The sequence below is a fragment of the Bombina bombina genome, chromosome 8 (genome assembly GCF_027579735.1).
Source record: "Bombina bombina isolate aBomBom1 chromosome 8, aBomBom1.pri, whole genome shotgun sequence".
In the NCBI taxonomy this organism is placed as follows: Eukaryota; Metazoa; Chordata; class Amphibia; order Anura; family Bombinatoridae; genus Bombina; species Bombina bombina.
This window is the reverse complement of record NC_069506.1, coordinates 138,040,349-138,112,437: the sequence shown is the minus strand read 5'-3', so window position 1 is coordinate 138,112,437 and position 72,089 is coordinate 138,040,349. Positions and strand designations below refer to the sequence as shown.

The 72,089-nt window shown below is 39.3% G+C and overlaps 1 protein-coding gene across 1 annotated transcript; it reads right to left on the bottom strand.

The window, feature by feature from the left end:
* Nucleotides 1–16,048: 16,048 nt before the first annotated feature.
* On the bottom strand, nt 16,049–59,376 carry LOC128638889 (uncharacterized). Its single transcript, XM_053691016.1, has 3 exons — nt 59,273–59,376; nt 22,871–23,333; nt 16,049–16,195 (listed from the first exon to the last, which is right to left on the bottom strand). The coding sequence occupies exons 1-3, from the start codon at nt 59,374–59,376 to the stop codon at nt 16,049–16,051; spliced, it is 714 nt and encodes a 237-aa protein (XP_053546991.1).
* Between the last annotated feature and the right edge of the window lie 12,713 nt (nt 59,377–72,089).

Sequence of the window (72,089 nt, the reverse complement as noted above, 5' to 3'; positions counted from 1 at the left end):
CTAAACCTAACAACCCGCTAACTTTACATTAAAATTACAACATCCCTATCTTATAATAAATTAAAACTTACCTTTAGAATTAAAATAAACTATATTAAACTATTAATTAACCTACCCTAACTATAGCAATTAAATTAACTATATTATATTAACATATATTAACATATTAAAAAATCCTAACCCTACTCAAATTATTTAAATATTTTATTTAACCTTATTAAAAATTACTAAATTACAAAAAAAACCCCGCTAAATTACAAAAAACAAACAAACACTAAGTTACAAAAAACAAACAAACAAACCACAGTATCAAAAATAAAAATTAATTACACCTAATCTAATAGCCCTATCAAAATAAAAAAGCCCCCCCAAAATAAAAAACCCTAGCCTACAGTAAACTACCAATGGCCTATGAAAGGGCCTTTTGCAGGGAATTGCCCCAAAGAAATCTGCTCTTTTACCTGTAAAAAAAAGATACAAACACCCCCCAACAGTAAAACCCACCACCCACCCAACCAACCCCCCCAAATAAAAGGCCTATCTAAAAAACCTAAGCTCCACATTGCCCTGAAAAGGCGGTGACCGTATTGAAGAGGAGCGCTGCGCATGATGTCTTCAGGATGGACCCGCTCCGAGCCGGATGGATGAAGATAGAAGAGGACGCATGGATGAAGACTTTTTGCCGCCCGGATGAAGGCTTCTTGCTGGCTGGATGGATCCTTCAAGCAGAACTTAAAAAACTGTAAGTGTATCGTCGGGGGTTAGTGTTAGGTTTATTTAAGGTTTTTTTGGGTGAGTTTTATTTTTAGAGTAGGGTCTGGGCAGGTAAAAGAGCCAAATGCCCTTTTAAGGGCAATGCCCATACAAATGCCCTTTTCAGGGCAATGGGGAGCTTAGGTTTTTTAGATAGGCTTTTTATTTGGGGGGGTTGGTTGGGAGGGTGGTGGGTTTTACTGTTGGGTGTGTTTGTATTTTTTTTTACAGGTAAAAGAGCTGATTTCTTTGGGGCAATGCCCCGCAAAAGGCCTTTTTAAGGGCCATTGGTAGTTTATTTTAGGCTAGGGGTTTTTTTATTTTGAGGGGGCTTTTTTATTTTGATTGGGCTATTACATTAGGTGTAATTCGTCTTTATTTTTGATACTGTTTTTTTTTTTAACTTAGTGTTTGTTTTTTTTGTAACTTAGTGTGTGTTTGTTTTTGTAATTTAGCTTTCTCTTGTTAAGTGTATCCAGTCCACGGATCATCCATTACTTATGGAATATATTCTCCTTCCCAACAGGAAGCTGCAAGAGTCCACCCACAGCAAAGCTGCTATATAGCTCCTCCCCTAACTGCCATATTCAGTCATTCTCTTGCAAGCCTCAACATAGATAGGAGGTTGTGAGAGTCTGTGGTGCTTTCTACTTAGTTTATTCTTCAATCAAAAGTTTGTTATTTTTAAATGGCACCGGAGTGTGCTGTTTATCTCAGGCAGTATTTGGAAGAAGAATCTGCCTGCGTTTTTCTATGATCTTAGCAGACGTAACTAAGATCCATTTGCTGTTCTCACACATTCTGAGGAGTGAGGTACTTCAGAGGGGGAATGGCGTGCAGGTTTTCCTGCAGATAAGGTATGTGCAGTAAAATATTTTTCTAGGAATGGAATTGACTAAGAAAATACTGCTGATACCGAAGTAATGTAAGTAAAGCCTTAAATGCAGCGATAGCGACTGGTATCAGGCTTATTAATAGAGATACATACTCTTGTAAAATGTGTTTTAAAACGTTTGCTGGCATGTTTAATCGTTTTTTAACATATGTTTGGTGATAAAACTTATTGGGGCCTAAGTTTTTTCCACATGGCTGGCTTAAATTTTGCATAGAAACAGTTTCCTGAGGCTTTCCACTGTTATAGTATAAAAGTTACAGTTGGTGCAGTTAAAATTACAAACAGTGACATTCAGCTTCCCTCAGCAGTCCCCTGCATGCTATAGGACATCTCTGAAGGGCTCAAAAGGGCTTCAAAAGTAGGAGCTGTTATGACTGTTTAAAACATATTTTTCGTTTTGTTAATCTGTTTTTTGTATTAAGGGGTTAATCATCCATTTGCAAGTGGGTGCAATGCTCTGCTAACTTGTTACATACACTGTAAAAATTTTGTTAGTTTAACTGCCTTTTTTCACTGTTATTTCAAATTTTGGCAAAATTTGTTTCTCTTAAAGGCACAGTAACGTTTTATATATTTGCTTGTTAACTTGATTTAAAGTGTTTTCCAAGCTTACTAGTCTCATTATTAGTCTGTTCTAACATGTCTGACATAGAGGAAGCTCTGTGTTCATTATGTTTTAAAGCCATGGTGGAACCCCATCTTAGAATGTGTACCAGATGTACTGATTTCATGTTAAACAATAAAGATAATTTTTTGTCTTTAAAAACATTATCACCAGAGGATTCTGTCGTGGGGGTAGTTATGCCGACTAACTCTCCCCACGTGTCAGACCTTTTGACTCCCGCTTTAGGGACTCACGCTCAAATGGCGCCAAGTACATCAAGGGCACCCATAGCGTTTCTTTACCAGGGGATTCTGTCGAGGGGAAAGTTATGCCGACTAACTCTCCCCACGTGTCAGACCCTTCGACTCCCGCTTCAGGGACTCACGCTCAAATGGCGCCAAGTACATCAAGGGCGCCCATAGCGTTTATTTTACAAGACATGGCAAAGGTGGTGAATAATATTCTGGCAGCAGTATTAGTCAGACTACCTGAAATTAAAGGAAAGCAGTTAGCTCTGGGGGTAGATACAGAGCATACAGACGCTTTAAGAACCATGTATGATACTACCTCACAATATGCTTAGTCTGTGGGTGATTTTTTTTTTTTTTTTTTTTTGACTCAGGGAAGATGATTTAACCTGATTCTGATATTTCTACATTTAAAATTTATGCTTGAGAACCTCCACTTGTTGCTCAGGGAGGCTTTGGCTGCTCTGAATGAATGTGTACAATCGCAGGGCCAGAGAAATTGTGTAGACTGGATAAATAATATGCAGTGCCGGTGTGTACTGATGTTTTTCCAATACCTAAAGAGGTTTACTAAAAATTTTTTTTAATAAGGAATGGGATAGACCAGGTGTGCCGTTCTCTTCCCTCCTATTTTTTAGAAGAATGTTTTCTAATAGTTACCACCACACGGGACTTCTGGCAGACAGTTCCTAAGGTGGAGAGAAGAGTTTCTACTCTAGCTAAGCGTACCACTACCTCTGACGAGGACAGTTGTGCTTTTTAGATCCAATGGATAAAAAATGTTTATTCAACAGGGTTTTATCCTGCAGCCCCTTGCATACATTGCTTCTGTCACTGCTGCTGCGGCGTTCTGGGTTGAGTCTCTTGATGAGGCTTTACAGTTAAGCGACTCCATTGGATGAATATATTTGACAAGCTTATGCTAGCCAATTCCTTTGTTTTCTGATGCCTTGTTCATTTGACTAGACTAACGGCTAAGAATTCTGTTTTTTACTATACTGGCGCGCAGAGCGCTATGGCTTATATCATGGTCAGCTGTCGTGACTTTAATAAATAAGCTACTTAACTTCCCTTCAAGGGGCAGACCCTATTCGGGCCTGGTTTGAAGGAGATTATTGCTTATATCACTGGAGGAAAAGGTCATGCCCTTCCTCAGGATAGGTCTAAATCAAGGGAAAAAAAAAAAAAAAAAAAATTTTCGTACCTTTTAAAAACTTCAGGGCAGGTGTGGCATCCTCTTCCTCTAAGGCAAAACAAGAGGGAATTTTTGCTCAGTCCAAGGCGGTCTGGAGACAATCGGACCTGGAACAAAGATAAGGCAGCATGAAGGAACGGACCCCTATCCGGTAACGGATCCTATAGGGGGCAGACTTTCATTCTTTGCCCAGGCGTGGGCAAGAGATGCCCAGGATCCTTAGGCATTGGAATTTATATCCCAGAGATATCTTCTGGATTTCAAAGATTCCCCCCCAAAAAAAGGGGAGATTTCGCCTTTCACAATTATCTGCAAACCAGATAAAGAAGGAGGCATTCTTACATTGTGTACGAGATCCATCCAGTTCCAAGAGAGGAACAGGGACAGAGTTTTTACTCAAATCTGTTTGTGGTTCCCAAGGAGAGGGAACCTTCAGACCTATTTTGGATCTAAAGATCTTAAACAAATTCCTCAGAATTCCGTCATTTAAGATGGAAACTATTCGTACCATCTTAACTATGATCCAGGAGAGTCAATAGAGGACTACAATGGATTTGAAGGATGCTTATCCTCACATTGTGATGCATAAAGATCACCATCGTTTTTCAGATTTGCCTTTCTAGACAGGCATTACCAGTTTGTAGCTCTTTCCTTTGGGATATCTACAGCCCCAAGAATCTTTATGGAGGTTCTGGGGTCGCTTTGGCGGTCCTTAGACCGCGGGGCATAGAAGTGGCCCCTTATTTAGACGACATCCTGATACAGGCGTCAAACATCCAAATTGCCCAGTCTCATACGGACGTAGTACTGGCATTTCTGAGATCACATGGGTGGAAAGTGAACAAGGAAAGAGTTCTCTATCCCCAATCTCAAGGGTTTCCCTCCTAGGGACTCTGATAGATTCTGTAGAAATGAAAATTTACCTGACGGAGTCCAGGTTGTCAAAGTTTCTAAATTTCTGCCGTGTTTTTTTCATCCCATCCGCGCCCTTCGGTGGCTCAGTACATGAATGAAATCGGCTTAATGGTAGCGGCAAGGGACATAGTACCGTTTGCACGTCTACATTTCAGACCGCTGCAACTATGCATGCTCAGTCAGAGGAACGGGGATTACACAGATTTGTCCCCCTGTTAAACCTGGACCAAGAGACCAGAGATTCTCTTCTCTGGTGACTATGTCGGGTCCATCTGTCCAAGGGTATGACCTTCCGCAGGTCAGATGGGACAATTGTTACAATAGATGCCAGCCTTTTAGGTTGGGATGTAGTCTGGAACTCCCTGAAGGCTCAGGGATAGTGGACTTAGGAGGAGACCCTCCTTCTAATAAATATTCTGGAACTGGGAGTGATATTCCATGCTCTTCAGACTTGGCCTCAGTTAGCAACTCTGAGGTACATCATACTCAGTCGGACAATATACACGACTGTGGCTTACATCAGCCATCAAGGGGGAACAGAAGTTCCCTAGCGATGTTAGAAGTCTTACAATAATTTACTGGACAGAGACTCACTCTTGTCTATCAGCTATCCATATCCCAGGTGTTGAGAACTGGGAGGTGGATTTTCTAAGTCGTCTTCCGGGGGAGTGGGATTTCCTCCGGAGGTCAAGACCAAGCAGGAGAGGGCTTTGGTGTTTTTGACAGCGCCTGCGTAGCCACGCAGGACCTGGTATGCAGATCTGGTGGACATGTCATCCTTTCCATCACGGTCTCTGCTTCAGAGACAGGTCCCTCTACCTCAGGGTCCTTTCAACCATCTAAATAGAATCAATCTGAGATGGACTGCCTGGAGACTGAACGCTTGATGTTATCAAAGCATGGCTTCTCCGAGTCAGTCATTGATACCTTAATACAGACATGAAAGCCTGTCTCTAGGAAAATTGAACATAGATATGGTGTAAATATCTGATTGTTATGAATCCAAGGGTTACTCATGGAGTAAAGTCTGGATTCCCAGGATATTATCTTTTCTCCAAGATGTTTTTGAGAAAAGGGTTGTCAGCTAATTCCTTAAAAGGGGACAGATTTTTACTCTGTCTATTTTTTTTGCACAAGCGTCTGGCAGGTATTCTAGACGTTCAGGCATTTGGTCAGGCTTTGGTTAGATCCAAGCCTGTGTTTAAAACTGTTGCTCCGCCATGGAGCTTAAACCTGATTCTTAAGGTTCTTCAAGAAGTTCCGTTTGAACCTTTTTTGTTCCATAGATATCAATCTTTATCTTGGAAAGTTCCTTTTGGGTAGCTAATTCCTCGACTCGTAGAGTCTCCAAGTTATCTGTGTTACAATGTGATTCTCCTTATCTGGTCCTTCGTACGGATAAGGTAGTCCTGCGTACCAACCTGGGTTTTTTCCTAAGGTGGTATCTAACAAGTACATCACTCAAGAGATAGTTGTTCCATGCTTGTATCCTAATCCTTCCTCAAAGAAGGAACGTCTATTACACAATATTGGACGTGGTTTGTGCTTTAAAGTTTTACTTACAAGCTACTACAGTTTTCATCAAACGTTCACCTTGTTTGTTGTCTATTCTGGACAGAGGAGAGGTCAAAAGACTTCAGCAGCCTCTCTGTCTTTTTGGTTAAAAAGCATAATTCATTTAGCTTATGAGACTGCTGGACAGCAGCCTCCTGAAGGGATTACAGCTCATTCTACTAGAGCTGTGGTTTTCACTTGGGCCTTTTTTAAATGTGGCTTCTGTTGAACAGATTTACAAGACGGAGTCTTGGTCTGCGCTTCATACTTTTCAAATTTAACAAATTTGATACCTTGCTTCTTCAGAGGCTATTTTTGGGAGAAAGGGTGTTACGGTTACCCTTAGTCTCGCTGAGAGATGGACCGCTTAGTAGCCTGGATTCCTATTGCTGAAGAGGGGAGAAACTGCTTTCCATAGTATTCTATATGAGTCTCGCAAATGTAGAATAATCCCCCTTAGCTGTAGTACAGCTAGGATACCCTTCTGCCCACAAAAACGAGTCAACGCTGCGATTGAGGGACAACCAAGAACTGAGGACTGGGATGCCCAGCCTGCTTTTTATTTAGGTTACATGCACACAGGGCACTCCCAGGGGGGGAAGCATAAAATCCCCCATCACACATTTAGACAAAGCCCTTGGACAGGCCACCGCAGATAACAAGTACATACAAGAAAACAATTGAGTCCTTCTTATCACCTAGCAGTGAATGCTTATCACAAACTTAATTACAGTACACAATATGCTAGGAAACCTGCCTCAGAAAATAGTTTTCTCAAAACTGAACAGAGTTAACCCTTTATGAAATGATACTTGTTACAGTTTTCTTGGAGCCCTTCTTAGGCGCTGGCTTGGCTGGTTCAGGCATTGCTGCTGGGAAATAAGTTTCTTCACAACAAAATAACTAATGCTTCTGTAACAGTGCTCCCTTTCTGTGGAACACTCTGGCAGACACGGTCTGACCCCTTTTCGGGGCAGACTAAGGCTGTCCAGACCGCTGGTTATGCGGGGCTGAGGTCGGTTTGTCTGGACAACCCGTCGGCGTTGCCATTCTGTTTCCCAGGTCTGTAAGTAATGGTGAAATTGAAGGGTTGCAACGATAAACTCCAACGTAATAGCCTGCCATTATCTCCAGAGACCCGGTTCAGCCACACCAACGGGTTATGGTCGGTGACCAGAGTGAACTCCTGCCCATATAAATAGGGAGTCAATTTCTTTAATGCCCACACCAAAGCCAAACACTCCTTTTCGACCGCTGCATAGCTGACTTCGCGGGGCAGGAGCTTCCGGCTGATGTAGGCAACTGGATGCTCCCCTCCATCTTCGCCTACTTGGCTGAGGACGGCTCCCAGCCCGAACATGGAAGCATCTGTGTGGACGATAAAACGTTTGTTAAGGGCTGGAGCCGCCAAGACAGGAGCGTTAATTAGAGCATTTTTGAGAGCCTGGAAAGCCGTTTCACAGTGGGGAGACCACAGGACCTGTCGAGGTAAGTTCTTCTTGGTCAAGTCAGTCAGGGGTTTGGCAAGTGTGCTGTAGTCTGGTACGAACCGTCTATAGTACCCTGCCGTGCCCAGGAAGGCTAGGACCTGAGTCTTAGTGATGGGGGTGGGCCAATTGGCGACAGCTTCTATCTTGGCCGGCTCTGGTCGCTGCTTTCCACACCCCACCCGGTGACCCAGGTACTGTACCTCGGCCATCCCAAAGTGGCATTTTTCTGGCTTCAGAGTCAGGCCAGCAGCCCGGATCTGATCCAGAACCATTCCTATGTGAGCTAAGTGGTCCTCCCATGACTCACTGTGGATCGCTATGTCGTCCAGGTAGGCGCAAGCAAAACTCTGGAAGCCATCCAGGAGCCTATCCACCAAGCGCTGGAATGTAGCTGGGGCATTCTTCATCCCAAACGGCATTACCCTAAACTGATATAAGCCGAATGGGGTGACGAATGCTGACTTGGGGATAGCCTCCGGGGCCAGGGGAATCTGCCAGTAACCTTTGCAGAGGTCAATAGTGGTCAGGTAATTTCCCCTGGCTATACGATCGAGTAGCTCGTCTACCCTGGGCATAGGGTAAGCGTCCGTCACGGTCTTTTCATTGAGCCTCCGATAGTCTACGCAGAACCGGGTGGTCCCATCTTTCTTGGGCACCAAGACAACTGGGGAGGCCCAGGGACTATCGGAGGGCTCAATTACCCCGAGTTGGAGCATCTCATCGATCTCCTTCTTCATTCCTATCCTAACTGCTTCGGGGATTCGGTACGGAGCCTGGCGCAAGGGAGCTTGTCCCGGAGTATCTACCTGGTGGGTGGTTAAAGTAGTGTACCCTGGCTTCGGGGAGAAGGTGAGGTGTTTGGACTGTAGGAGTTGGTTGAGCTGCTCCCTTTCAGTGGGGCTAAGTCGGTCTCCTATCTGAACCTGAGCCACTATACCTGTGGGGAGACTCTTTTCTAATAGGTCTGGAATGGGTAGACTGTCGGGGCCTTCCTGAGGGGAACAACATACGGCCGTCACGTTCTCTGGTCGCTCAAAATATTCCTTGAGCATGTTTACATGGAATGTCTTTCTAAGATTGTTGTCGTGGCAGCTAGCTATCACATAAGTGGTGTCTCCCCTTTTCTCTACGATCTGGTAGGGGCCCTGCCAGGACGCCTGCAATTTGTCTGTCTTCACCGGCTTAAGTACTAACACCTTTTGTCCTATGGTAAAGATTCTCTTTCGGGCCCCCCGATCGTACCATACTTACTGTCTTCTCTGGGCCGACTGGAGATTAGCCCGCACGGATTTGGCTAATTGCTCCATTCGGTCCCTGAGTTCCAGCACGTATGGCACAATGGGGACACCGTCAGTCTCCATCTCTCCCTCCCAGTGCTCCCGGATCAGGTTTAGGGGTCCCCGTACCTTTCTTCCGTAGAGCAACTCGAAGGGAGAGAACCCTGTCGTTTCCTGGGGCACCTCCCGATAAGCAAAAAGGAGGTGCGGCAGGAAGCGTTCCCAGTCTCGGTATTCCTGAGTGAACGTCTTGAGCATTTGCTTGAGGGTCCCATTGAACCTCTCACACAGCCCGTTCGTCTGGGGGTGGTATGGGGAGCTCAGGAGGGACTTAATTTTGCAAACCTGCCAGAGTTGTTGGGTCAATTCAGCCGTAAATTGGGTGCCTCGGTCGGATAGGATTTCTTTTGGAAATCCTACCCGGGAGAACACCTGTACTAGTGCATTCGCTACCGTATCCGCTTGTATGTTGGATAGGGCGACAGCCTCTGGGTACCTGGTAGCGTAGTCCACTACGGTAAGAATGTAGCGCTTACCGGAGGGACTAGGGGTAGCCAGTGGTCCCACTAGGTCAATAGCAACCCGGCTGAAGGGTTCCTCTACAATGGGCATATTTACTAGATGGGCTTTAGGGTGATCGCCTCGCCTTCCTACTCGTTGACACACATCGCAGGTGTTACAGTAAGTTCTAACGTCGGCGTGTACCCCTGGCCAAAAGAACGTGTGAGTAATGCGGTGTAGGGTACGGGTTACAGCTAGGTGGCCTGCTAAGGGGATGTCATGGCCTATCTTGAGGATTTCTTGACGGTATTTGTGGGGCACTACCAGCTGTCGCCTACGCTGTCCCCTTTTCTCTGTCCAGCGGTATAGTTTCCCTTTTTCCCATAAGAATGTTTCATTATCTGCCCCGCCCCCTCCGGTCTCTGCTCGTTCCCGGTACTTTTGTAAGGTCGGGTCAGTCTTAGACTCTGTCTCAAAAGCATCTGGGGTGTCCCAGGGTATGGGGCCTAACATGTCAGGCAATGTCGGGGTAGGTCTTACCTGTGTCTCCCGCACTGGTGAGAGTTCTCGCTCCGTCCGGGCTTGGGCCCGTGTAGTCACTGGGTCCGCCTCGTTGTTGCATACTGGAGCATAGGCAGAAGTCATGGGGCCCAAATCATTGCCCAGTAGTACTTCGGCAGGTAAATTATCCATTATGCCCACGTTCACAGCCCCCTTTCCCGCTCCCCAATCAAGATGCACTTTAGCTGTTGGAATTTTGTACACATCCCCCCCCGCCACTCTAACGGCCACAGTCTGTCCAGATCGCTTGTGCTCCGGCACCAAATGACTCTGTACCAGCGTGATAGTAGCCCCTGTGTCTCTCAATCCCTCGGTAGATCGCCCCTCGAGCCATACCTTCTGCCGATGGTGCTGGCGGTTATCTGAGGCAGCATATACAGGGTCCGCCTCGTGAAGCGGCCCCAAATATTCCTCCATAGGGGCCTCTTGGTTAACACAGAGGGTCCGGGCCGGACGATATGCCCCAGAGGGGTAATTGTAATTCCTGGGTGTCTGGTGCGTATTAAGGGGGCAGCTAGCCATGAAATGCCCTGGTTGCTTGCATCGGTGGCAAGTCGGTCTGGGACGCTCAGAGCTGTTATTGGGTGGTCCTGAGTGTCGGGCGGGCCCTGCGGGCACCGGGGCTCGGAATTCAGCACGAGGGGGTGCACGGTAAACCTCTCTGGGTTCGTGAAGACGGGAGTCATAATGTTCATCGGCCAATTTGGCTGCTTCTTCTAAGGTAGAAGGTCGCCTGTCTCGCAGCCATTCCTTCCCTTGCTGTTCCATGCCATTATAAAAATGTTCTAAGAGAAACAATTGTAAAATTTCCTCACCAGTCACCGCTTTACTTCCGCTCATCCAGTGATTTGCCGCTCTCCGCATTCGGTGCGCCCATTCCATATGGGTATCGTTAGGCTTCTTTTTCGTGCCCCGAAACTGTCGGCGATACGCGTCCGGAGTTACTGCGTACCGTCGCAACAGTGTCTCCTTAACTAGCTCATACTGTGTCACTTCCTCAGCACCCAGAGTACGAAAGGCTTCCAGGGCTCGCCCGGATAGTTTCCCAGACAATATCGTGGGCCACTCCCTGTTGGGAATCTGGTGCAGGGCACATTGCCTTTCGAAGTCCGCCAAATATTCATCAATCCCTGTCTCGCTCTCTAGGAAGGGTCGAAATGCCGCATAGGGTATCTTGGGCCTCCCAGCATTTTCGACAGGGATGATTACCTGCGGGGCTTCAGCATTGCGGTGTGCGTTCGCTAGGTTGAGTTCGTGGGCTCGAGTCTCTCGTATATCCTTGTCCGCTTCCGCCATCAACTGCTGTACCAATTCCATGGAGGGGTTCGGCCCGTACAGTGAGAGCCTCTCCCAAACAATCCTGTTTTTTTCGTCACTAATCGTGGTCGGTGTTTCCGCCATTGTGAAGCTCTGATCCAGTTCGGTCAATTCTGCGATCAGCTCTCTCCTCGGCCGGTTGCTGGCGTACCCCCCTCTGCTTTCAAGTAAATCCTTTAGGGTTGTACGCTTCAATTTTTCGTAAGCGCTCTCCATCCGTTCTGTACCTCTCCTAGGAAATCCAGGAAAAATCCCACCGCTGCCGCCAAATGTTACGGTTACCCTTAGTCTCGCTGAGAGATGGACCGCTTAGTAGCCTGGATTCCTATTGCTGAAGAGGGGAGAAACTGCTTTCCATAGTATTCTATATGAGTCTCGCAAATGTAGAATAATCCCCCTTAGCTGTAGTACAGCTAGGATACCCTTCTGCCCACAAAAACGAGTCAATGCTGCGATTGAGGGACAACCAAGAACTGAGGACTGGGATGCCCAGCCTGCTTTTTATTTAGGTTACATGCACACAGGGCACTCCCAGGGGGGGAAGCATAAAATCCCCCATCACACATTTAGACAAAGCCCTTGGACAGGCCACCGCAGATAACAAGTACATACAAGAAAACAATTGAGTCCTTCTTATCACCTAGCAGTGAATGCTTATCACAAACTTAATTACAGTACACAATATGCTAGGAAACCTGCCTCAGAAAATAGTTTTCTCAAAACTGAACAGAGTTAACCCTTTATGAAATGATACTTGTTACAGTTTTCTTGGAGCCCTTCTTAGGCGCTGGCTTGGCTGGTTCAGGCATTGCTGCTGGGAAATAAGTTTCTTCACAACAAAATAACTAATGCTTCTGTAACAAAGGGTTTTTTACAGGCAGTGGTAACTTCCGTTTAAGTACCTGCCTTGTCCCTCCCATCATCCGTGTACTTTAGCTTTGGTATTGGTATTCCATAAGTAATGGATGATCCGTGGACTGGATACACTTAACAAGAGAAAACATAATTTATGCTTACCTGATAAATTTATTTCTCTTGTAGTGTATCCAGTCCACGGCCCGCCCTGTCACTTTAAGGCAGGTAATTTTTTCATTTGAACTACAGTCACCACTGCACCCTATGGTTTTTCCTTTCTCTGCATGTTTTCGGTCGAATGACTGAATATGGCAGTTAGGGGAGGAGCTATATAGCAGCTTTGCTGTGGGTGGACTCTTGCAGCTTCCTGTTGGGAAGGAGAATATATTCCATAAGTAATGGATGATCCGTGGACTGGATACACTACAAGAGAAATAAATTTATCAGGTAAGCATAAATTATGTTTTTTTTGTAATTTAGTAATTTTTAATAAGGTTAAATAGTATATTTAAGTAAGTTGAGTAGGGTTAGGGCTTTTTAATATGTAATATTATATATAGTTAATTTAATTGCTAGTTTAATGTAATTGTATTATAATAGTTAGGGTAGGTTAATTAATAGTTTAATATAGTGTATTTTAATTGTAAAGGTAAGTTTTAATTTATTTTAAGATAGGGGAGTTGTAATTTTAATGTAAAGTTAGTGGGTTGTTAGGTTTAGGGGTTAATAGCTTAATTTAGTTTATGGCGATGTGGGGGCTGGCAGTTTAGGTGTTAATAGGTTTAGTTAATGGTAGTGATGTGGGAGGCCAGAGGTTTAGGGGTTAATATATTTATTTAGGTGGCAGCGGGGTCCTGGAGCGGCGGGATAGGGGTTAATATTTTTATTTAGGTGGCGGCAGGGTCCAGCAGCGACGGGATAGGGGTTAAAAATTTTAGTATAGTGGCGGCGTTTAGTGACAAGATATAAATAAAGTTGGGGAAAAAGCCGAATAGCAGCGAGATCGATGACTGCTAGTTAACAACAGTCCGATGCTCATCGCCCTGTACTTGGTGCGCGGCTTTTTGCTGGCTTTTTTTATAAATATGGTGATCGTATTCAGGTCCACAGCCGCGATGTTAGGCTATGTTAGGCGAGCGTGTTGGTGCCGGCAAATGCAGCATAGTTGAGGCTTTGATAAATATCCCCCTTAGTTCTATCCCCTTTGCAAGCTGCCCCATTTTACAGATGCCTATATACAAATATTCAAATCCAAACCTTTTCAGGTCTCAAGCAATATGGATAAAGGGTTTCGTATCTGTAATATTTTTCTCTGTATTCACCATGACTTACAGTATATTGGTATTTGTTTACATGAGGAACAGATATATGTTTTCTCTTTGAAATATGAATGCTAAATTGTTAACTGATTTTGTCAAAGTGTACTCAATGACCATGAAATTGTGTTACTTTATGTTATGACTAGTCCTAAAACCCGTTCACATGGGCCATTTTTTGCAGTACAGCGGTCCCACCTCTTGCACTCTCTCCCTCTCCCTCTCTTTTGCTCTCTCTCTCTCCCCCCTCTCTTTTGCTCTCTCTCTCCCCCTCTCTTTTGCGGTCTCTCCCCTCTCTTTTGAGCTCTCTCTCTCCCCCTCTCTTTTGCGCTCTCTCTCTCCCCCTCACTTTGGCGCTCTCTCTCTCCCCCTCTCTTTTGCGCTCTCTCTCCCCCCTCTCTTTTGCGCTCTCTCTCCCCCTCTTTTGCGCTCCCTCTCCCCCTCTCTTTTGCGCTCTCTCTCTCTCCCCTCTCTTTTGCGCTCTCTCTCTCCCCTCTCTTTTGCGCTCTCCCCGCCCCTCTTTTTTGCGCTCTCTCCCCTCTCTCTTTTGGGCTCTCTTCCCCCTCTCTTTTGCGCTCTTCCCCCTCTCTTTTGCGCTCTTCCCCCCTCTCTTTTGCGCTTTCTCTCTCCCCCCTCTCTTTTGCGCTCTCTTTCTCCCCCCTCTCTTTTGCGCTCTCTCTCCCCCTCTCTTTTGCGCTCTTCGCCCCTCTCTTTTGCGCTCTCTTTCTCCCCCTCTCTTTTGCGCTCTCTCTCCCCCCTCTCTTTTGCGCCCTCCCCTTCTCTTTTGTGCACTCTCCCCCCTCTCTTTTGCTGTTTCTCTCCCTCTCTTTATCCCCCCTCTTCTGCTCTCTCTCTCCTCCTCTCTTTTGCGCTCCCTCCCCCTCAGTTTTGCGCTCTCTCTCCCCCTCTCTTTTGCGCTCTCTCTCCCCTCTCTCTTTTGCGCTCTCTCTCTCCCCCTCTCTTTTGCGCTCTCTCCCTCCCCTCTCTTTTGCTCTCTCTCCCCTCTCTCTTTTGCGCTCTCTCTCCCCTCTTTTGTGCTCTCTCTCCCCCCTCTCTTTTGCGCTCTCTCTCTCCCATCTTTCGTTTGCGCTCTCTCTCCCCCTCTCTTTTGCGCTCTCTCCGCCCTTTCTTTTGTGCTCTCTCTCCCCCTCTCTTTTATGCTCTCTCTCTCCCCCCTCTCTTTTGTGCTCTCTCTCTCTCCCCTCTCTTTTGCGCTCTCTCCCCCTCTCTTTTGTGCGCTCTCTCCCCCCTCTCTCTCTCCCCCCTCTCTCTCCCCCTCTCTCCCCCCTTTCTCTCTCTCTCCTCTCTCTCTCCTCCCTCTCTCTCTCTCTCGCTCTCTCCTTCCTCTCTCTCTCCCCTCTCTTTTTATCTCCCCCTCTCTCTATCTCTCTCTTCTCTATCTTGCGTGAGAGACCGTGCCCGGCCATGCCCCCATCACACCCGGTCACGCCCCCTTCAGGCCCTTCCCGGTCAGCCACGCCCACTTCATGGCTGGCCATGTCCACTTCTGTCGCAGCTCAGGTAGGGACTCAAAGGCCAGGTGTGTTTGTCCTCGTGCTGTCTCTACGCTGCATGACAGCTTCGGACAAACACACTTGGCCTTTTATTATATAGGATATATCACCTAAAAACATGTATGCAGATTAGTTGAGTCAAATAGTATCAAATAAACTGTCATATGTTGTTTTATATTCATTCATAAAACATTACATATAAACTGTTCACATAACATGGTATTGGTAAAAATCACCAAATCTGGAATTCCAAAAAACAGAATTATTCTGAAAGCTAGACTTTTTCATTAATATTTTTTTTAAATAAAATTAGTAAAATGACTATTTTTCCTCAACAGCAAGCCACAAACTTCTTTGTCTGCATATGCAAATCATTATGATTGGCTGAAAAGTTTTTCTTTTTTAGTGGAGAAAGATAATCTTAATATAGTAATAGCTTTGTGTTTGTACGCTAATCTGAGAAGCGGGTTTTCAATTGGCAAGTGAAGACGCCAACCTACCTACGCCAAGTGACCGCACTAAGAAGGAAGCACTGGAAGTTCCATCTTAGTTGGCGGATGACGTGCTGTGAAGGTCAGGTACGGCTAGAATTAGTCTTGCACCCCTGTCTGGATGTTTTACAACATTGACAATTGTCTCTACTAACCATCTGATGATATGGGAAGTTTGGTGGTACCTTTGAGATCTGTACAAGTGATTTTACTTTGTCACGTTAACATCTTGCTTTATTTGGAATGTAGAGAGAACTGTGACTGTACACCGGTGCGTGTCGAATGACACTTGAGTGCCTGGTTCTTGATTGATTATGGACTCTCTGTATTCATTGTTACTTTTGGGGCCCCTCCTTGACCTATACATGCACTTTGGATTGCAATAGGACCGATTTTTTTTCTGGTCGGCTGTATTATATTGAACTCATATATTGTATTTCCTAGGTGATGGTCTCATTTAGTATTGAGACTTTAGAGTTTCCACACAGTTTGATGTTGGTATTTTATATGTTTTATTATCATTAGTATGTACGTTTTGTGACCTTGGTGGGGGTTGAATTTCCTACTTGCTCCCAATAAGCTCACACTTTTTGTAATAAAGCGCAAGTTTATCATCAGTGCATCCTTGGTCCTTCTTTGACAAATACTTTTCATGGTACTTGTTCTTTCCTAATATATTTTTTGTTATTGTTTTTTGGCCTGCTTGCACCTTTGATTAGAGCATTAGAAATTGTCAGGTGCACCTCTATTTTTATTATTTTTTGTTTCAATTAATATAGTAATATATTTATAAAAAGAAATTATATCAATCTTGATTATGTATTTTATGTTTATTTTTGATGCATACAAAAAATACAATACCTCACAAACTCTTTGCTACAGTGAAGTGAAAGCCTGTTTAAGACACCCGAGAGATAGAAATAACTTTCATATCTGCAAACAATGCCTGATCAGCCAATCAAAAGACAGCCTTTAGTGTCCAGTCTGTAGCAGATGTAACTCTCTCATTGCATGTTGGATTGCATTATGTACCCAGAATGCATTGCTGGGAATGGAACGTGATTTTAATAAACAGTGGCTCACTACTGGTGTGTGTGAAGTGTATGTATGCATGAATTCCTTTGCTCTGTGTGTTATGTGGTAGCAGGGTATGTCTGGATAGTAAGGCCAATATTGCCACATTTAGTCGCTGCCTGGTTGTTATTTATTTTATGTTTCACTCCTAAATTTTATGTCAATCCCAATACAGCCTCCTTCATAATGTAAACTCTTTTTTGTGGGACCTAGAGACCTATGTTAAAAATATTTAGTATAACATGCTCCCATTGTCCACGAATAAAGCACTAGAATTGTGTCCTCGGTTTAAACTTTGTATAAGTTTACAGTTTCGTATTCAGTTCTTTGGCAAGAGCTATAATTACTTAAAAAAACAATTATTCACTTACACTGACACCAATACATTCAAAAATCTTTAATCTCCACAACTGCAGATGACTGAAGTACAAAACAGTCCTTCTTTAAAACTTATGAGGATCTTTAAATAACGTGCAAAATAATTGTCCAGTAGTGGATAAAGCTCTTAACTCTGCATTTTCACCAGCACTAATTTAGTGTTGCAAAGTTTACAACAAGTTGATTTGGTTGGGCCTTAGACATGATAGTGGACAGCTCTTCATGGACTTGGAAGGTTAAGGTATGGGAGGGAAGGTGAGTGTAAAGCAGGTTTAGTATTTTTGTGTAAAGTTGTAACTTTTAAGGTGTGATTGGCAGACTTACTTTTTATAAGCAAGCTCCAGAATATTTCAAACATCTTTTTATTTTTCCCTATAATAACAGCAATTCGCACTGTGGGGTAGGGTTATTTGAGCTAGCCTATGTAAGCATGTGTGTTTAGTTTTTGTCTCCACTCAGAAAGTGGTGGTTCGTGTGGCCTAGCAAGGTTCGGATCCCATATTGGCCATAGTATAATGATACTCTCTTGTTGCTGGAGGTCTTAGCCCTTCTTGACTGAGAGAGAAGATAAGAGGAGTGATCCCCAGGCTGAATGGGAAGGGTGCATTCTGTAGGTGGTGACCAAGGGTAAACCTGATTAGGAAGGTGAGAAGAACTCCTTGCAAAACAATGCACTAGTGACAAACCCAAAGCCTTATCCGATTGGTTGTGCATCGCAGAGACACAAACCAATCAGATTATGCAATAACAGCCAAGGGCAGATACGCTCCAGAGAGTTCTGTTCTAATAAGAGCTTTAAACACTGCAACTGCCTCTGGGAACCTAGCCATGGGTCCCACCCCCATGACGTGCTTTTAAAGGTTCTAGGACAGAATGCATGTGCAATGGATAATAATCTGCCTGTGCAATGATAAATGCCGACAGCGTATGCAGTCGGCATTTATCGATGTGCGGCGGACATGATCGCTACATCGGATCATGTCTGTCCGGGCTTTCATAAATCGGCCCCAATGTCTAGTCAATAGTTTTTAATGCAGGCGTTTAACTTAATGAATAGTATTAATTCATATGATCCCATTTAAAAAAGTATTGACACACAATGTTCCCAACTAGGAAATTGTTCCCTGCAAGTGGGCAATATATGCTGTTCATCCACTATCTGCACTTATCATTGCTCTCACATGAAAGGAAGGCTTATCAATCACCCTAAAAAAAATTGTGTTTGGTGTGTTTTAACTCTGCCACCTCTTTAGTGGCTGAGAGGTTCAATGAATGAATGCTGCTTCTTATAGGGACAGTCTAGTCAAAATTAAACTTTAATGATTCAGATAGGATATGCAATTTTAAACAACTTTCCAATTTACTTTTATCATTAAATTAGCTTTTTTCTCTTGGTATTATTTGTTGAAAGCTAAACCTAGGTAGGCTCATATGCTAATTTCTAAGCCCTTGAAGGCCGCCTCTTAGTGCATTTTGACAGTTTTTTTTACAGCTGGACAGCGCTAGTTTACGTGTACCATATAGATAACATTGTGCTTACTCCCATAGGAGTCAGCACTAATTGGCTAAAATTCATGTCTGTCAAAAGAACTAAGATAAGGGTGCAGTCTGCAGAGGTTTATATACAAGGTAATCACAGAGGTAAATAGTATATTAATATAACTGTGTTGGTTATGCAAAACTGGGGAATGGGTAATAAAGGGATTTTCTATCTTTTTAAACAATAAAAATTCTGGAGCAGACTGTCCCTTTTACTTATGGAAAGCAAGCTTAGCGCACCTATACCTCATTGGCTTCAGAAAAGTCCCGCCTGATTAATATATAGAGCCCATAACTTGAAATTAATTATTTTATATAATTTTATAATTAACATATTTAAAAGTCGACACGTTTCATTTTTTCCCCATTTTTATTAAACCAAAAAAAGCTTTGTTTATTAATAATAAAGCCCCCACCCCCCACATACATAAACAGCAAATATATGCGATTAAAACAGGCTAAATTTAGTTTCAAGAAGTTAATACATTTCTGTAGAAAATTGCTGAAATATAATTTTTCATGGATTAAAATAATGTTTTTAAGGTATCCCAGTACATGGTATACAATTTGTTTGTGTGTATGAGTATAAAGCATATAAATAAATCAGTTATTTTTAAGTTTCACATGGATTAGATTTTCTTTGAATTTGAAAACTTTGGGAAAAGTTCTGAACTGCTCTTTGCAGGGGAGTTCTAATGAATTCAAATAAGGGCTGAAAAAGGGATATTTTGTATCTCAGTAGAAAAAAAAAGTAGTAAACACCTTGTAATTACAATACATTTATGTTTTTCTGCTAAAGAATAACATATAAGCCATGTCTTACTTTTAAAACAAATTAAAATCCTTTTTTTCTGCAATTATTTTATAATAGTTAAGCTCGACCCATCATTTAGGTAAAAACAAAAAGGTGCCTCATAGTGTAGATTTTGTGATCTATGAAACAGATAAAACAAATCCCAAATGGGTCACTCACAACTAAGATAGCACTATACAGTATATAGAGGGATATAGTTGTGTGAGGAAACTCCTCGTCTTTGAGCTGAGAAACGCGTTGTATGTTTTTAAATAGATTAGCTGTACACTGATGTTCTATTCAAGTTTTTAGTACTTTTATCAAGTTTCAGCCTACTGTTTGTGGAAAGTGGGTGATGGAATTTTCCGAATTGCCTGTGGATGGATATCAGACACTCTCTTGTCTAAGGAGTAATTCCCCTGGTGGTTGTTGCCGGGAGCATCAGCCAGCTGGTTGCCTATTTGCTGTATACATCTATAAAGTGCCATCTTACTTGTGAGTGACCCATATGTTTTGTTTTTTATCTATTTCATAAATCACATACTCTACATCACGAGACGCCCTTTTGTTTTTATTTGTATATACATGTTGGTTTCCTGCACCTTAAGAAAAGGATCTGCCCTGGTGAATTTGATTCTTCTTCTGGATCAGATACAGGGATTTTTCTTTTATTTAAAGTATTGTGTGTAGTATAGGGCCCACTGTTCACTTTGTATACAAAGTGCCTTTGTTGTTTCAACCCACCATTTGCCTTATTTGGAGGAGCCAATCTGGGCTTCAGTCAGCAGACTATCGATCTAGCCATGGTCATAAAGTTAGTATAAAATGCATTTATTTGCAGTTGTTATCAATTAAAGTCAATTAGGGACAAATATCTAGTAGAATTAACCTTGGTAAGTCAGTGGTTGCATTTCAAGTTATAAGTATTTGAAATTGCTAAATTTTCAGAGCTAAATTACATGAAAATGAGGCAAAATAAATAATAAAAATATAAGTCAAAGTAATTTCATTATGCATAAATAAATATTTTATATGCAAATCTCAAGGTTTTTATTGTTCCTTTAAAAACTAACAGCTAGATTACGAGTTTTGCGTTATGAATCAAATTGCATCGTTATGGCCTATAATGCTTCATTTTCCTTAACGCTGCTATTACAAGTCTTGTCGGTATAAGTGTACCGCACACCTTTTAGCCAGTCACGCAACATCAGTACTGTACTTTTCAATGGGACTCCCTATAGCACCGGTATTACGAGTTTGCCTCGTGGGGGTGGTGGGTTTTACTGTTGGGGGGTGTTTTGTTTTTTTTACAGGTAAAAGAACTGTTACCTTTTAAGGGCCATTGGTAATTTATTGTAGACTAGGGTTTTTTTGTATTTTGGGTGGGCTTTTTTATTTTGATAGGGCTATTAGATTAGGTGCAATTCTTTTTTATTTTTGATCATTTGTTTCTTATTTTTTGTAATTTAGTGTTTGTTTTTTTATGTAATTTAGTTATTTTTATTTTTAGTAATTTTAGTGTTTCTTTTTGTAATGTTAGGTTTTAGTGTAAGGCAGGTTAGGTTTTATTTCACAGTTAAGTTTGTATTTATTTTAACTAGGTAGTTAATACATAGTTAACTATTTACTAACTAGTCTACCTAGTTAAAATAAATACAAACTTACCTGTGAAATAAAAATAAAACCTAAGCTAGCTACAATATAACTATTAGTTATATTGTAGCTAGCTAAGGTTCTGTTTTACATGTAAGTTTGTATTTAGCTTTAAATAGTTATTATTTAGTTAATAAGTGTAACTTTAGTTTAGCTCTATTGTAATTATGTTAAATTTAGGGTTACGTTAGGGTTAGGGTTACGTTAGGGTTAGGTTTAGGGGTTAATATCTTTATTATAGTGGCGGCAACATAGGGAGCAGCAGATTAGGTGTTAATAGTTTTATGTAGGTGGCGGTGATGTTGGGGGTGACCGATTAGGGGTTAATAACTGTATGTAGGTGGCAGCGATGTGGGGGGTGGCAGATTAGGGGTTAATAACTGTATGTAGGTAGCAGCGATGTTGAGGGTGGCCAAATAGGGGTTAATAACTGTATGTAGGTGGCGGCAATATCGGGGCGGCAGATTAGGGGTTAATAACTGTATGTAGGTGGTAGCGATGTCGGGGGTGGTTTAGACTCTGGGTTTATGTTAGGGTGTAAGGTTTAAACGTAACTTTTTCTTTCCCCATAGACATCAATGGGGCTGCATTACAGAGCTTTTCATTTCACGATCGCAGGTGTTAGGCTTTTTTTTTGCCGGCTCTCCCAATTGATGTCTATGGGGAAATCGTGCACAAGCATATCAAAGCAGCGCTTGATTTTGGTGCGGTATTGAGCTTAACTCAACCATATCGCCCGCACAAGCCTGCTTTTTTAAAACTTGTAATAGCAGCGCTATAGGGAGGTGAAATAACACAGTTTTTGTGGCGTCATTAAAATCCCAATAGCGCTCAAAACTTGTAATATAGGTGTAAATCAACTAATTGCAGTTGTTTGCAGTGCATTTTTATTTTAGTAGAATCAAGCTTCCATTTTAAGATGAAGCATATAGGACAGAAAGTAGGGATGGGCGAATGTTTCGCAACATTTGAAAAACGGTATGGATTTTAACACATTCGTTCATTCGAATCGAATTTCGAATGTATACATAACATTCTAACATTCGATTTTTGAATGTTCTGTTTAAAATTTTATGATTACATTCGAAAATATTCTTTTCGAAAAATTTGAATTTAGATTGTAATAGTATTTCTAATGCTTTCTTTAAATGTAATTTTCGAATTATGCAATATTCTATATAGAAACATTTGAAATTATATATTTGTATCTATTATGTATCAATTTACTAGATTCCCTCCATACCACATGAACTATTGAACTTCTGAATAGTATTTGTTAAAGTGAATGTAAATTTTGATGCTAAAGTGCCCGGTTTTTAAAACTTCGATTAAAAACAGGGGCACTTTAATTCATCAAAATTTTCATTTTACTCCTGCTGTGAAAAAAAACTTACCTTTTAATCTTCACAGCAGCTCCAGCTTCCTCCTCCCGTTTCAAAGCCTCTTCCTGGGTCTAAAATGAGGCATCGGCTTCCTCCAATCACAGCAGTGAATCAGACACTGAATCCCCCGGGGGGGAAGCTGTGATTGGAGGATGACCTATCAATCATTTCTGACATCAGAAATGGCTTGTGAGACCGGAGCAAGCTGGAGCTGCTGTGAAGATTAAAAGGTAAGTTTTTTCTCACAACAGGAGTGAAATGTAAATTTTGATGAATTAAAGTGCCCCTTTTTTTAATCAAAGTTTTAAAAACCGGGCACTTTAGCATCAAAATTTACATTCCCTTTAAATAGAATGTTAAATTTGAAATTTCGAATGTGGACATTCAATATAATTATAAACATTCGAATTTGAAAGTGACATTCGAAAACTGTAAATAACATTCGATTATAGAATTTTTAAGAATTTTCGTTCTTATCAACATTTGGATTTAAAATTCGAATTTCGGTAAGAACATTCGTTCTACATTCAAAATTCGAAAATTGACACTTTCGCCCATCCCTAACAGAAAGAACAGAGAAGCCATTGTTCATTTCTTTGTGTAAACGCCCTTTACATATTTTATCTGCTATTTCTACTTTAAGGATAGCCTTATTATCTTTAGACATTGTGGCTGAAACAGATACCTTGTCGTTGCTAACCTCAATACTCTGAGAATCACTTTTTTTAAGCTCAAGATACTGATATGAGGCTGACGGCATTTTGCGCTGATACAAATCCTGAAATTGACGTTTATCAGCTGTAACGGTTTCATTAGTGATCCAGATACCGAAGGTGGTCTTGTAGAAATTATAGTCAAAAGGATTTGAGAACATTATAACAAGAGTATTTTCCTGAAAATGATAGACAAGTAATCCAACGCTGCCACGGAGTGCCATAGGTGTTTTCACGAATATGCAGTTTTCTGTTGTTCCAGGAGAGACAGTAGGGGGCGGTGGTGACAGCACATAGCCACTATAACAGAATGAGCTGCAATATTATAAAACATGTTAAATTAATTTATACAGTTATGTAGAGTTTTAGGATATCATTATATAAAACAGTTGTCAAAAATATTACTTGCATACCTTAAAGACATAGTCTAGTCAAAAATAAACTTTCATATTTCAGATAGGGCATTTCATTTTAAACAACTTTCCAATTTACTTTTATCATCAAATCTGCTTTGTTCTTTTGGTATTCTTTGTTAAAAGCTAAACCTAGGTAGGCTCATATGCTAATATCTAATCCCTTGAAAGGCTGCCTCTTATCTCAGTGCATTGTGACAGTTTTTCACAGCTATAGGGCGCTAGTTCATGTGTACCATTGGAGATACCTAGGAGTCAGCACTAAAATGCAAGTCTGTCAAAAGAACTGAAATAAGGGAGCTCTCTGCAGATGCTTAGATACAAGGCAATCACAGAGGTAAAAAGTGTATTAATATAACTGTGTTGGTTATGCAAAACTAGGGAATGGGAAATAAAGGGATTATCTATCTTTTTAAACAATAAAAGTTCTGGAGTAGACTGTCCCATTATTCACTTTTATTTTATTTGTTATATTTGCGAAGTAATATATGTGGATGTTGCGCTGAACTCTACAATACGTTGCTTGCTGTAAACTTACCAATTAGAAATGTATTTGCTGTTTTAAGAAGTGATACATTTTACACTTAAAGGGACATTCCAGTCAAAACGGAAATGCTCATAGACGAATTGCATCTTAAAATAGAAATAGATTTACAATACAGATATAATGACAAAAATGCTTCTAGTAAAAGTTTTCACTGTTTTAATACTAGCATTTTTCTCTGCACGTGCATAGCTAGATGTTCTCTGTGCACCAGCATTTTAAATACTACAAATGCTCAGTGCACCAGTGGGGCTTGTATCATGTCAGCAGTTATGCAAATTGAGGCATTACCAGATGATACAAGCACCTTAGGCTGTCTGCCCAAAAGCTGTTTTTAAAATGCTGGTGCACGGAGCATATTTAAGTACACTCTTGAAATAGCTGTAGCTTTTAATAGAAGCTAATACAAGTAATGCTTAATAGAAGCATTTTTTGCTAATACAAGTATACTGTAAAAATGCCTCTATTCAAAACTGAAACTGCACTTGTGTTCATTTCAGTTTTGCCTGGAATGTCCCTGTAAATTTCTGTAAATTTCTGTCTAGCCACATGACTCACTATTATTGCTAAGTAAACGCTAGTGTGTAATCTATATATACGAGTGATGTATTCGGTTATTTTTATGATATTATGGCCTCTATTTAACAAGCTCCACATGGAGCTTGGAGGCCTCTGTTTCTGGCAAGTCTTCAGACTCGCCAGAAACAGCAGTTATGAAGCAGCGGTCACAAAGACCGCTGCTCCATAACGCTATCCGCCTGCTCTGAGCAGGCAGACAGACATTACCGGAAATCAACCTGATCGAGTACGATCGGGTTGATTGACACCCCCTGCTGGCGGCCTTGTGAGCTGCTGGTGCAATGCTGAAAACGGCGAGCGTATTGCTCGCCGTATTCAGCGAGGTCTGGTGGACCTGATCCGCACTGTCGGATCAGGTCCGACAGACCTTGATAACTAGAGGCCTATGTGTGTTTTTTTTTCTCACTGTTTGTTCTTCTTTCTATGTGTGTCCATATTCAACCAATGCTTCTGAATTTATGGCATGAATTTGTCTCTTAAATATTTTAAAAGAGATGTATTAAATGTTTTCCTCATTAAGCCAAACTTCTGGATAATGACTATTTGTTTTCTGCTCTACTGCAGTGACGTGCGGTGACATCAGAGGCTGGTGAGGCAGTGGCTAGAATTAGGATATGCCTTCATTCTTTAGATATCCTTTGTTGAAGAAATAGCAATTCACATGGGTGAGCCAATTGCATGAGGTATCTATGTGCAGCCACCAATCAGCAGCTACTGAGCATATAGATTATATATAGATATTAGATATGTTTTTCAACAAAGGATATCAAAAGAATGAAGAAAAGTAGATATTAGATGTAAATTGGAAAGTTATTTAAAATTGCATGCTCTTTCTAAATCATGAAAGAAAACATATGGTTTTCATGTCCCTTTAAATGGTGTCTTAAAAAACTGGTCAACTTAGTAAACATCTGATTTTAGTCTAAAGGATTGTAACAGAAACTCTTGCCAGATAACAAAATGCTTGCTCTAGTTTCCCTGCTGTGCGATCATGACATGTATCATTCTGTATAGGTGTATGTGTGTGCAGTATAAGTATACTGTAGGTGAATGTATAGTCACTGTATTTGTATGCGCCTGTATACGTATAGATAGTGTATGTATATGTATAAGTATACTGCATGTGTATGTATTCACTTGGTGCTAAAAGAGGATGTTACTGTTTTAATGCACATTACAATATTTGCATGTCACCTAATTGCTAGAAACACTGATAGCCTTCAGTTTGGTTTTGCATTATAACCCAGACTGAGAAACCCTGGCACATAATGATTCTGAGTGAGTGAGCACTAATGGAAATATATAATTTAATCACACATATGAAGAAAAAATCAACAGATTACAATATTTTTACAAGAAAAAGTACAATTAAAACGAACAGGAAAGGCATGTTTGTGCACTCTTCACAAGGATAGAGTGCTTATTGGCATAAACCTACAAACATAAACCCAAAACAATTGGAATATCCTTAAAAAAATCATTTTAAAATATCCTATTTTACATGCAGGAAAATAAAAAACGTATTTAAGCAGCTGTCATGTGTTATGTATATACTGATAAGGAACACACTAGTCACTGACCTGTGTGCTGTGCTGTTTATTTACACTGAGCATCAGTTTATTCAGGGCTGAATCTGGACCTGGTTAAGTACTAACACAGGAAAGCTGCTTAAATATGTTTTTTATTTTCCTGCATGTAAAATAGGATATTTAAAAAAAAAAAAAATTTTTAAGGATATTCCTATTGTTTTGGCTTTGTAGGTTTAGGCCAATAAGCACTCTAGTATCCTTGTGAAGAGTGCACAAACATGCATTTCCTGTTCATTTAAATTGTACTTTTTCATGTAAAAATATTGTATTGTAATCTGTTGATTTTTTCTTCATATGTGTGATAAAATGTATTATATATTTCCATTAGTGCTCACTCACTCAGCATCATTATGTGCCACTGCCAGGGTTTCTCAGTCTGGGTGGTTAGGTTACAATGCAAAACCAAAATGAATGCTAGTATAGTAGTATCATTGTTTCTAGCAATTAGGTGTCATGCAAATATTGTAATGTACATTAAAACAGTAACATCCTCTTTTAAGACAAAGTGAATGTTAAAGCAGGAAAATAACACAGGGAATTATATGCATAACAAGATGATAGGGTATCAGATTCAAAACCAAAAATGAATCTACGTATCATCTATTTATATAAACAAGCAAATATGTTTAGTTAATTGCAAAAAGGTAAGTAAATAAACCACAAAGAACTGCTTAATTCTAAATATTAATACTAAACAGTAAGGTTAAAAGAACGTTAGATGCAAATAAACCAAAATCATCTGATATTATTCCTTATCTGTTGCAGTCTGGCAGATATGAACGTTTGTTAAAATAATAAAGAAATACAGACAGACCTTGATTTTAGAGCAGTGTCCCTGATTTCGAGCATGGAGTTGCCATAAAGTAGTTTGAATGCAGGGCTACAGAAAGCAAACAATGGCTGCGGTATCCATATCGAGTTAGCGACAGGACGCTGTGCAGTGCATAACAGGTTAGGCCATAGCTCTGAAAATCACAACCAATTGTGAAAGCCTAGTTCACAAGTTGATCGCAGACGCACAGACTTCTGGCATTCACTTCAGCAGAGCAGGGCCGGACTGACACGCCACACACTTCTCTCTCAGCAGCTCCCTCCTGGCTCCTGCTCTCCTTCCCGCCTGAAGTCTGTGTCCGTCGGCGCGACCGTGACGTCACACATACTCTTTCACTGAGCTCAGCAGCCCAGCAGGCACGCCTCCCCGGCAGCGCTGATGCTGATTGGCTGTGTGATCCAGCTCCATCATGAAGGCGGTTTTGAGAACCGCCTGCATTGGAGCTTAATGGGGGCCCGGCAAAACACCACTGGGTGGCGCTTGCTGCTCTAAAGCTGAGCAGACTATATTCAGATCCATTGTTGCGCAATTTATGGAGGGCAGTGGACCGGCTCACTGCCTCCTCCTAATTGCGCAACATGGATGATGAATTTTATTTTGCAGCGCAAGCGCAGTAGGATCGCAATGCAAATAATTAAAATAATGCCAATGAAGTGGGTAATCGCTGGCAGGGGGTGGGGGGGGGTGAGGGTACCCTTGGGGGTGGCCCAAAAAATAAATAAGAAAAAGACAAAAAATATATATATTTTTTAATAAACATTATTTGAAATCTTTCTTCTCTGATTGGACAGGAGAGGCGCCGCCTCCCCTGCCTCCTATTACTGCACGTCACTGCTCTACTGTATATGTAACCATCCATTATTTCAACCTTTCATGCTGTGTTAAGCAAATAACAATTCTGTATACTGATATGCAATTCCAGGATTATAATATTCTAATTTGCAGTGGCGTCACTAGGGTTGGTGTCACGGTGTCACCCGGTGCGGTAAGTTATGGTGTCACCCCCCCCAGAAAGCAGACACACACAAAAACACAGGCACACACACATACAAACACTCAGACACACTTAAAAACACACTCAGATGCACACACAAACACTCGGAAACACACTCAGTCACACAAAAACAGTCTGGCACACACACACAAAAACACTCAGACACACACACAAAAACACTGAGACACACACACACACACATAAATACACTCAGACACACACACAAAAACACCCAGACACACACACACACACACACACACAAAAACACTCAGACACACACACACACACACACAAACAACTTTCCAATTTACTCCATTAACAAAATTTACACTTTTTGAGTCACCTGCTCCTACTGAGCATGCGAAAGAATTCACAGAATATACGTATATGCATTTGTGATTGGCTGATGGCTGTCACATGATACACATACTTAGGTATCTCTTTAACAAAGAATAACATGAGAAATAAGTACATTTGATAATAGAAGTAAATTGGAAACAAGCGCCTAGATTTAGAGTTCTGCCGTAGCCTTAAAAAGCAGCGTTAAGGGGTCCTAATGCTGCTTTTTAATGCCCGCTGGTATTACGAGTATGGTAGGTAAAGGTGTACCGCTTCCGTGACTTTTGGCTACCACAAATCCCCTTACGCCAATTGCGTATCCTATCTTTTTAATGGGATTTGCCTAACGCTGGTATTACGAGTCTTGGAAGAAGTGAGCGGTAGACCCTCTACCGCCAAGACTCCTACCGCCTAAAAAAGTCAGTAGTTAAGAGCTTTATGGGCTAACGCCGGAATATAAAGCTCTTAACTACAGTGCTACAAAATACACTAACACCCATAAACTACCTATGTACCCCTAAACCAAGTCCCCCCACATCGCAAACACTATAATAAAACTTTTTAACCCCTAATCTGCCGACCGGACATCGCCGCCACTATAATAAATGTATTAACCCCTAAACCGCCGCACTCCCACCTCGCAAACACTATAATTAATTTTACTAACCCCTAATCTGCCCCCCCAACATCGCCGCCACCTACCTACAATTATTAACCCCTAATCTGCTGCCCCCAACGTCCCGCTGCTATAATAAAGTTATTAACCCCTAAACCTAAGTCTAACCCTAACACCCCCCTATGTTAAATATAATTTAAATACATCTAAATAAAATTACTCTAATTAAAAAAATTAATCCTATTTAAAACTAAATACTTACCTATAAAATAAACCCTAATATAGCTACAATATAACTCATAGTTCCGATCAGCCAATAGAATGCGAGTTCAATCCGATTGGCTGATTGGATCAGCCAATCGGCTTGAACTTCAATCTGATTGTCTGATTGAACCAGCCAATCAGATTTTTACTACCTTAATTCCGATTGGCTGATAGGATTCTATCAGTCAATCGGAATTCGAGGGACGCCATCTTGGATGACGACACTTAAAGGAACCGTCATTTGTCGGGAAGTCGTCGGCCGAGATGGAAGCTCTGCATCGGATGTCTTGAAGATGGACCCGCTCCTCGCCGGAAGGATGAAGATAGAAGATGCCGCCTGGATGAAGACTTCTGCTGGATGGAAGACCTCTTCTGCCCCGCTTGGATCAAGACTTCGGCCGGATGGAGGACCTCTTCTGCCCCGCTTGGATGGATGAAGAATTCGGCTCGGCTGGGTGAAGACGACTCAAGGTAGGAAGATCTTCATGGGTTAGTGTTAGGTTTTTTAAGGGGGGTTTGGGTGGGTTAGAATAGGGGTATGTGGGTGGTGGGTTGTAATGTTGGGGGGTATTGTATTTTTATTTACAGGTAAAAGAGCTGATTACTTTGGGGCAATGTCCCACAAAAAGCCCTTTTAAGGGCTGGTAAAAGGGCTGATTACTTTTGTAATTTAGTATAGAGTAGGGAATTTTATTATTTTGGGGGGCTTTTTTATTTTATTAGGGGGCTTAGATTAGGTGTAATTAGATTAAACTTCTTGTAATATTTTTTTATTTTTTGTAATTTAGTGTTTGGTTTTTTTGTACTATATTTTAGTTTATTTAATTGTATTTTAGTTTATATAATTGTAGGTCATTTATTTAATTAATTTATTGATAGTGTAGTGTTAGGTGTATTTGTAACTTAGGTTAAGATTTATTTTACAGGTAATTTTGTAATTATTTTAACTAGGTCGCTATTAAATAGTTAATAACTATTTAATAGCTATTGTACCTAGTTAAAATAAATACAAAGTTGCCTGTAAAATAAAAATAAATCCTAAAATAGCTACAATGTAACTTTGGGGGATATGTATCAAGCCGTCAACCTCAAATACGCTGGAATTCCGCAGTGTATTTGTGGCGAAGCTGATTCGACCTAGTTATCAAGCCCTACACACCGGCAAAAGTAGAATTTTGTGACGTAAGCTACGATCCGACACAGATCGATTCTTACGTCACTCCAGATGTGCAGAACGCAAGTTCGGCACAATCTGACTACTTTTGCTAGTTATCAAATAACTAGCAGGTACGCTCTGCACTTTTCCGGCCCAGCATACCTGGTTTTCAATCCGCCGCCCTAACATGTACCCCGAGTCTAAACACCCCTAATCTGCCCCCCTACACCGCCGCAACCTATATTAAACATGTTAACCCCTAAACCGCTGCTCCCGGACCCCGCCGCCACTATAATAAATATGTTAACCCCTAAACCGCCGCTCCCGGACCCCGCCGCCATCTACATAATACCTATTAACCCCTAATCTGCCCCCCTATACCGCCGCCACCTATAATAAATTTATAAACCCCTATCCTGCCCCCCCTACACCGCCGCCAACATAATAAAATTATTAACCCCTAAACCTAAGTCTAACCCTAACCCTAACACCCCCTTAACTTAAATATTAATTAAATACATATAAATAATATTACTCTTATTAACTAAATTAATCCTATTTAAAACTAAATACTTACCTATAAAATAAACCCTAAAATAGCTACAATATAACTAATAGTTACATTATAGCTATTTTAGGATTTATTTTTATTTTACAGGCAAATTTCAATTTATTTTAACTAGGTACAATAGTTATTAAATAGTTATTAACTATTTAATAGCTACCTAGTTAAAATAAACACAAATGTACCTGTAAAATAAATCCTAACCTAAGTTACAATTACACCTAACACTACACTATCATTACATAAATTATTCATATTTAAAACTAAATACTTACCTGTAAAATAAACCCTAATATAGCTACAATATAATTAATAATTACATTGTAGCTATTTTAAAATAGCTACAATGTAGCTATTTTAAAATAATTCCTAACCTAAGTTACAATTAAACCTAACACTACACTAGCATTAAATAAATTAAATTAATTAACTACAAATACCTACAATTAAATATAATTAAATTAACTAACTAAAGTACAAAAACAAACAAACACTAAATTACAAAAAATAAAAAAAGATTACAAGAATTTTAAGATAATTACACCTAATCTAAGCCCCCTAATAAAATAACAAAGCCCCTCAAAATAAAAAAATGCCCTACCCTATTCTACATTAAAAAGTAATCAGCTCTTTTACCAGCCCTTAAAAGGGCTTTTTGTGGGGCATTGCCCCAAAGTAATCAGCCTGTAAAAAAACATACAATACCCCCCCAACATTACAACCCACCACCCACATACGCCTACTCTAACCCACCCAAACCCCCCTTAAAAAAACCTAACACTAACCCCCTGAAGATCTCCCTACCTTTAGTCGTGTTCACCCAGCAGGGCAGAAGTCTTCATCCAAGGGGCGCTGAAGAGGTCTTCTATCCGATAGAAATCTTCATCCATGCCGCATCTTCAATCTTCATCCATCCAGAGCGGAGCCATCTTCAAAGGAGCCGACGCGGATCCATCCTCTTCAACCGACGACTAGATGTCGAATGAAGGTTCCTTTAAATGACGTCATCCAAGATAGCGTTCCTCGAATTCCGATTGGCTGATAGGATTCTATCAGCCAATCGGAATTAAGGTAGGAAAAATCTGATTGGCTGATTCAATCAGCCAATCAGATTGAAGTTCAATCTGATTGGCTGATCCAATCAGCCAATCAGATTGAGCTTGCATTCTATTGGCTGATCGGAACAGCCAATAGAATGCAAGCTCAATTAGGGGTTCATGTTAGGGTGTTAGGTGCAGACATAGAAAGTGTTTCCCCATAGGAAACAATAAGGCTGCGTTAGGAGCTTAACGCTGCTTTTTTGCAGGTGTTAGGTTTTTTTTCACCCGTCTCAGCCCCATTGTTTCCTATAGGGAAATCGTGCACAAGCACGTTTTTCCAGCTTAGCGCTACCGTAAGCAGCGCTGGTATTGAGAGTAGAAGTGTAGCTAAATTTTACTTAACGCTCACTTTTCTGAGGCTAACGCAGCCATTCAGAAAACTCGTAATACCAGCGTTGTTTAATGGGAGCGGCAAGAATTAGCCCCGCAGGTTTTTACCGACAAAACTCTAAATCTAGGCCAAACATTTTTAAATTGTATGCTCTGTCTGAATCATAAAAGAGAATGTTTGGGTTTCAAATCCCTTTAAGGCTAGAATACATGCATAACAAGACACATGTATTACATATTAAAATAAAGTATCACACACACACACACACACACACACACACACACACACACACATATATATATATATATATATATATATATATATATATATATATATATATACACGTATAAATTAAATGTAATGTATAGCTTTATTATTTTGAAATATTTTTTTAACACTGATTTAAAGAAATATGGTATATGAAAAGGTGTTGGACTGGGAAGGTCTCAAAAGTGTATATGTATGTATGTGTGTGTATTTGTATGTGTGTGTATTTTTATGTGTGTATGTATATATGTGTATGTATGTGTGCACATACTAAAAACACACGCTTATGTACACAAACATTTACATACACATATACTGTACATAGTGCACACATCACCGAATTTGTAAAACAGATGTTCCTGTCATGAGAAAAAAACAAACTTATATTTTATGCTGGTAAGGCACATCCCTGTAAACCAATAAAGTAGTGTGAGTTCTGCCAGTAATTAATGCTGTGACACACTGCAAACGGAGCGATGTGCAGAGTGGAGTGCTAATTAACGCTCCAGCTCAAACTTTAAAGGGATATTAAACCCAATTTTTTTCTTTTATGATTCAGATAGAACATGCAATTTTAAACAACTTTCTAATTTACTCCTATTATAAATTTTTCTTAGTCCTCTTGCTATCTTTATTTGAACAGCACGAATGTAGAGCTTAGGAGCCAAACCATTTTAGGTTCAGAACCCTGGAAAACTCTTGCTTATTGGTGGCTACATTTAACCACCAATCAGCAAATAAAGATACCAAGAGAATAAAGAAAAAATAATAATAGGAGTAAATTAGAAATTTGCTTAAAATTGAATTCTCTATCTGAATCATTAAAGAAAAATCTGTGTTTAGTATCCCTTTAATTATGCAAGAAGTAAGCTTTTTGTGCTTGTCGGTTGCGCTGGTATTATGAGTTGAAAGTAAACTGTTTTCGTTTAAGCGCTAACCCGATGAGCGCAAAAAGCTGAATTTAGCATATCGAGTGTGAGTTAATGGATTCCCCCATAGAAGTTAATAGAGAAAAAAAGTGAAAAAAACACCCTACTCTCGCGCAAGCCTAATTGCATATTTTCAAGTGCGCTAACCCAACATGAATATATGAATTTTTACATTCCAATGTTCTTCACATATAAGAATATGCTCTATTTATTCATAAGCAAATATTTCTATATATATATGATGTTTTTTGGTACAATATATCTATACCTATATATACATGGTTACATATAGGTATAGATATATATATATATATATATATATATATAAATATATATATATATATGAATATCTATTTATAAATATTTAGAACATATTCTGCTATGTGCAGAATATTAGAATGTCAAATATTTATAGTATATATACACTATAACACTTTATTAAATATGAATATTGCATACATATGTTTTACATGTTTTCATCTACTTAAAGGGACAGTCTAGTCAAAATTTAACTTTCATAATTCAGATAGGGCATGGAATTTTAAACAACTTTCCAATTTACTTCTATTATCTAATTTGCTTAATTCTTTAGATATCCTTTGTTGAAGAAATAGCAATGCACATGTGTGAGCCAATCACACAAGGCCTCTATGTGCAGCAACCAATCAGCAGCTACTGAGCATATCTAGATATGCTTTTCAGCAAGTAATATCTAGATAATGAAGCAAATTAGATAATAGAAGTAAATTAGAAAGTTGTTTAAAATGACATGCTCTTTCTAAATCATGAAAGAAAAAAATTGGGTTTCATGTCCCTTTAACTGCAAAGGGCTCCAATGCACGTATTTATATGTCTCTATATGTGTACATATTTATTGTCTTAAACATATATACACATATAGATACATATGTACACATATAGAGACATAGACATATACTGTATATATATATATATATATATATATATATATATACACTGTATATACATACATATACAGATTTAAACATGTAAATCTCAATGATAAATCCATTTGCTTGCCTCTTTTTTTTAACCCCTGTGACCTCATATCTTTGAACCTTTATAACTTTTGTGTGCAATATATATATATTTTTTAATAATTTTTATTAGATGGTGTTATTATGTATGTAACGGTACTTTGTAAAGTATTTTTGTTGTGTTTTGTGCAACATTTTTGTTTCTCTAAACAGTTAACCAGACCTCTGAAGTTACGGTAATCATTCTAGCGTAAATTGAGATTGCCCTCAAGCGATCATATTTACTTTCAACTCGTGATACGAGTGGTAAGCCCAACGAGCGTAAACTTCTGCAATAAACCCCTTATTGCTTGGGTGCAAACTTTTGCGCTCTACTCGTAATGTGTCCCTATCTGTTTAAGGGAGGGGTGTGGACCTATCTTCAGCTCGTGAAAAGCAACAACCTGATGGAACGTGAATGTGTCAGCACCCTAACCACAAAGGCTTGTCTTTGTCTGACAATAAAAAATATAAAAGCAAATAAGAAATACAAAAGCAATGTTTCTCAAATGAAAGTTAGACTGAAATGTGAAAAAGTCCCTTCTTATAGAGCCGTACGTGACAGAACCCTGACCACAGAAATATGACTAACAGTTAAAGGGTTTTAATAACAGACACAACTTCCTTATATACTGAAAGGGTCAGCTGCAGTAATTATGTAACATAAAAAAAATGATGCTGTATATATATTACTAAGAGAAGAAGAAAAGTGATAAACCTTAGCACTTAGGGTCTATGGACTATGGAGAGCAGAAAACAAACAAAACCAGCCAAGCTTTTATTAAAATAATTAAAAAATAGGGTAACAGAATTGAAAACCTGGGATAAGTGTATAGCACTCTCAGTGATGATAGTATGTGGGGAAGATTTATTAATTTTAATATTATGTGCCACACAGTTATATAATCCCCCTTTGCAACGAATGATATTATGATTGAACCTTGCATTGACTATACACAGTAAGTTCTACTGCTGATTGCACAGTATAACAATTAAATTATATTTCTTAATATACTCTTCTTATATAAACATTAGTAAACTGTTTTCACTTGTCATGTGAGCAGTTAATTGAATCATAAAATATGAACAATTGCTCGTGCAGCATGCTGCTGCTATGGATATAAAATTAGATATAAACAAAGTTTTACTGCAGGTAAATTGCACCAAATATAAAAACGCTAAGGACTAACGATCATACACGGTTATTAGGAGTACTTAAAGGGATTCTGAACCCAATTTTTTTCTTTCATGATTCAGATAGAGCATGACATTTTAATCAACTTTCTAATTTACTCCTATTATCAATTTTTCTTCATTCTCTTGCTATCTTTATTTTAAAAGCAGGAATTTAAATCTTAGCAGCCAGCCCATTTTAGGTCCAGCACCATGGATAGCGCTTGCTTATTGGAGGGCTTACATTCACCAACCAATAAGCAAGCATAACTCAGGTTCTTAACAAAAAAATGGGCCGGCTCCTATGCATCACATTCCTGCTTTTTAAATAAAGATAGCAATAGAACGAAGAAGAATTAATAATAGGAGTAAATTAGAAAGTTGCTTAAAATTACATGCTCTATCTGAATCATAAAATAAAAAATTGGGTTTAGTGTTCCTTTAAATAAGGTAATTCCTTGTGCAGCATAATGCTGCTAGCTATCAAATCTATTTTTGACCAGTATATTGGATGGCTGACACGCAGCCTTCCAAAAATTATTAATAGTAATAATGCAATCAGACAGCAATGATTCTGGTCCTATTGTGAGAGTGAAAGAAACACTGGCCCATTAAGAAATACCTGGGGCTCGATCCGATAAAAATCGTCGACCGCAAAAGCTGGCGACGCCAATATTTGCGCTGGTTTGGTATCACATATACGGCGTAACCTAGAAGTTACGCGCGTATATTTCTGCCGTCGCCCGTAGTTTTTTGGGCCATAGGCAGGTATACCAAACCAGCGCAGTTTGGTATCCAATATACAGCGTAAGGACTTACGTGGCAAATATGGAGAAATCTTACTCCATTTTCACCTCGCCACAAAAAGCAGCCGTAAGAAGCCTTACGCTGACTATTGGAGCCCCGTAACTCCCTAAACTAGCTGCTAAATAAACCTAACACCTAACGCATGCGCAATGTCTATCTAGCTGTCAACCGCGATCTGCTAAATAAAACCTAACACCTAACGCATGCGCAATGTCTATCTACCTGTCAACCGCGATCCCCCGCCGCAATCCCTAATAAAGTATTTAACCCCTAAACCGCCGCCATCTACATAAACTAACCCCCTACTGTGAGCCCCTAAAACCGCCACCATCTAACTGATCTATCCCCTACTGTGAGCCCCTAAAACCGCCACCATCTAACTGATCTATCCCCTAATGTGAGCCCCTAAAACCGCCACCATCTAACTGATCTATACCCTAATGTGAGCCCCTAAAACCGCCACCATCTACCTGATCTATCCCCTAATCTGACCCCTTACACCGCCGCCAGCTATATTAATATTATTAACCCCTAATCTAATATCCATAAAGTAATAAGATCTATTACCAGCCCTTAAAAGGGCCTTTTGCGGGGCTTTGCCCCAAAGTTAACAGCTCTTTTGCCCTATAACTTGCCCTCCCTACACCGCCGCCACCTATATTAATGGTATTAACCCCTAATGTAAGCCCCTTACACCGCCGCCATCTATATTAAAATTATTAACCCCTAATTTAATCTACCTACCCCGCCGCCAGCTATATTATCTATATTAACCCTAAGTATATTATAGTTAATATAGTTATTACATTATATATATTAACTATATTAACCCTAATTATATTAGGGTTAATATAGTTAATATAGTTACTATAGTATTTATATTAACTATATTAACTCTATCTAACCCTAACACCCCTAACTAAATTCTTATTAAATAAATCTAATTTATATTATAAACTAAAATATTCCTATTTAAATCTAAATACTTACCTATAAAATAAACCCAATCGCCTAGATTTAGAGTTCTGCGGCCAAAGGGGTGCGTTAGCTACGAGTGCTTTTTTCTGGCCGCACCTTTTAAATACCGCTGGTATTGAGAGTTCACAGAATGGCTGCGTTAGGCTCCAAAAAAGGAGCGTATAGCATAATTAACACAACTTCAACTCTCGATACCAGCGGTGCTTACGGATGCGGCCAGCTTAAAAAACGTGCACGATTCCCCCATAGGAAACAATGGGGCTGTTTGAGCTGGAAAAAAACCTAACACCTGTAAAAAAGCTGCGTTCAGCTCCTAACGCAGCCCCATTGTTTGCTATGGGGAAACACTTCCTACGTCTGCACCTAACACTCTAACATGTACCCCGAGTCTAAACACCCCTAACCTTACACTTATTAACCCCTATTTTGCCGCACCCACTATCGCTGACCCCTGCATTTTATTATTAATCCCTAATCTGCCGCTCCGTAAACCGCCGCTACTTACATTATCCCTATGTACCCCTAATCTGCTGTCCCTAACACCGCCGACCCCTATATTATATTTATTAACCCCTAATCTGCCCCCCACAACGTCGCCTCCACCTGCCTACACTTATTAACCCCTAATCTGCCGAGCGGACCGCACAGCTATTATAATAAAGTTATTAACCCCTAATCCCCCTCACTCCTGCCTCAATAACCCTATAATAAATAGTATTAACCCCTAATCTGCCCTGCCTAACATCGCCGACACCTAACTTCAAACATTAACCCCTAATCTGCCGACTGGAGCTCACCGCTAATCTAATAAATGTATTAACCCCTAAAGCTAAGTCTAACCCTAACACTAACACCCCCCTAAATTAAATATAATTTAAATCAAACGAAATAAATTAACTCTTATTAAATAAATTATTCCTATTTAAAGCTAAATACTTACCTGTAAAATAAATCCTAATATAGCTACAATATAAATTATAATTATATTATAGCTATTTTAGGATTTATATTTATTTTACAGGTAACTTTGTATTTATTTTAACCAGGTACAATAGCTATTAAATAGTTAAGAACTATTTAATAGCTAAAATAGTTAAAATAATTACAAAATTACCTGTAAAATAAATCCTAACCTAAGTTACAATTAAACCTAACACTACACTATCAATAAATTAATTAAATAAAATACCTACAATTATCTACAATTAAACCTAACACTACACTATCAATAAATAAATTAAATACAATTCCTACAAATAAATACAACTTAAATAAACTAACTAAAGTACAAAAAATAAAAAGAACTAAGTTACAAAAAATAAAAAAATATTTACAAACATTAGAAAAAAATTACAACAATTTAAAACTAATTACACCTACTCTAAGCCCCTAATAAAATAACAAAGACCCCCAAAATAAAAAAATGCCCTACCCTATTCTAAATTACAAAAGATCAAAGCTCTTTTACCTTACCAGCCCTGAACAGGGCCCTTTGCGGGGCATGCCCCAAAGAATTCAGCTCTTTTGCCTGTAAAAAAAAACATACAATACCCCCCCCCAACATTACAACCCACCACCCACATACCCCTAATCTAACCCAAACCCCCCTTAAATAAACCTAACACTAAGCCCCTGAAGATCTTCCTACCTTGTCTTCACCATGCCAGGTTCACCAATCTATCCAGAAGAGCCTCCGATGTCTTGATCCAAGCCCAAGCGGGGGGCTGAAGAGTGACGTCCATCCTCCGGCTGAAGTCTTGATCCAAGCGGGCAGAAGAGGACATCCGGACCGGCAAACATCTTCATCCAAGCCGCATCTTCTATGTTCTTCAATCCGATGACGACCGGCTGATCTTCAAGACCTCCATCGCGGATCCATCCTTCTTCTCCGACGACTTCCTGACGAATGACGGTTCCTTTAAGGGACGTCATCCAAGATGGCGTCCCTCAATTCTGATTGGCTGATAGGATTCTATCAGCCAATCGGAATTAAGGTAGGAAAATTCTGATTGGCTGATGGAATCAGCCAATCAGAATCAAGTTCAATCCGATTGGGATGTAGACTGTAGGCAAAAGAGCAGTTTACTTTGTGACAAAGCCCCGCCAAAAGCCCTTTTAAGGGCTGGCAAAAGAGCTGAATTCTTTGGGGCATGCCCCGCAAAAAGCCCTTTTAAGGGCTGGCAAAAGAGCTGTTACTTTGGGGCAATGCCACGCAAAAAGCCCTTTTCAGGGCTATTTGTAGGGTTAGACTTAGGTTTAGTGGTAGGGATAGTTTAGTATTTTAGGGGTTAAATAATTTAATATAGATGGCGGCGGGGTAGGGGGATTAAATTAGGGGTTAATCATTTTAAAATAGATAGCGGCGGGGTAGGGGCTCACTTTAGGGGGTAGGTAAGGTAGATGGCGGCGGTGTTAGGGGCTCGCTTTAGGGGGTTATAGATTTAATATAGCTGGTGGCGGTTTAGGGGTTAATAACTTTATTAGGTTGCAGCGGGGTTTGGGAGTGGCGGTTTAGGGGTTAATAACTTTATTAGGTTGCGGCGGGGTTTGGGAGTGGCGGTTTAGGGGTTAATACATATTTTATTGTTAGGCTAGTGAGGGGGGATAGCGGATAGAGGGTTAGACGTGTCGGGCTATGTTAGGGAGGCGTGTTAGACGTGTCAGGCTATGTTAGGGAGGCGTGTTAGACAGTGCGGGTGATTTCATACTTTAGTCAGGTTTTGTAGGCGCCGGCAGTTTCTAACGTGGCGCAAGTCACTGGCGACGCCAGAAATTTGTACTTGCGCAGATTTCTGGACATCGCTGGTTTATCCGACTTACGGCACTTTAGCATCTGACGGCGCCGTATATTGGATAGCTCGAGATGCGAGCTGAAACTGCATGGCGATGCGGGTTCCCGCGCTTGCGCCGCAAAATACGCCGTAAATAGGGTCGCGCCCCTGCTGTTTTCTGTTAATCCCTGATGCGTTTCACCAATTACAGCTTTGTCAAAGATCATTGACAGTCATCATAATTAAATGAATAGCTATTAACCAATAAACTACCATAGTACAGGGGAATAAGGTCTAAACGTAGTAACTTTGGTAAGTGTGCATTAATAACCATTAACGCTTTTTTACAATCAGTTTGAATATGTGTATAAAATGTATAGAATGTTGGATTTTTTTTTAGGTTTAAAGAAGAGTCACCAATTAAATAACAACAATTACATAAAGCAAAATCTAGTACAACACACAAAAGCAAAAGATATAGAGAAAAGCCTAAGTAAAACATGGTACATAATTACTTGGATATTAATAGACATGTGCATGGCGAAAAAATTCGGTTCGGTTCGGATCGATTCGGAATTTTTTGAAGTTCGGTTCGGATCGATTCGAATTCGGAAAATTATGAATCGATTTGTTTCGGATTCGTTTCGGATTCATTCGGATTCGAAGAAATTCGGCTGGATTCGGTTCGATTCGGTTCAATTCGGTTCGTAAATTCTGCATTTCGGTAAGTGTTAGGTGGGATTAGACTAGTATTATACTGTATATTAGGTGTTAACCTAACATACTGTACAATACTAGTGTAATCCCAATGGCCATCCGAATTTACGAATCGATTCGGTTCGATTTGGTTAGATTCGGAAAATTCAGCAGAATTTTAATTCGGAAATTCGGTTCAATCCGAATCGCCGAATTTTCCGAATTTCCGAATCGAACCGAAACGAATCGCACATGTCTAGATATTAATGATGACTGGCTTATATGTCTAAATGCATTCTTTCACTTAACCAATGACATCTATTTATGGTAAGTGAACAACTAATTTTTATTTTGTAATTAGTTTAATATCATGTTTAATTCTCAAATACTTTGTTGCAATTATGTAGATCAGTGGTCGCCAACCAGTGGTCCATGGACCACCAGGGTGGTCCTGGACACCATCAAGCTGGAATTAGTCTCCACTGATGGTTTCAACCCTGTTGCCCTGCAACTCCCTACAGTGCATGACTGGACATCAGTGAAAACTGGAGGAGGAGTTAAATTACAATCTCCCTACTCACGTTGCATAGTATTGCGCAACTTTTTAACTCCTCCCACCCGACGCACTGCTCAGAGGAAGATGCTTCCATTCTGAAGTCAGCAGAGGTTGGTATAGTCTTGGCTTGAAATAGTGAAATTAAAGTATATATATAAAAAAGAAAATCTTAAAAAAAAATTCTCTCATATTTATTTTCTTACCTTTACCTGTCTCTGTCTAGTTGTTTTCCTAATTCCTTCAGATGGACTTACATCACTGTTTGTCTTCCTACCCTCCATCTTCTTTTTTTTAAAATAAAATATTAATTATTTTTCATTCTAATAATTTTTATGCGCACAAAACCATTCCACCTAAATTCCAGTAATTGACATCCAGCAGATCAGCCATATCCCACCAGTATTATAGTAATTGCCAGTAACATCAGTCGTTGGTAGCACACATCCATATTGAGAGCTTTCTGATATATACTTAATTTATGACTCCAATGTCTGTCCATCATCATAAGTAGTTTTGAATAATTCCTAACTGGGGAGGTAACCTGGAAGTCTTGTGGTCCTTTTAAAAATAATTCTTTTTTCCCCACTTTCTGCCTCTCCAGCTCAAAAGTTGGCACTCACCCTTCATCTGTCATTTGGAAGTATTCTCTCAGTTCTGTCATTCAGTTATTTAATTCCAAAAAATAATTCTTAGAAATGTGTAAATATATACATAATGTAAATTTAGATATGGTTATACTAGTTATGTACAGTATGTATGTATATATATATATATATATATATATATATATATATATATATATACACACACACACACATTATAGAGGTTTGTACCTTTAAAAAAAAAAAAAAAAAATCATGTTAGTGGTCCACGGGATTCAAAATTGTGAGTTTAGTGGTCCTAAAGGTTGGCGACCCCTGATGTAGATGATCATATATAATCTGTGTACAAATTTCATAGTATAAAATAAGATATATTTTTGACTTTTTATTGCACAAAAATTATCTGAGCATGTGCAAGAACTTAAAAATTGAAAAAAAAAATCCATGTCAACAGCCAAGAAATGGCCCTTGATAGAGACAAAGGCAATTTCCAGTATGTCCAAAATGTAGAATTTGAAAAGTCCAAACATTCTTTCAAAAACACATGAAGTGTTTTCTTATGCATTAGAATTAGAATTGTCCCCATGTAAGGCAAAGGGGTGTTTTTTTGTGGTAAAAATCCTTTTTTTTTTTTTTTTTTGGTTTTTGAATGTGAACTTATTTGAAGTCGAAAACCAAACATAAAAGCCAATTAGATGTTCATCACAAGTGAATTATAATCATTTGAAATTGACCCCAGTGTTATACTCTTAATTCAGGCGAACAAGTGTATTAATTTGATTCCATCAATGTATTCTGCCCTCCTGTGTACAAATTACATAGTGGCATAATGTTGTTTGACTCATAATTTATAGGTATATAAAAACATATACTTTATGTCAGAAATACAAACACAAAAATGAGTCTTCAAATCACTCATGTTACTCACTTAAGAAATAAACATCATACAATTTGATGTTTAATAATATATGAAATCAGATATTTTGTACAAATATCAGGGATAGATGTAAACACTTAGCAACAGGAGATGTCTCCAACTGACTTGACAAAAGAACTGAGCCAGGGCAGTGGATGTTAACTAACCTTTCCTATCATCTCACTCACCACAGAAATGCAAACTGTTCCCAGTTGTGATCACATACTATTTATGTCCTTTTTATGTCTCTTATACAAAGAGCCGGGCTCCTGTGCCTGGAAAGGGGCGATGGAGTGGGTCTGGGGTGGGAGTTGATGGGAGTGACCACTTGCTTACCTGTGCAAGCTATGTTTATAGGTGTAAAAAGGGGTGGGGCTCAAAGATATGAGATCTCAGATGTTAGAAAAAAAGGGCAGCAAAACTATATGTATATATTTATATAATGGGGTGGAAAAATATGCCCAAGTGCCACTAGTCCCATGAAAATTCCTACTAGCCTAGTTTTTCTATGCCAAATTTTCATTTTGGGTTACGTAAAATTGTGATATACCATTATACTCTTCTATTATACATTTGTATTAAGAATGAAATATTATTAGACACTATTTTTATATACACTGATAACTAATAAACACAAACTTTTTTACCTAAGAAGAGAAATTATTAGTTAGATGGGGGCAGACCGAGACTGGACACACAGTTTAAATGGCAGCAGGCAGGACGTACGGTTCAGATATTCACTTGTAAGGACACACACAAACACGCATAGGCAAGGAGAGGGATACACAAACACATGTACACACAAACAGTGATGCGCTCACACACAGGCATACACATGCCCACAAATAAACAAGAATAGACACACATACACTTGTCTCCATCCTATATTTAAATACAGATATATATATATATGTATATATATATATATATATATATATATATATATATATATATATATATAGCAGCCAAAAGGAAGTGCACTCTCAGGTCTTTCACAGCAAAGGTTACTTTATTGATGTAACGTTTTCGGAGGACTTGCCTCCTTCATCAGCATAGTGAATTAAACACAAAACACAAAATAAATAGTGTCATACTTACAATTAACATTCAAAACCATTCCCCTTTCCCTTGGCGCCAAACTGCCGATGTTGGAACGCATACTGCGTTCCACCGGCTATAAGAACCGGAAGTGGTGTGCAACATCACTTCCGGAAGACAAATATTACTAACAATGTTGACGATATTAATACAATAAATTGTGTGAAGTGAATCAAAATTTTTTTTTTCAAAGCGTGTCCACTGGGTGTTTCATAATTACAACATATGTAAGTGCAAATACTGTTGATCTGAAAAAACAGAGCCTGTGCCGCAAATAAGTATTATTCCACAACGGGTTGCCCGTTGCCATGGCAACCGATGTATACTAATCGTGCCTCACTCGCATACTGAAAACACTCTTTCAAAAATTGTGTACACTAAATTTGTGTAGTAACCCACGAACTTTGAACAGTGCAATATTTAATCATACACATATGTGTTTAAGAAAAACAGAAAAAAATAAAAAAATAGGAAAATACATTGCCTGTTTTGGTAGCGTGTAATTTTATATTTAAACTGGAAATTTAAAGTTATACACTGCTGCATTAAAATATCATCCCTACTTCTTTTTGGTAAGGAATACCTTTAAAGATTGCTAGATTACACCTAAATAATGCGTATATATTCCTCACGATTGCAATGTATACACACCTTCTAGGGTGATAATGTATATTGGGTATATATAGGGTAGGAGATCCCTAATAACATAATTTTAAATGGTATGTAAGAACCCTATACTTTGTAGGCTCCTAGTTATTTCAATAAGCAACCCAGTAATAGAATCCCCCCAGATATGGTTGTCTGGCTAGCTATGACTAGGTCATTCACTCCATGAACCTTAGTTTTTGCTAAAAACAATGTTACCACACATTCCACACTGAACCCCTTATTGAATATTTCTGCTTCAATAAGGATCACAAAAAAAGGGAAAAAAAATTAAAAATTACAAATTAAAATAAATATAAATTATGGTTCCTGCATTCAATGCAAAAGTCCCTCTGGGTGATGGTATGACTCTTTAACTCACAGGATGTATCATGTCCTTCTTGTCACAGAGCCGACTGTAGTTAAGTATTACTCCCATGTTTCTTCAGGATATTGTTTCACATATTTTTTCACATATTGTATCACTCTACTGCATCTTCTAGCTGTTCTGGGAACATCATCGTATCTTTACATCTTTGTTGGATTTGATACACTCTGTGGATTGTAGAAAATAAAGGTATTTTATCCACCTAGTTTGACCTATATGGGTTGTCCTTAGATGCTTGATTTTTTGACCATCATACTCATGTGGTTTTATAAGGCATTCGTTGTAAGCTACATGGATGTTTAACCAATTCAGTGAGCCTTGTAATGATGGAATGGCTATGTGTGTTAAGCAGTGCATGGTAACTCCAAGGCACCACTACCTGACTTCCACTCAGGAACTGGAAGTGCCAAAGTCCCCCATACCTGGTGCTGTGAGTGTAACTGGGCAAGTCCACCCCCCTTAATGGGATCTGTCGAGCCCAGAACTCACAGAGTCATAGTAGTCTAGGTACCGTACCCTTAGAATGTATCACACCTTAGTGCCACATTACAATAAGGCTTTGAAATCGGGAGTTGTATTAAGTCCACCTGGGTGTACCGTGCCCAATCGGTACATCCACTGTGCTTCCCGCTGTAGGAGTATCTTGCCCCTGTCCCCACCCCTATCCAAAGGGGGGACATGATCGATAAGTGTTTATCTTATTGATGCCACCGGATGTTTATGTTGTGCACAATGCCTGGCCACAGGTTGGTCTGAATCTCCAGACTTCAGAGCTGCCCGGATAGCATGACGATGATTTGCCATTCTTTCTCTGAGGGTGCTCGTCGTCTTGCCAACATAAAAGAGAGAACAAGGACACACCAACAGATATACGACAAATGTTGTTGTACAGGTGATAGAGTGACGAATACTAAATTGTCAATTGGTGTGTGGGTGATGGAATATCTTCGTGTTCATAAGACCATTACAGGTGGTGCAACCCAGACATCTGTATGATCCCTTGATGTTAGTGTGTGTCATGGATCTGTAGCTTGCCCTTGGGTCCGTTTTGACCAGTAGGTCCTGCAGGTTTGTGCCCCTCCTGTATCCCACCATAGGTGTGAGGTGGTTACTAAAGCGTAGCTTTGGGTCAGATGACACAATCGGCCAATGTGTTCTTAGAATTGATCCCACTTTTCTAGTACTGGGAGAAAATGTGGTAGCCATTATGAGCTTTCCATCTGTGGTTTGTCTCTGTTTCTTTGTTAACAGTTGTGTTTGTGTGTATTGTGACACTTCTTCCATCATCTGTTTGATGTCTTGTGACTTATACCCTCTCTCAGCAAATTTTGCACCCATTTCCAAAAACTGGGAGGCTCCCTTCATAGGATCAGAGTTGTTCCTTACTGTCCTGATTAATTGTGATTTTAGTATGCCCTTCAGGAGTGCTGGGGGATGACAACTATCTGATCTCAACAGGGAATTCCTGTCTGTAGGTTTGCTAAATAGTGTGGACCCCAGTCCCTGTGCCGTTTTGTACACCTTAAGATCAAGAAAATTAATGGAGTGTAAATCAGCACATATTTTGAACCGAACCGTGGTTGGTGTGTTGTTAAACAGATCAAACCAGCCATGGAGTTCATCCATGCCCCCTCTCCAGATCAAAAAGATATCATCTATGAACCTACGGTAGAAAATGATAGAAGAATCACATTTACCCCATAGGTACAGATTCTCAAAGTGGGACATGAATAGATTCGCATATGAGGGGGCCATGGATGACCCCATGGCTGTACCTGCTACTTGCAGAAAAAATTTGTCCTCAAATCTGAAATAATTCTTACTGAGACAGAAATCAATCAATGCCAGTAAGAATTCAATAGGCGGTCCCTCGTATAGGGGGTTATTCACTAGATGTGCTTTCACTGCCTCCTGTCCTTCTATATGAGGAATGATTGTGTAGAGGCTGTTCACGTCCATGGTGACCAAAATGTCCCCCGGCTGGACGTGAACAGACCCCAACAATCTAATAAATTCGCTAGTGTCAAGTAAAAAGGACCGTGTTCCCTTAACAATCGGCTGTAACAGCAGATCAATAAATTGCGACACCGGTTGGCATAGGGAATTCACAGCGGACACTATGGGACGTCCTGGAGGTCTCTCAGCATTTTTATGAACTTTCGGGATTGTGTATAGTATGGGTATCTTGGGATGGGCAGTGGTACAAAATTTCAGTATGTGTTCAGAGATAAAGCCCTGTTCATATCCCATACATAGCAGATTGTCCAATTGTTTTTTGAAAACTCCAGTTGGATCAGACCCCAGGGTATTATATGTTGTTATGTCAGAAAGTTGAGTTGTAATGTCCTCTCTATAGTAGTCATAGTCCAGGAGGACAATGGCTCCTCCCTTGTCCGCTGGTCTAATAACAAGGGAGGTGTCTTTTTGCAGTGTGGTGATAGCCTTTCTTTCTGCTGGAGTGAGATTATGTGCCCAAGTGGTATGTGCCCTTTCTTTGTCTAGGTTCTGGGAGACCATACGTATGAAAGTCTTAGTGCTGGCACTGCAATTTGCAGGTTCAAAAGTATATAACAATTGCGTTCAATGGGAGTTTTAATATTCTCAGACTCAGTGTTTTGAAAGAACTCCTTAAGTTTCAATGTTCTGTTCAGCTTATGAATGTCTAATTTCTGTTCATATTCTATAGTAATTGTACTGGGAACAAATGAAAGTCCTTTATTTAGCAGTTGTACTTCATCAGCTGACAGAACATGGGAGCTTAAATTAATTATTGCATCCTTCGTCTCCCCCTCCTTGGGGGTCTGTGTCTTAGTGCCCGCCCGCCTGATGTGGGGTCTAGAGTGTCTGCTCCCCGTGAACGTGTTGTGACCCCTAAAAAATGTCGAGGGGTAGACTGTACATTGTATTGATCAAGAGTGTCTACTGGACTGGAATAAGTGTATGCTCTATTACCATATGTTCTTTCAGTATCTGTGGACTCTGCTCCACTGGTATCTATCGTATCAAACCGTACACGCCTTTTGCGTTGTCTTCTTTTTGGTTGGATCTCCCTAGTACCAGTGAGCCACTTATATACCTTGCCTGACTTGACAGCCTCCAATTTCCTATTTTTAAATGATATCAAGTCATTCTTATACTTTTCAATCTGTGTGTTAATTTTAGATAACCAATTCTCCTGTTGGTTATTGGCAAGTACTGTGTTATGTGTTGTTTCAAACTGTTGGATTTCTGTTTTAACTTTTGATAGAATGGATGTAACCTCTTCAATTACTAATAATATTAAATCAAATGGACATTTGTTCAAGATGTAGCACCATTTCTTTCTAAATTCGGGATTATCCCTACCAATAGTGGGAATGTTATGTACTCGGAAACCCCTTGGTATATGCCCATTTCTATAGTAATCTGAGAGATAACTGCCGTGCAGGGATAGATCTATCTCGCGCTTCCTAAGCTTTAACAGTGCAAAATACAAGTTTAAGGGAGTCTCACCAGATGTCCTGGATAATGGAGCAAACAGTATACGGTCAGCGTCATCCTGGGTATACGATGCGGTCCCTACTTGTGCTGCTCTGGCTTGTCCCGCAGGGTCTTCTACCACATCTATGGCACTCTCCATGGAGTCTTGCTGGCCATCCCCTTGAATTGACATGTTTGGATAAGTGGAAATAATGGTTACCAAAAAGAATATCCTGTATATATATAGAGAAAATCAGCAAAGAATAGTCCCATAAAATATGATGGTTTGAATGATGAGGTTAAAACAGGAGGGGCACGCCTGGTCAGTAATAAAGATATCCAAAATTCCAGATCCTACCCACAAGTGGAAAACTGCCTGGGTGCAACTTTAAACAACAAATAGCAGCCAAAAGGAAGTGCACTCTCAGGTCTTTCACAGCAAAGGTTACTTTATTGATGTAACGTTTTCGGAGGACTTGCCTCCTTCATCAGCATAGTGAATTAAACACAAAACACAAAATAAATAGTGTCATACTTACAATTAACATTCAAAACCATTCCCCTTTCCCTTGGCGCCAAACTGCCGATGTTGGAACGCATACTGCGTTCCACCGGCGATAAGAACCGGAAGTGATGTGCAACATCACTTCCGGAAGACAAATATTACTAACAATATTGACGATATTAATACAATAAATTGTGTGAAGTGAATCAAAAAATTTTTTTTCAAAGCGTGTCCACTGGGTGTTTCACAATTACAACATATGTAAGTGCAAATACTGTTGATCTGAAAAAACAGAGCCTGTGCCGCAAATAAGTATTATTCCACAACGGGTTGCCCATTGCCATGGCAACCGATGTATACTAATCGTGCCTCATTCGCATACTGAAAACACTCTTTCAAAAATTTTGTACACTAAATTTGTGTAGTAACCCATGAACTTTGAACAGTGCAATATTTAATCATACACATATGTGTTTAAGAAAAACATAAAAAAATAGGAAAATACATTGCCTGTTTTGGTAGCGTGTAATTTTATATTTAAACTGAAAATTAAGGTTCATGGAGTGAATGACCTAGTCATAGCTAGCCAGACAACCATATCTGGGGGGATTCTATTACTGGGTTGCTTATTGAAATAACTAGGAGCCTACAAAGTATAGGGTTCTTACATACCATTTAAAATTATGTTATTAGGGATCTCCTACCCTATATATACCCAATATACATTATCACCCTAGAAAGTGTGTATACATTGCAATTGTGAGGAATATATCCGCATTATTTAGGTGTAATCTAGCAATCTTTAAAGGTATTCCTTACCAAAAAGAAGTAGGGATGATATTTTAATGCAGCAGTGTATAACTTTAAATTTTCAGTTTAAATATAAAATTACACGCTACCAAAACAGGCAATGTATTTTCCTATTTTTTTATTTTTTTCTGTTTTTCTTAAACACATATGTGTATGATTAAATATTGCACTTGTATTAATATCGTCAACATTGTTAGTAATATTTGTCTTCCGGAAGTGATGTTGCACACCACTTCCGGTTCTTATCGCCGGTGGAACGCAGTATGCGTTCCAACATCGGCAGTTTGGCGCCAAGGGAAAGGGGAATGGTTTTGAATGTTAATTGTAAGTATGACACTATTTATTTTGTGTTTTGTGTTTAATTCACTATGCTGATGAAGGAGGCAAGTCCTCCGAAAATGTTACATCAATAAAGTAACCTTTGCTGTGAAAGACCTGAGAGTGCACTTCCTTTTGGCTGCTATTTGTTGTTTAAAGTTGCACCCAGGCAGTTTTCCACTTGTGGGTAGGATCTGGAATTTTGGATATCTTTATTACTGACCAGGCGTGCCCCTCCTGTTTTAACCTCATCATTCAAACCATCATATTTTATGGGACTATTCTTTGCTGATTGGCTCTATATATATACAGTATATTCTTTTTGGTAACCATTATTTCCACTTATCCAAACATGTCAACTCAAGGGGATGGCCAGCAAGACTCCATGGAGAGTGCCATAGATGTAGTAGAAGACCCTGCGGGACAAGCCAGAGCAGCACAAGTAGGGACCGCATCGTATACCCAGGATGACGCTGACCGTATACTGTTTGCTCCATTATCCAGGACATCTGGTGAGACTCCCTTAAACTTGTATTTTGCACTGTTAAAGCTTAGGAAGCGCGAGATAGATCTATCCCTGCACGGCAGTTATCTCTCAGATTACTATAGAAATGGGCATATACCAAGGGGTTTCAGAGTACATAACATTCCCACTATTGGTAGGGATAATCCCGAATTTAGAAAGAAATGGTGCTACATCTTGAACAAATGTTCATTTGATTTAATATTATTAGTAATTGAAGAGGTTACATCCATTCTATCAAAAGTTAAAACAGAAATCCAACAGTTTGAAACAACACATAACACAGTACTTGCCAATGACCAACAGGAGAATTGGTTATCTAAAATTAACACACAGATTGAAAAGTATAAGAATGACTTGATATCATTTAAAAATAGGAAATTGGAGGCTGTCAAGTCAGATTATACCCAAGGCAAGGTATATAAGTGGCTCACTGGTACTATGGAGATCCAACCAAAAAGAAGACAACACGAAAGGCGTGTACGGTTTGATACGATAGATACCAGTGGAGCAGAGTCCACAGATACTGAAAGAACATATGGTAATAGAGCATACACTTCTTCCAGTCCAGTGGACACTCTTGATCAATACAATGTACAGTCTACCCCTCGACATTTTTTAGGGGTCACAACACGTTCACGGGGAGCAGACACTCTAGACCCCACATCAGGCGGGCGGGCACTAAGACACAGACCCCCAAGGAGGGGGAGACGAAGGATGCAATAATTAATTTAAGCTCCCATGTTCTGTCAGCTGATGAAGTACAACTGCTAAATAAAGGACTTTCATTTGTCCCCAGTACAATTACTACAGAATATGAACAGAAATTAGACATTCATAAGCTGAACAGAACATTGAAACTTAAGGAGTTCTTTCAAAACACTGAGTCTGAGAATATTAAAACTCCCATTGAACGCAATTGTTATATACAAAGTACTTTTGAACCTGCAAATTGCAGTGCCAGCACTAAGACTTTCATACGTATGGTCTCCCAGGACCTAGACAAAGAAAGGGCACATACCACTTGGGCACATAATCTCACTCCAGCAGAAAGAAAGGCTATCACCACACTACAAAAAGAAACCTCCCTTGTTATTAGACCAGCGGACAAGGGAGGAGCCATTGTCCTCCTGGACTATGACTACTATAGAGAGGACATAACAACTCAACTTTCTGACATAACAACATATAATACCCTGGGGTCTGATCCAACTGGAGTTTTCAAAAAAACAACTGGACAATCTGCTATGTATGGGATATGAACAGGGCTTTATCTCTGAACACATACTGAAATTTTGTACCACTGCCCATCCCAAGATACCCATACTATACACAATCCCGAAAGTTCATAAAAATGCTGAGAGACCTCCAGGACATCCCATAGTGTCCGCTGTGAATTCCCTATACCAACCGGTGTCGCAGTTTATTGATCTGCTGTTACAGCCGATTGTTAAGGGAACACGGTCCTTTTTACTTGACACTAGCGAATTTATTAGATTGTTGGGGTCTGTTCACGTCCAGCCGGGGGACATTTTGGTCACCATGGACGTGAACAGCCTCTACACAATCATTCCTTATATAGAAGGACAGGAGGCAGTGAAAGCACATCTAGTGAATAACCCCCTATACGAGGGACCGCCTATTGAATTTTTACTGGCATTGATTGATTTCTGTCTCAGTAAGAATTATTTCAGATTTGAGGACAAATTTTTTCTGCAAGTAGCAGGTACAGCCATGGGGTCATCCATGGCCCCCTCATATGCGAATCTATTCATGTCCCACTTTTAGAATCTGTACCTATGGGGTAAATGTGATTCTTCTATCATTTTCTACCGTAGGTTCATAGATGATATCTTTTTGATCTGGAGAGGGGGCATGGATGAACTCCATGGCTGGTTTGATCTGTTTAACAACACACCAACCACGGTTCGGTTCAAAATATGTGCTGATTTACACTCCATTAATTTTCTTGATCTTAAGGTGTACAAAACGGCACAGGGACTGGGGTGCACACTATTTAGCAAACCTACAGACAGGAATTCCCTGTTGAGATCAGATAGTTGTCATCCCCCAGCACTCCTGAAGGGCATACTAAAATCACAATTAATCAGGACAGTAAGGAACAACTCTGATCCTATGAAGGGAGCCTCCCAGTTTTTGGAAATGGGTGCAAAATTTGCTGAGAGAGGGTATAAGTCACAAGACATCAAACAGATGATGGAAGAAGTGTCACAATACACACAAACACAACTGTTAACAAAGAAACAGAGACAAACCACAGATGAAAAGCTCATAATGGCTACCACATTTTCTCCCAGTACTAGAAAAGTGGGATCGATTCTAAGAACACATTGGCCGATTGTGTCATCTGACCCAAAGCTACGCTTTAGTAACCACCTCACACCTATGGTGGGATACAGGAGGGGCACAAACCTGCGGGACCTACTGGTCAAAACGGACCCAAGGGCAAGCTACAGATCCATGGCACACACTAACATCAAGGGATCGTACAGATGTCTGGGTTGCACCACCTGTAATGGTCTTATGAACACAAAGATATTCCATCACCCACACACCAATCGACAATTCAGTATTCGTCACTCTATCACCTGTACAACAACATTTGTTTGGGTTGCTTATTGAAATAACTAGGAGCCTACAAAGTATAGGGTTCTTACATACCATTTAAAATTATGTTATTAGGGATCTCCTACCCTATATATACCCAATATACATTATCACCCTAGAAAGTGTGTATACATTGCAATCGTGAGGAATATATCCGCATTATTTAGGTGTAATCTAGCAATATTTAAAGGTATTCCTTACCAAAAAGAAGTAGGGATGATATTTTAATGCAGCAGTGTATAACTTTAAATTTCCAGTTTAAATATAAAATTACACGCTACCAAAACAGGCAATGTATTTTCCTATTTTTTTTATTTTTTTCTGTTTTTCTTAAACACATATGTGTATGATTAAATATTGCACTGTTCAAAGTTCATGGGTTACTACACAAATTTAGTGTACACAATTTTTGAAAGAGTGTTTTCAGTATGCGAGTGAGGCACGATTAGTATACATCGGTTGCCATGGCAACGGGCAACCCGTTGTGGAATAATACTTATTTGCGGCACAGGCTCTGTTTTTTCAGATCAACAGTATTTGCACTTACATATGTTGTAATTATGAAACACCCAGTGGACACGCTTTGAAAAAAAATTTTTTGATTCACTTCACACAATTTATTGTATTAATATCGTCAACATTGTTAGTAATATTTGTCTTCCGGAAGTGATGTTGCACACCACTTCCGGTTCTTATCGCCGGTGGAACGCAGTATGCGTTCCAACATCGGCAGTTTGGCGCCAAGGGAAAGGGGAATGGTTTTGAAAATTAATTGTAAGTATGACACTATTTATTTTGTGTTTTGTGTTTAATTCACTATGCTGATGGAGGCAAGTCCTCCAAAAACGTTACATCAATAAAGTAACCTTTGCTGTGAAAGACCTGAGAGTGCACTTCCTTTTGGCTGCTATTTGTTGTTTAAAGTTGCACCCAGGCAGTTTTCCACTTGTGGGTAGGATCTGGAATTTTGGATATATATATATATATATATATATATATATATATATATATTTATATATATATATATATATATATACGGTATATATATATATATATATATATCATGAGAAAGACGCAAGTCTTTAAGAGATCTTTTGGATTATAAGGATGGTAATTTATACAAATATGCAGGTAGATATATGTCAGGCTTCTCTGAATCAGAAAGATAAGGCTCTGAAAATGAATGTAATAACACATCAGGTGATAGGAGACAATGAAGAAGAGGACTTTTTTTAAGACAGAGAGAAAATGAGATCAAAAGAAAAACCAAGAAATTACATGAAAGAACATCACAGAGATATAATTAAAAAAACAGAAAAATAGTGGAGGAGCTAGGCATTTTGAGGAAAGTCCAAACAGTAATGATGAGGATTTTCACTTCATGGGTTTGGAACGGATTGATCTAAAAAATAGAGGTGGAAATATAGATAGATTACTTCTGCAAGCAGAATGTAAATGGATCTATAATCTGGAAATATTAAAACCAATAGGCCTAAATGAAGAAATTGATTTTGCTCCATTTTTCTAAGTGCAAATTTCATGAGGGGTCCACAAATGTTTTATTTAAGATATGCACTTAAAATAGCACGGATGAAATAATAATACTGCCTGAATACATCTGCGTATAGAAAATACCTATAATATACATTTCATGAGGCTCACTAATGGTGATTTTAAGATATATACCTTTAAGACACCGCTTCAAATGGCATGAATGAAACAGTAAATAATATTGCCTGAATATACTGTATGTACGTTCCTACTTATAGGTAGATAGGTGTAATTAGGGTAAGATACTGTTTTTTAAAATGTGGCAATATGTATAAATATATTTCACCCAGTTTACATGTATGGCTATTTAAGGACACTGAGAGCTCAGCAACAGAGAACGCTTGATAAAGCCCCAAAGCAATGCGAAGAAGGGGTGAAATGCACCTTGCGTGTTGAGATCACAGCCCGTTGACTTCTGGCGTGGAGGTGGAAGTTTGGAGCCTTTACAGAGGGAACCGTTTCTGGGAAGAATTTATTTTTACCTGGCTTAATATGGTGATGATAGGGAGGGTGCTGTGACAACAGGTGAGTTTGATGAGTTCGGTAAGCACAGGAACACCTCATACTTAAAGGGACACTGAACCCAAATGTTTTCTTTTGTGATTCAGATAGAGCATGCACTTTTAAGCAACTTTCTAATTTACTCCTATTATCAAAATTTCTTCATTCTCATGTTATGTTTATTTGAAAAGCAATTTAAGTTTAGATGCTGGCCCATTTTTGGTGAACAACCTGGATTGTCCTTGCTGATGGGACAGCACCAATAAACAAGTGCTGTCCATGGTTCTGAACCAAACATTTGCTGGCTCCTTAGCTTAGCTGCATTCTTTTTCAAATAAAGATAGCAAGAGAACAAAGAAAAATTGATAACAGAAGTAAATTAGAAAGTTGCTTAAAATTGCATGCTCTGTCTGAATCATGAAAGAAAACATTTGGGTTCGGTGTCCCTTTAACTATGTGGATTACCCTATTAGGATCATTTGACCATTTTGTTTTGTGGAGTAAGTGTTACGATATAACACTGGAACTAATACTATTCTACTGACACATTAACATTTGTATGTTTAATTATTCATCTGTGGACACATGCAATTAACAAAGTTTTGAGCTGTGGATGCACATTACCAAGAGTCTGCTTGCAAGCTACATACATTGTGCACACTACTATACCCTGTTTTGAGCTGTGGATGCATATTGCTTAAAGGAACAGTAAACACAGTAGATTTGCATAATCAACAAAAGTGTGATAAAAAGAAAATGCAATAAAACTTAGTCTGAACTTCAAATGAGTAGTAGAGTTTTTTCTAACAAACTTAAAAGTTATGTCTATTTTCACTCCTCCTGCATCATGTGACAGCCATCAGCCAATCACAAATGCATATATGTATATTCTGTGAATTCTTGCACATGCTCATTAGGAGCTGGTGACTCAAAAAGTATAAATATAAAAATACTGTGCACATTTTGTTAATGGAAGTAAATTGGAAAGTTGTTTAAAATTGCTGCTCTATCTGAATCATTAAAGTTTAATTTTGACTTGAGTGTCCCTTTAACAACTGCTTGCAAATTATGTAATGCCATACTAATTGTTTGGAATATACCTTCATCTGTACATACTATTAATAACTGCTATGCACTGTTGATACAGTGTGGCATATTAGTTTTTCAGTGTTTATTGTTATACCAGGCGATAAGCCTGCTCTGAGGGCAGTCTATTTTAAAAAACTACAAACCCTAAAGCTAAAATTAAAACAAATGGAAAATTATGGAAAAAAAATAAACAAAACTATCCAAAATAAAGTATTTAAACCTAAACTAATACCTCTATAAAAATAAAAAAATCCTTAAAAAGGGCAATCAGCTCTTTTCCAGCCCATTAAATCCCTAATCTTAAAAATAAACCCAACCCCAAAAATAAAAAAAAATCCTAACACTAAGCCCAAAATAGGTACTCACTGTTCCTGAAGTCCAGCGGAGAAGGTCATCTTCTATCTTCATCCAGAGCAAAGGCAGCACGGAGCGGAGGTGCGGAGCTGTGGATCCTCAGTGACAGCCCTCACCAGTGGCACAGATCGGAGGTGTGGAGCTGTCTTCCCCTACGCGTGGATCCTCAGCGGCGGTCCTCAATGGCGGCGGTCCTCAGTGGCGGCGGTCCTCGACATCATGGAGGCTCCTCTTCATCCGATGCACACTGAAGATTGAATGCAAGGTACCAAAATTGGCTGAAATTCTGAAATACCCTCTGCACCTCCATCGCTCCGGATGAAGATAGAAGATGATGGAGCCGCTTGGTAGAAGACCTTCTCCGTCGGACTTCAGGAATGGTGAGTACCTATTTGGGGCTTAGTGTAAGGATTTTTTTTTAATTAATGGGCTGGAAAAGAGCTGATTGCCCTTTTGAGGGCAGTAAAAGAGCTGAATGCCCTTTTAAGGGCAATGCCCATACAAATGACCCTTTAGGGGCTTTAGGATTTTTTAGCGTTTTTTTTTATTTTGTTGGATTTGGTGAGTGGGGGGTTTTACTGTTAGGGGGGATTTAGTAATTTTTAAATCTAAAAGAGCTGTTTAACTTAGGGCAATGTCATATAAAAGGCCATTGTAAGGGCTATTAGTAGCTTAGGGGGTGTTTTTATTTTGGGGGGGATTTTTTATTTTCATATGGATTAGGTTTAATTTTTTTTTATTGTTGATAACTTTGTTTATTATAGGGTTTTTATTTTTTGTAATTTTAGATTATTTTTTTTATAATTTAATGTTGTTTTATATAAGTGTAACTAAGTACTGGGGTTAATTTAGGGGGTGTTAGGTTAGGGGGCTTAGTAATTTAATTAGTTTTTTGCGGTGTGGGGGGGTTGGCGGTTTAGGAGTTAATAGGTTAATTAGGTTTATTGCTATGTGGAGTTTGGCTGTTTAGGGGTTAATAGGTTAATTAGGTTTATTGCAATGTTGGGGTTGGCGGTTTAGGGGTTAATGGGTTAATTAGGTTTATTGGGATGTGGGGGGTTTGTCGATTTAGTGGTTAATAGGTTAATTAGGTTTATTGCAATGTGAGGGGTTGGTGGTTAGGGGTTAATATTGAATTGTTATTTGCGGATTAGGGGTTAATTACTTTAGTATTTTGCGATGTGGGGGTTTGTGGTTTAAGTGTTTGTTAATACATTGTGTGGGAGGTTTGTTTGTTTTTTGTTATACTTTGTGCGTGTGGTTACATGTTTTTTATTTATTTCTTGTTGGTGGTTACGTGTTTTTTCAATATCTCATGCAAGCAGTTGCGTGTTTATTTTTTTAAGGCTTCGGGTTTGCCAACGCTGCATCCAGGTGGATTCCACCACCCTGCCATTTTCGGATTCTACCACCCTGCCATTTTCGGAATCCACCGGGATGCAGCTTTGCTGTGCGTGCAGTCAACATTCTTTTGGCTGCTTTGAGGATGTGTGTGCAACTGGCAAAGGCAACGGACACGTTACAAATGCGATTATAGTATAGATGTTATACTCCATGGAGATAGTTCTCCAAGAAGCTTGGTACCTTCTGTAATAGAGATTTTTTTGCCACATTATTGTGTTTCTGTTCTGTTTCTATACTGTTAGGTTTTGTTAAATATTTATGTCTTTGTTTCCTACAACTGATAATGATAACTTCTTGCTTTGGTATTTCCCTTTTATAAAAAATGCTTATATCCCGATCTTTATAAATCTGGCGGTTTTCCCTATTTTAACATTCTTACCATATCACCTCTCTTCTATTGTAAAGTATTAACATATAAATAATAAGTATTCCTGTTATAATGTAATTAGAGTTGATGAAACCAGTATGTAAACCAATTGATATTCTGCTTCTACAAAACAAATACTTGCAAACAACAATTCAACAATGTAATCTAGAGCACCATTATGGTTTTGTAACAAAAAAATGAAACACAATATATAGATATATAAAATATGTAGATATATATTAAATACAATACATATTTTATAAGCATTTAACACTAATTTTGTAGCAAATGTTGAATTATTTTGCAGTCCTCAGACACACACTTTGAAAAGACTTAGTATTGTTTATCTTATCTAATTTGTTATGAGCTATTAGGGACATTTAGAAATAAGTTGCCCAGATAAATTAATTCATGTGCAGCATGATGAATGGTAGAATTCTAAAGCTGGCAGGGAAAAAAAGCTTTCATGCAAAACAAATAATGAGAACACATTGCAATATGCATAATTAAAACCTTTTTATAAAAGTCAAGGGTGAGTTTAATGAAGAAAATAGACTGATTACCTTGGAGAGGTCAAGGTGGTTGAATTAGTCTTGTTAATTATTTCAATGCCGACGCATCTTCTGGAATGCACATTTGAAAGTAATTCTACCATTGGTATCTGCATCGTATCTCCTAATTGTTGTATGATAGAATGTTGAGAATCAATTTATTGATTGCACTTCTGTGGTATTTAGATAGAATTTTCTTTATCCAAATGAAGGGTGAGTTGATCATAAGCATGAAAGCAATTTCTTAGAGGTGATATAGCAAGTTTGGTTAAGTTATATACTGTATGCAGTGAGAAGCCGCCCATTCTAGTCCCAACCCCTTTTCTTACCTTCTTTAGAGAGAAGTTTATAAATATGTAATTTTATAAATTCTGGGTATTATATACAGTACTTACAAGTATTTATACAAGTTATTATTCAAAAGCAATTTGGTTGAAAACATAGAAAGGAATCTGTTTTTTAAACATGTTCTTCAGAAAGAATGTGCTGCAATAAATGTATCTATAAATAACTTAATTTTATTTAATTAAAGGAAACCGCTGCATGAATATCACAAAGAGAAGGAAATGGAGAATAGAAATTAACACATTCAATATAAGTAGACTGTTTATTTCTATGCAGATAGTTTTGCTCTTTACCAGGGAGATATAGGGGCAGAATTGTAGCTCATAAAAATATAGGACTAATTGTATTTTTGTTTAATGTGGTGAAACAAAATGTTACACCATTGATTTTAGAAAACTGTATGCACAGATCCTCATGCATCAATCATTAAAGCAGACTGAGCAATCGTGAGAGAAACAAACAAAAAGTTGGGCTCCTGTGCCTGGAAGGGGTCGATGGGGTGGAGTGGGTCTGGGGTGGGAGTTGATGGGAGTGACCAATTGCTCATCTGTGCAAGCTATGTTGATAGGTGTAAAAAGGGGCAGGGCTCAAAGATATGAGATCTCAGGTGTTAGGAAAAAAGGGCTGCATAGGGCTTTAACAGAGATACATACATATAAATATTGATATATGTATATGTATGTATATACAGTATATATCTATATATATATATATTTATATATATATGTTTATATGTGTGTACGTAGGTATTTACATATTTATATGTGTATTTATGTATTTATAGACATATATATGCATATAGGCACATAAATGAATATACATATATCGAAATATATATAAGTGCACTGAAACCCTTTGCAGTCACATAGCTGAAAACATGAAAAATGTTATTTATGCAATATTCATGTGTTTAACTATGTATTTAATGTAAATATTTCACATTCCAAAGTTCTTCACATAGGGGAATATGTTTTATTTATTTTTAAATAGATAACCCTATATATATCTGTGCATGTATATACATATACTGTGTATATATTTATATATATATATATATATATATATATATAAATATATATATATATATATATATATATATATATATACATATATATATTTATACAGGTGGCCCATGTTTTACAACGGTTCAATTTACACCGTTTTAGAATAACAACCTTTTTTTCCAGTCATGTGACTGCTATTGAAAAGCATTGAGAAGCAGTGCATTTATTAAAATAACCAGTAGGTGGAGCTGTCCGCTTGTTTTTCAGCAAAGCCAGGCAAGCTGAAATTAATCAGTTTAACTAGACATGAGCTATCGAGCAGATTTCAAAGGAACAAGATCTTCCTGTCTATAAATCAGTCCAGATTGGAATGCATAGAAAGAACTGTTTGCAGAAAAATGCAAGTAAAATCTGTGTTGTGTGATTATTTTATTAGGTTTATAATGCTGTTTAGCAAATGTTTTTGTTCATTTAACTTAGTTTAATTATATATTCTGTGTTGTGTGATTATTTTATTAGGTTTATAATGCTGTTTAGCATTTAAAGTCTTCATTTCAAAGCTTTAAAAATAACGTATTAGGTGTTACTTATGACAATTTTGAGAGGGGCCTGGAACCTAATTCCCTCACTTCCCATTGACTTACATTATAAACTGGGTTTCAATTTACAATGGTTTCGATTTACAACCATTCCTTCTGGAACCTAACCCCGGCGTAAACTGAGGGCTACCTGTATATATATATATATATATATATATATATATATATATATATATATATATATATATACAGTGGGGAAAAAAAGTATTTAGTCAGCCACCAATTGTGCAAGTTCTCCCAATTAAGAAGATGAGAGAGGCCTGTAATTTTCATCATAGGTATACCTCAACTATGAGAGACAAAATGTGGAAACAAATCCAGACAATCACATTGTCTGATTTGGAAAGAATTTATTTGCATATTATGGTGGAAAATAAGTATTTGGTCACCTACAAACAAGCAAGATTTCTGGCTCTCACATACCTGTATCTTCTTCTTTAAGAGGCTCCTCTGTCCTCCACTCATTACCTGTATTAATGGCACCTGTTTGAACTTGTTATCAGTATAAAAGACACCTGTCCACAACCTGAAACAGTCAAACTCCAAACTCCACTATGGTGAAGACCAAAGAGCTGTCGAAGGAGACCAGAAACAAAATTGTAGACCTGCACCAGGCTGGGAAGACTGAATCTGCAATAGGCAAGCAGCTTGGTGTGAAGAAATCAACTGTGGGAGCAATAATTAGAAAATGGAAGACGTACAAGACCACTGATAATCTCCCTCGATCTGGGGCTCCACGCAAGATCTCACCCCGTGGGGTCAAAATGAACACAAGAACGGTGAGCAAACATCCCAGAACCACACGGGGGGACCTAGTGAATGACCTGCAGAGAGCTGTACCAACATAACAACGGCTACCATCAGTAACACACTACGCTGCCAGGGACTCAGATCCTGCAGTGCCAGACGTGTCCCCCAGCTTAAGCCAGTACATGTCCGGGCCCGTCTGAAGTATGCTAGAGAGCATTTGGATGATCCAGAAGCAGATTGGGAGAATGTCATATGGTCAGATGAAACCAAAGTAGAACTGTTTGGTAGAAACACAACTTGTCGTGTTTGGAGGAGAGAGAACACCATACCTACTGTGAAACATGGGGGTGGCAACATCATGCTTTGGGGCTGTTTCTCTGCAAAGGGAACAGGACGACTGATCCGTGTACATGAAAGAATGAATGGGGCCATGTATCGTGAGATTTTGAGTGCAAACCTCCTTCCATCAGCAAGGGCATTGAAGATGAAATGCTGCTGGGTCTTTCAGCATGACAATGATCCCAAACATACCACCCGGGCAATGAAGGAGTGGCTTTGTAAGAAGCATTTCAAGGTCCTGGAGTGGCCTAGACAGTCTCCAGATCTCAACCCCATAGAAAACCTTTGGAGGGAATTGAAAGTCTGTGTTGCCCAGCGACAGCCCCCAAACATCACTGCTCTAGAAGAGATCTGCATGCAGGAATGGGCCAACATACCAGCAACAGTGTGTGACAACCTTGTGAAGACTTACAGAAAACGTTTGACCTCTGTCATTGCCAACAAAGGATATTTAAAAAAGTATTGAGATAAACTTTTGATATTGACTAAATACTTATTTTCCACCATAATTTGCAAATACATTCTTTCCAAATCAGACAATGTGATTGTCTGGATTTGTTTCCACATTTTGTCTCTCATAGTTGAGGTATACCTATGATGAAAATTACAGGCCTCTCTCATCTTCTTAAGTGGGAGAACTTGCACAATTGGTGGCTGACTAAATACTTTTTTTCCCCACTGTATATATATATATATATATATATATATATATATATATATATATATATATATATATATATATATATATATACATATATATAGGTATAGATATATATTTTAAACAAAAAAAAACACAAGATATTTATATAGAAATATGTATTAATGAATAAATAGATCATATTCTGCTATGTAAAGAACATACGGCTAGATTACAAGTTTTGCGCTATGAGCGGCGCAGTGCTAACTTGAAAGTTATTTTCACCTCTCACTTCCCTACAGCGCTGGTATTACAGGTTTACAAAGACCCGGCAGTAGCAGGCAATATTGCAGCATAAAGCAAAATTGAGCTCCATACCACACTCCAATACCAGTGCTGCAGTGAGCTGCGGTGAGCTGCTGTGAGCTGGTTTTACGTGCTCGTGCACGATTTCCCCAAAGACATCAATGGGGAGAGCTGGCTGAAAAAAAGCCTAACACCTGCAATAAAGCAGCGTAAAGCTCTGTAACGCAGCCCCATTGATTCCTATGGGGAAAGAAAAGTTATGTTTACACCTAACACCCTAACATTAACCCTGAGTCTAAACACCCCTAATCTGCTGCCCCCGACATTGCCAACACCTACATTACACTTATTAACCCCTAATCTGCCGCACCCGCCACCGCCGCCACCTACATTACACTTATTAAACTCTAATCAGCTGTCCCCAATGTCGCCGCCACCTACCTACACTTATTAATCCCTAATCTGCCGCCCCCAATGTCGCCGCCACTATACTAAAGGTATTAACCCCTAAACCTAACCCTAACCCTAACACCCACTAACTTTAATGTACTTAAAATAAATCTAAATAAAACCTACTATTAATAACTCAATAATTCCTATTTAAAACTAAAACTACTTACCTATAAAATAAACCCTACCGGCTAGATTTGGAGTTTGGCGGTAGATGGGGTGCTAACGCTACGCGTGGTTTATGTCTAACGCACGGCATTGTTTGACTCCGGTATTTAGAGTTCAAACAAAACCTTCTAATGATACTCCTAACGCGTGTATTTCACATGCGGAATCCTGCCCGCGTTAGACAGTCTCCCATAGAGATCAATGGAAATGAAAACAAAAACGATTTTTTCATCTAACACTCGATCTCGCGAGAAATACGCACAGCTCGGTCATATGACGCATACCACATCATGCACAACAATAACACGCCGCAAATGTCACAACAACAATCACTAAACAAAGCACATAAGCATTACACATTCACAAGCGGGGGGAATTTTAATTAAATAAAATACAGGGAATACGCATATACTTTAAGATGCGGAAATACGCAAAATAACAGCAAGGAAAAAAACAAAAAAAACATACACTAGCAAAATAATCGCATTCAATATTACTATATATTAGGACAAACATACATATACAACACTTCACTAATACCACACCATCGCAAATTAACATTTAACCATAATACTATTGGTTAATGTTATAGAAAACGAGCACTATGACATCATCGCATTCTACACATTCCACAAATACTAACTCCAAATGAGCATGCGCAAATTCACACACCTAATACACATTGCACAAATAATAAGTAAGAATAAAGCACACCTGAACACAATTTACAAAGCAAACCGGTACATCATTAAACATTTACACAGGGTATATAAGCACCACACAAGCATGGCTTCTTTCACTGTGTTGCTGGTGGGTTTTTGGAGATTGGAGCTTAGAGATTTTGTGCATTAGTGTGAGTCAGTTAGTGTTATCGTGAGTGAGTTAGTGGTAGTGTGAGTTATTGAGAGTTAGTGGTAGTGTGAGTTAGAGAGTTAGTGGTAGTGGGAGTTAGAGAGGTAGTGGTAGTGTGAGTTAGAGAGTTAGTGCTAGTGTCAGTTAGAGAGTTAGTGCTAGTGTGAGTTAGAGAGTTAGTGCTAGTGTGAGTTAGAGAGGTAGTGGTAGTGTGAGTTAGAGAGTTAGTGCTAGTGTGAGTTAGAGAGTTAGTGCTAGTGTGAGTTAGAGAGTTAGTGCTAGTGTGAGTTAGAGAGTTAGTGCTAGTGTGAGTTAGTGAACGACAGTTGGTTTGGGTGAGTGTGCGAGTGCTTTTTCTGTACACTTAACACATTTACACGCAAACACATTCAATACATACATACACTTATCAATAACACTACATACACTCCATACCCCATACCCTCTCATACTACACTCTATGCCACATTCCCTGTAGTCCCATTCCCTTTCATCCCATTTACTCTTATCCCATACCCCATCCCATACCCATCCCCTAGTTACATTTAGTTTACATATCCTCCATTTAGTCTTCTTCATTTTGTTCATTTAAATACTCCTTACCCTCTTTTATTTATATCCCTTTCACACTTTCTGCACTTTTTTTGGTCTTTTTAGTTCTTTATTTTGACCCCCTTTCATTTGATCACACTCACTTTTTGTTTGCTTAGTTGGGGTTTAGTTTAGGGAAGAGATGGAGGGCAGGCAGGGGAGAGGTAGAGGGGGGAGGAGAGGGAGGGGGAGAGGAACAGGGCAGGAAGGGGGGCAGGAAGGGGGGCAGGAAGCGGGGGTGGAAGCGGTGGGTGGACCCAGCCACTTGGTTCAAGATGAACAAGTGGCTGGGCCCAGTGGCGGACAGAGTAGGGCTTCACAGTCCGGGAAACAGAGGGCATCGTCACAGGGGAAGGCCAAGGCGACTAGGGAGGTGAGGTTTTCGATGGAGGAGAAGGAGGCCCTCGTAGAAGCCTATATGGCCAGGTATAGGAGGCTGCAGCATCAGAAGACCACCCCGACTGAGAAGAGGAAGCTCTGGCATGAGATAAGGAATGCAGTCAATGCAGTGGGTGGCCGGAACAGAGATATGGACTCTATTAAACATCGATACAGGGAATGCAAGATGGATCTTAAGAAAAAGTTATGCCGGGAGGCCCGACATGCCGCAGGAACCGGTGGCGGCCCTGCACTGGAAATCGATTACTGCCGATGGGAGGAAATGTTGCGTCCCAGCATCTCCGAGGTGGATATAGTCGGTATCGGAGGAATTGATACCGGGAACCTGCCATTCTCATCTGACGGTAAGCTCATTTAAGAATAAATTAACATACGAATGTATTTCAAGGGACACTATACGCAAACCTTTACTTTCATGATTGAGGTAGAGAATACAATTTTACAAAACATTCCAATTTACTTATATTACCTAATTTGATTCATTCTTTAGATATACTTTAATGAAGAAATAGCCATGCACACAGTGAACCAATCACAGGAGGCAGCTATATTGAGCTACCAATCAGCATCTTCTGAGCATATTTAGATATGCTTTTCAGCAAAGAATATCCAGAGAATGAAGCTAATTAGATAAGAAAAGTACATTAGAAAGTTGATTATAATTGTATGCTTCTAAATCATGAAAGATAAAACATTGGGTTTCATGTCCCTTTAAGGATCAGATTAATGCTATAACGTTGTTTACACGCATTCACAATTACTTTGCGGTTACATCAGTATCTAGGCTATAGGTTAGGTGTGCATTTAAACAGACTGAAAACAAACGCTAAAACATTCAGATTGACCAGAGATATCACAAACACGGTTTAGAAAATGCGGAAATCGTATTGATTGTTAGATTTCAAAGTGGATTAATGAGGCTGCATTTGTAATTGTATCGTAAGCTAAGTAATTTAAAGCTTTATTTGGAAATATGCTAAAATATACATTTATTTCTTTTTCAAATATACAGAGTCTGGGGAGGAGGCAGCACAGCAAATACAGGCTCCTCCTTTTCCCTGGGATGAGAGTGGTGGGGATGAATCTCCACCTCGGAGGGAAGAGGCCACCCTTGACGAAGAGGCCACCCTTGACGAAGAGGCCACCCTTGACGAAGAGGCCCCGGAAGCAGAAGAAGAGGCCGCAGAACCAGAGGCCCCTCAAGGACCAGCAGGCCGCCGTGCACGGGCACCCCGCCGTGCACGGGCACCCCGCCGTGCACAACAAGAGGAAATAGCGGAGGTGCGGGTTCTACTAGACTACATTGACCAGATGCGTAACTCCCGGATACAAAATATAGAAGGCAGAACTAGAATTCTTGAAGGACAAAACAAAATCATTGAAGGCCAAAACCAAATAATAAACATCCTTACTCGAATAGAAGAAGGCCAAAACAGAACCTTTAATCTCCAACAAGAGATGTTTAATTTCTTCCGGGAGGCGCATGCTGGTCTGCCTCCTGCTGGTCTGCCTCCTGGTCCGCCATCTGCTGGTCTGCCTCCTGCTGCTGGTCTGCTTCCCGCTGCTGGGCCTCCTGCTGCTGGGCCTCCTGCTGCCGGGCCTCCTGCTGCCGGGCCATCTTCTCCTGCCGGGCCATCTTCTCCTGCCGGGCCATCTTCTCCTGTCGGCCATCTCCTCCTGCCGGGCCATCTCCTCGGCCATCTCCTCCTCCTCACCTTGGTCGTCCCAGTACTCTTCCTTCCACTCTTCCCACAACATCTCCAATGAGAACTCGTCGGAGTCGGCAGTTGACCCTACCAGAGCCTCAGCCCCGTGGGAAGAGGGGAAGGAACAGGAAGTAAGTATTTGTTTTCATGTTTAATGTTTTTTTTATTTAATGTGTAATGGATAGGTATGTGATGTGGTTTTCATACACTTGTGGACCACACTCTGTATATAATCTACTTCTATGGGACCGGGTCCATGGAGGCAGATTGTTTGCAGAGTGTGGGTTATAAGTGTGTGAAAACCACATCACATACCTATCCTTGTTCATGATATTGATTGGTTTCTGTGATGTGATGTCCAAACTGTTTCCAGAATCGCAAAAAAAATTAACATTACAATTATCCATGATGGCATATTACTGTTTGAATGACAATAACACAGCTTAAAGGGACAGTCAGAATTATTGATTACAAAGAAAACACTGTATTACGCATTATAAAGTTGGAAACAACAAAACATGGAGAAATACGTGTGACTTATGTGCTTACCCTTGTATCTATGCCTATGAAAAATGACCACTTATTTGTTGTTCTGACATAACAACATTTTAGACATCAATGATCAATACATGGTAAATATGCTGTATGAGCTCAAGGATTTACATATACAAATGCTATCCAAATGCCCTCTAGTGGTCAAATTGCATAATGATTACATGCACTCTTCAAGCTCTAAGAAATGAGCACACGAACCTCATAGGTTTAGCTAGCAATTTTAAATAAACACAAATTATTAATTGCTGAGAAACCTTTGATATCATTGATATTACAAAATTGACTTTTTTAATAATGCAAAACATTATTTGTTTTCTAAACTGTCCCTTTAACAAAATTACATATGCCAACATAATATTTGCAGATTGTTCGTATATCTAAATGTACTCGTTCAAACAATAAATTTTGAAAAAAAAATTATATTGACGTGTTAAATAAAGTCTATTTTCTTAAAGAGACATTATTGTTTTTTTTTTGTTTTTTTTTTAAGAAAGACATTTGTTTTAACAATGAATATGGTTTAAAGTCCTTTTAGGAGTGGGGGGGAAAAATATGCTAACAATAATATATTTGGAGATTAACCAATGTGGAACTCATACATGATACAAAAATCAACATTTGCATTAAAGGGACAGTATACTATATTTTTAACAGAACTGCATGTAATAGACACTACTAGAAACAACAAGATTAACATATACTGATATCAATATTAGAAAGCTTTAAACACTTTCTAATAAATTCGGGTTATCTCTATTGAAAATATAGATGAACCCCCATTACAACCGTAAAACAAGACACTACCCCATCATTAACATATGAAAAGACCCTTTACACAAACTGGAGAAAGCTGGAGATGGTACTCACATGAAACTTTAAGGCTTGGCAAGGAGTCTGAAAAGTACTTACATTTTATTTGAACAGAAGCAAAATGAGACGTGTATTTGGTAAACAATGGACTATATAACTAGAGACCAAATAAAATATTTTGGTTTTTAATGTGAGTGTCTAATGAACCTTTAATAAAATATACGACGAAATTACATTTAGAAGAAGTCGGCATCATATATTTAGCATATGATAAAGATAAATGCATATTGATTACTTTATTCTAACACAATAGCGCATATTTATGAACTAGATATCTTTAACATTAAACACAACAGTCATTTTTCATAAAAAGGAACATATTGTTGACAAACATATTAAACAACATGGACTATAGAGATTTGCACTTGCCTCGAAATATCTTATGCATGAAAACATTTTGCTTTTGTTCGTTTATTCAACCAGACATCCAGCAAAAGAGAATGTGGTGGTCTTTATCAGCTATGGGTCAACAATGTAACATGATGCAAACAATCCATATTCGCCATGTTTTAAAACTTGTCTTCTCATTCACAAACGTGTTTATCGTGCACAAACAAATATTGCGGGACTACGTAATACAATCAGACGTTTTTTTACCTTTGCATGTGACGTCTTAATTAACATGGCGCTTCCTTGATCACGTAAGAACGCAATCCAATAAAAGGCGCATTATTGATTATGTAAGAACGCAAAGCAAAAAAAGGCGCATCCTTGATCGCGTAAAAACGACATCCAATAAAAGGTGCATCCTTGATCGCGTAAAAACATCAGTCAATACAAGGAATCATTGGACAGCCTGGCAGGTGACGTCTTAAGCCACATGGCGCATCCGAGATCTCTGAAAAACCGCAGCCAATACAAGGACTCAGTTGACAGCTTGGCATATCAATAAGAAACGTATTTATATTTTAGTAACTAGTATGTGTCTAGATTGCTATCTAGGAATGTCACGAAATCATGAATCATCTTTTCGGACTTGACTGTCCCTTTAACTATAGCTATGGTGTATATCTTTAACATTTAAAAGATACACATGAGAAATACATATGCCATTGATGTTTTAAGATATGTTTAGATTGTTTTGGAATAACAATAATGACACATGTATTGATCAAACGTGTCATTTATTCAAGTTGAAATATGGTCAACCTACAATATTTGTCAAAACATATTCTTCATCTAAAATATGCGCATTACACACAGAGATTGATTTGGTTACACTTTTACAATAAGATAGAATTGAAAATGAAATACATGTGCTGTCAACATTACAATAAGATTGTTTATTAATAACATTATATGTCCTTGTTCATGTAAAAAGGACAAAAACGCTTTAGAAATGGAAATCCATTCATTAACAATTGTGCTCACCATCACTTAAAGGGACATGATTTTTATTTTTAAAAAGAGGATACACAGAGACAATACTAATTCAATAAAATGAACACTTTACAGGGATTATATCATTGTATCAATCCTCAGATCATTTGTTAAAGGTGCATCAATTCATGCAGAGTTTATAAATACACACATGGATGTGAAAATTGAAATATACATATAAATACACAAATAACAATCTATATATACATATATAAAATAATTACTATGCTAATCATAATCATGCAATGATAAAGCTTTTTGAAAAATATATAAGACAGAGAATAAAATTACATTGGAGCTGTTAATCTTAAAGTCATTTACAATTGTATTACATATATGATTCAGGAAACACCATTATTTTTGGTAGGTCCCTTTAAGGATCAACCAGATAAACTAGAGATTTCAATCAATTACATGAATAAGGAGGACAAAGATTCGTGCAATGACATGTCTTTTATTAGTATGTCAGAAAACATCAACAACGTTTATAAATAATCTGGTAAAGATCTGGAAAATTGGAGCCATATGACAAGGTAACAGAGTGCATCACAGTCCATGAAGAGAGTTGCCAAGGGCCAGCATAGCCCCATTGGAGCCATATGACAAGGTAACAGAGTGCATCACAGTCCATGAAGAGAGTTGCCAAGGGCCAGCATAGCCCCATTTGAGCCATATGACAAGGTAACAGAGTGCATCACAGTCCATGAAGAGAGTTGCCAAGGGCGAGCATAGCCCCATTGGACCATATGACAAGGTAACAGAGTGCATCACAGTCCATGAAGAGAGTTGCCAAGGGCCAGCATAGCCCCATTTGAGCCATATGACAAGGTAACAGAGTGCATCACAGTCCATGAAGAGAGTTGCCAAGGGCCAGCATAGCCCCATTTGAGCCATATGACAAGGTAACAGAGTGCATCACAGTCCATGAAGAGAGTTGCCAAGGGCCAGCATAGCCCCATTTGAGCCATATGACAAGGTAACAGAGTGCATCACAGTCCATGAAGAGAGTTGCCAAGGGCCAGCATAGCCCCATTTGAGCCATATGACAAGGTAACAGAGTGCATCACAGTCCATGAAGAGAGTTGCCAAGGGCCAGCATAGCCCCATTTGAGCCATATGACAAGGTAACAGAGTGCATCACAGTCCATGAAGAGAGTTGCCAAGGGCCAGCATAGCCCCATTTGAGCCATATGACAAGGTAACAGAGTGCATCACAGTCCATGAATATAGTTGCCAAGGGCCAGCATAGCCCCATTGGAGCCATATGACAAGGTAACAGAGTGCATCACAGTCCATGAAGAGAGTTGCCAAGGGCCAGTATAGCCCCATTTGAGCCATATGACAAGGTAAAAGAGTGCAACAGGCACAATAATCAGAAAAAAAGGCCAAATGGCAACCATAACAAAAACATCAACATGTGGACGGAGGATTCTTATCTGCGCCCTTGGAGCATCTCCAGATCCTCCACTTACTGGTCATCCCCTTCATCGTCCTGTGCATGTCCAGCTACAGATTCAAGCATTGAGTTCCACCGCCTCATCTGACATAGAGTCATATGCTGAACCTGTAGCTGGGCCTGCATGGTGTCGGCCATCCCTCTCAGGACAGCTGCGTTCCTCAACACGGCCTGCTCTATGCGTGCTAGACCTTCGAGCGTGAGCCATGTTGAGTCACAGCCTAAAATAAAGAATAAATAAAATATTAATGATAATTACACAACAGACAAAATAAAAAGCAAAGATACATTGTCATCATAAAGACAAATAATTCTTTAAATTAATTTGCTGACATTGATTATTTACACATGAAATATGTTATTCAGACAGACCTAAACCATTAAATGGACATTTTAATCCAACATGTTGTCCCCTTTAATTG

Coding starts and splice junctions, on each gene's coding strand:
- LOC128638889 (XM_053691016.1), bottom strand. CDS start 59,376: ATGCAGATACCAATGGTAGAATTACTTTCAAATGTGCATTCCAGAAGA. Junction 23,334..59,272: donor ACCACCTTGACCTCTCCAAG/GTAATCAGTCTA, acceptor ATAATATTGCAG/CTCATTCTGTTATAGTGGCT. Junction 16,196..22,870: donor ATGGCTTCTCTGTTCTTTCT/GTTAGGGATGGG, acceptor CTCTAATCAAAG/GTGCAAGCAGGCCAAAAAAC.